Genomic DNA, 72,089 nt, shown 5'->3' with positions numbered 1-72,089 from the left:
ACTCAATTTCCCACTTAATGAGCCTTCAACTGGCCTTCGGGCTATGAAGAATATTCCTTAAAGTTTGGTCCGTCAGGACTTCGATCTTGTGAGCTTGGAAGTATGGTCTTAACTTCCTCGAGGCTATGATAAGGGAAAGTGAAAATTTCTCTATGGTGGAGTAATTCAACTTTGCTTCGTGAAGCACCTTGCTTATATAGTATACAGGCTTCTAGAGTTTATGTTCTTCCTTTATCAGGACTGCACTCATGGCTTGCTCTGATACCACGAGATACAAATAAAGGGTGTCCTCTGGACATAGTTTGGCCAACAAAGGGGCTTCAGTCATGTACTTCTTTAGCTGTTCAAAGGCCTCTTAGCTCTCAGCTGTCCATTCAAAATTCTTCACCTTCTTAAGGGTTTTGAAAATGGGCAAGAATTTGTCTCCAGACTTGGAGATGAACCTCCCTAAAGCCGCGATTCTTCCTGTCAGCTTCTGAATGTCCTTGATGGAGCGTGGTGGCTTCATGTCCAATATGGATTTGATCTTATTGGGGTTGACCTCAATTCCTCTCTTTGAGACCATGTGACCCAAAAATTTTCCAGACCCCACACCAAAAGCAGACTTGGTGGGGTTTAACATCATCTTGTGGTGCCTCAGCACTTCGAATGCCTCTTTGAGGTGACTAATATGATCAGCCTTGTTTATCTTTTGACTAACATGTCATCAATATAGACCTCCATGGTCTTCCTAATTAGATTGGGAAATATATTATTTACAAACCTTTGGTAAGTAGTTCCTGCATTCTTAAGGCCAAAAGCCATAACAAGATAAAAAAGACACCAAAGTCAGTTATGAAAGATACCTTGAGGGTGTCATCCTTGTGCATTTTAATTTGATTGCAACCGCTGAAGCCACTCATAAAACTTAACATCTCATATCCAGCGGTGGCATCGATTAGGGCATCAATCCTTGGTACAGGGTAGCAGTCTTTAGGACAAGTATCATTTAAGTCAGTGAAGTCGATGCACATCCTCCACTTCCCATTGGCCTTTTTTACCATTACAGGGTTGGCCAACCATTCAAAGAATTACACTTCCTCAATGAATCCAACTTCTAGGAGCTTCTCGACCTCCTGTTTAATGGCTTCCAGCCTGTCATGGGCATAAGTTTTCTTCTTCTACTTCACGGCCTTTCGAGTTAAATCGACATTCAGCTTATGAGTCATGAGGTTCGGGTCAATTCCAGGCATATTAGCTGCCGTCCAAGCAAACACATCAATGTTCTTCTGTAAGAAAGTTGTCAATTGGCCCTTTAAAGGCGTGCCTAAAGATGCTCTAATATACGGACCTTCTCCGGGTCTAAGGAGTCTAGGGGAATTGGGAACAAGTCCTTTGTTGGATTCCTCCAAAATTATTCATTTTCACGTACATCCATGTCTTCTATGGAGAGGACCCACCCCCGAGCCCCATCAGACCTAAGTGCTGCAATATAGCAACTGCGGGCCATTTTCTAATCTCCCTTCGACTCTCCAACACCGTTCTTAGTGGAAAACTTGAGTACCATATGGTAGGTTGAAGGCACGTCCTTATATGCACGGATCCATGTTCTACTCATAATGGCATTATAAGTAGAGGCTTCCTTAACAACCTGAAAGTTCAACATCTGTGTGACCTCTTTGGGCTCTTCCCTAATAGTTATGGAAAGTTGTATTGCTCATTCGACTTTCCATGCCACGTTGTTAAACCGGTAGATGTGTGCTTCAGTTGGAGTTAGTTGGGAATCATTGTAGCCCATCCTTATGAATGTGTCATGCAAAAGAATATCCATGGAAGCTCCATTGTCCACTAGTGTAACACCCCCAAATCCGGGGTCAGAGGATTTGGTCGTCACTATGAAACCTCAATCCAAAATTAACCTATTTAATCAATAAATAAATGCCAGCGTAAGATATTTATCATCTATGACACCAATTAATCCAAGATCTTTTAAGGTTACAGTTCTAGAAACAAGATATCCAAATTCCACAAATAAAATTTTCAGTTTCTTTTAAAATTCTTTTCAAAAATTCTCAATCTCAAAACTTAACCCGCTAGTATAACTTCAAAAAAAAGTATACTAGGCCCAACTATAAAATACACAACTATAATATAATATAATATAAACAACTTTACACAATAGAACTTATAATAGTTTGCAAACCCTGGACCAACCACCTTCCAAAAGCTTCTTCTTTGCTTCCTCGAATTACACGGCTAAACAGCACAAGTTAATCCTCACTAGAGGTTAAATTTGAAAACAGGAAAGTATGAGCAAAAGAAATGCTCAACAAGATCATTATAATATATATATGGTCGTTTTGATATAAAACCGACATCTGCGTTAGAGCAGAATATTTAAAATCATAATGGCTGAAACGGAAAATTTATTAAAGAATCGGATAATTGGTCATCGCTGTATTCAAAACCCTTTTGATATTTTCGAGTGAAATGTTTCAGCAATACTTTGAATCTTGACGAGAATAAAACTCATAAAATAGTATTTACGGAAATATCGTAAACAACATCAACATGGAACAATGATTATGGAATGAATCATAACTTTATTCAAAACCGAACTCATGATATTAATACTCATTTTGTTGTCATATCAAATTAGATATCAATATGAACTTTGATGCTCACAATATCCCATACTGAAGTCAATATCAATCATCTATACTAATACCACCTTTGATATTTAACAACAACCTAAAAATCCACATCAAGTAGAAACTGAATCAAAACCGCATTTCATCTTTTATTCAAAACCAAAACACTTGATAAATCATTTATTCTATGATTATCAAAAGAAATATAATAATTTAGATTGGGATCATTCACCGACTGATGTACTATCACATGCTGATCAGCCCGTGTGATAGCACAAGGTCATGATTCATAGAAACATATCCCCAAAACACGAGTACTCAAATAAAAAGGCAATATGTCTGCCTGTGGCACAAATTGTATCATAATATTTCATATGACACTTAGCAATAGCCCTCTGCTGGACCGTCCGCCCAAGTCACTTACGCATTGATCCAATCTTAAAACATTTTATTGAAAAGGGTCATAATAATTGACACCCAAAATAATTTTATTCCCCCATTTACTTGGGTAGGAATATTCACAACCAAATCATTTTCTCAAAGCCCAAAACATTTATAAATCCATTCACTTGATAAGTAAAATCACTTAGCTATTCTGAACATAGAATAGTAGAAGAGTACTTGCATAAACAGAATCATTTAATTCAGCGATATATAAAACATTTATCTATTCTGAACTGAGAATAGGGAAAGCAATATTTGCATGATGAGATTCAAAATAAATATCACTTGAACAATAAGTGATGATAGGGATACTTGCCTTTGAGTTTTTAGCAGTTAGTCACACTCGCAACATCGCAATTATCTCAATCTAGCATCTCAAGACATCGCCGTTTTTTACTTCGCTAAATCTCTGATCTGCTGCTCATGCAGTGCTGCAACCCAATATTCCATACTATTCAACTCTAGTCTTCATCCATTGCATCTGGTCCTGATCGTCTTGAAAGACTCGTATCTATGATTAGAAAATATCATTTTAATCGTCTAAACGATAATTACTCGATGAACTGCGCATCAAAATCCTATCATCTACCCATACGATAGCCCACACATAATTACAACAGTCACTACAAGAACCTTGACCCACGTACGCATGTAATTCACATGACACTTCAACACATAACTCACGTATCACATAATTCATATCACATAGGACTCAGTTCGTCAAAACATACGACTCGGTACGTTTAAAACTGAAATTGGGTCAAAAATATGATTTATTAATCAATAATTGACTTAGAATAACTTGTAAAATAAGAGACCTTTCGAAACAAAAGAATTTGGTTCTCGAAAGTATTTTTAATGAAAGCGGAGTATTTTTCTGAGTCTAGAGGCGTTCGTTTCGTATTAAACGGACGAACGATCTATTTATTACGAATAAAACAAGAATAAATCAATTGATAATAATATTAATTGATTTTTAAATACTCAATTATATTTTTTAAAAGCTCAAAATAATTTTTAAATCATTATTTAGGAAAAATCAGAATTAAAAATGAGTTTTCATAATTTTTGGAATTAAAATAAAATTAATACAAATTATGTAAATAAACTGATTAATTATCAAAATAATTAATCAATTTAAATAAATAATAAATACATAAAATTTTGGATTTTTGAAAATAATAAAAGAAATAATTTTTTTGGAATTTAAAATAATTCAGTTAATTATTTAAAATAATTAACTAAATTAATTTATGCAATTAAAGGGATTTTAGGAATTTAAAATAGAATTTTGAATTAATAAAACAAAAGAATTTCTAGAAACAGGTTTCAGAACAGGAATCTAGAATTTAGAGGATCAAACCCAGGTTTTTCAACCGGGTTGCGAAGAACACAACCGGGTCCGGGTTGAACACCGGCCGGTTTCTAGAATTCGTCCAGTTCCGGCGGCGTTTGGCCGAACTCCGGCGAATCAATTCCCTGCCCAAAAAAACTCATTTTGGTTCAGGTTTCTCTCACTATTCATTACAAATCGACCCACAACTCTGATTACACACTTAACATCAACAACAACCCATCAGAACCAAAAATCCCGTCAAAATGACCAAAATTTCCGGCGAGCTCGAACCAACACCGGTGAACTCGCTATTTTAGTCGTTTCTTGATGAAATTTAATAAATAAGATATCAAAATGAAGCTTAAGCTATATACAATCCGTTCAGGCCACTAAGAACAATAAAAAACACCGAATCAAACTGAAAATCGATTCAAAAAACTAAAAAATATTCAGAAGCTCGTTTTTACTAAATACTCAACCAAATATGACAAACTATATATGAAAATGATCCTTGTAATACCAGGAACGATAATCAATCAACCAAATCACCAAACAATCCATCTAGAATCAAAAACGAATTTAGACAATAAACTTGAAAAATCGAATTTACAAAACACTGCACCTCGATTTGTGAAATTGGTACCAATAGAACGGGCTTGAAACAAGGATCAATTTGGTATGTGGAACGTCCAATTTGGATTCCTAGAACTCCAAGAATCATTGATTGTTTGTTCAAGAACAAATTTTACCCCCAAATTATGTTCTTGAATGTGTTTTTGATAAAAAAATAATGAAATAAAAACAATTAATAGGCTATTTATATTTTCTGAAATATTAATACCCCAAAATCAATTAAGGGTGCTTTTATTCCCATAATTAAAATAATTAGGCCCAAAAATAATAATTACGGGGAATAATTTTAAAAGCGATAAAATACAAAATTTATATCAAAATTCCCCAAAAATTGCGAATGATTCAAAAATACAACAATACGGGATATTTGAAATACGAATAATTCTCTAAAAATAAAAACCTGAATTTTGTGGGCTTCGACATCCCGGTGGGGTCCCGGTCCGTTGATTTTCGAAAAACAGAAACGATTCCTAAATTAACAGAAAACCCCGAAAACACATAAAATGCATTCAAACGCACATAAAACTAGATAAAATGAGTATCTCGATAAAAATGCAAATAAACACGCGTCCATATTGCGTATAATCCCATATACATACATTTTAAACACGTAAGGAGTATCTCGTTGGATCGTATCGGATCCGAAAATAGATTACTTAGCCGCTAAGTAATTAGAAAAACGATACACTTGATACTGGTTTGGATAAGCGTCAAAACCGGACTTCTTATAAAACACCCTACGAGAAAATAATATAAAATATCCCGTCTCTCGAGAATACGGGTTTTATTGATTTACCGAAATTATTATCGTATCGAAAATTTTACGCCGGGACGCGTACAAGTCAAACCGTAATCCAGATTGAAAAAGTTAAAATACGAAAAATGTCCGGAATTACCAGATTAGGTTAGGAAGGAGTTTTCGGAAGAGTTTTGGGTTGTAAAAATGCAAAAACGGTTGAAGTTGGACGATTCCCTGCTTTACAAAATAGTTTTATAATTCCTCAGAAAATAATTTATAAATCCATAAATCATTTTAAATTTATATAATAGCCCAAAAATTACCAGAAAAATATCACAATTATCTACATTTTATTCTGGACATATAAAAATTAGTATACTCAAAGAATCTCATATATAAACATCCAAAACATCCACTCCAATTATCATATAATTCACTAAAATTCACATAAAAAATCACATAAACAACTTCAAATAATAATAATAATATCTGAAAATATGGTATATTACAACTAGGACCCTCATAACTAGACAATTTCCAATTACGGGGTGATAACCAGAGGATCGTCATAAGGAAATTTCAAACCTTCAAGGTCTGGGTCACCAAATTCAAGCGTCATATCTGACTTAGAATGCTTAGACGGCTCTCCAACTATGCTCATCACCTCTCTTGCATAAGCTTTTCGATAGTTCCTTGTAGTCCCAACTGCTCTAGGGCCTCTTGAGATCATATTGATTACAGGCCCTCGAGGCTGTGGATTGCGATCCATGTCATTACCCCTTCAATCATCGTCTTTTCATTCATTTTCCCTTTTTTGGCCTCCAGCCTCTTTACCTTAGGTGAAACGTCCGAACTTTCCTCTTCAGATTAAATATTCAATCTTATCCTTGAGTTTCCTATAATCATCAGTGTCATGACCAACAACTTTGCGGTACCTGCAGTTGGATAGAAAACAGATCCTAAAGACACATTAAATGTCATATTGATTACATCTGGGCTTCTTGTCCTTCTCAATTGCCATAAGGATTTTGCTCCTTGGAGCATTTAACCTTGCATATTCAGTAAACCTTGGTTGCTGATTCTTCTTAGAAGAGGAGTCAGAGCCTTTGCCAATTTAAGGATATTTATCCTTGGCATCGTACTCCTGATCCGTCTTCCGCTTCTTGTTTCCAACGGGCTCATTTGTAATATCCGGGATATATCGTGTAATTATTTTGCTATTAAATAATTATTATATGTGTCCAGTATCTATTCTGTGAATTAATTGTTAAGTGTTATATGTATTTGGATATTCAAAAATAATGTTAATTGAGTATTTTTAATTTTTATATGTCCAAAATAAAATACTGATAATTGTCATATCTTCCTATTTATTTTTATGTTGATTTATGAATTTATAAGAATCATATGAAATTTAAAAAATCTTTTTCCGGGTATTTAAAATCTATTTTATAAAAACGGGAACCAACCGACGTCACTCGTTGTTACGTTTTTGGAACCCGAAACTCTTCCGAGAACTCCTTCCTAACCTAATTGTAATATTCCGAGCATTTTCCATGTTTCGACTTTTTCGATCAGGCGTACGGTTTGTCCTGCGCGGGTCCCGACGCAACATTTTCGATACAATATTCGTTTCAGTAAATCAATAAAACTCGTATTTTCGATAAACGGGAGCTTTTATTAAACTATCACAATTATCACTTCGTAGTACGTGTAATCAGGCGCTGGGACCAAGACCGCAGTACAAATTGTACTGATTTGGATAATTATCCCAAAAACCGATACCGTTTGGATCAGTTTTTATAAATAAACGTAATGTTTTATATCCGGAATGATCCAACGGGATACTAATTTTCCGTAAATATAAATAGCCTTTTACCATATTTTATTTCGTATCAAAATCATTTGTAGACAGATAATTATATAGTTTTACAGAGAAAAATCATATATTCATAAACTGTTCCAAGAATCAAACCAACTTTTGAAGGTGTTATTGATCTTTGTTTGAAAAGCTCGAGTACCAGATTTGAAGGTCTTGAAGAGCTCTATCAGATTCCATAACCTATTTTACTGCAGAATCAAAGGTTGATTTTATATATTTTTATTTATTTTCGAATTATTTTGATTAAAAATATGAATTTTTGTTCGGATGGTTGTTTGTATGATTTGATGATTGCATGTTGTAGAGCTTGTTTTCCTGATGATTTTGATATATCATACGTCTGATTTGGAGTTCAATAACATGTTCAAATTTAATTTTGATTTTCGAATTTAAAAATTAGGGTTTATAACCCGTATGAATGTTTTCAATTGAAATTTGGGGGTTTTTGATTCAGGGGTTATTAGCTGTTGATTTATAGTGGGTTGTGTTCCTTATGAAATTTGCAATCGATTGGTATATAGCTCGTTAACAGAGGATTAGTGAATTGAAGGGAGTTGTGTTTTTAAGTTTTACGATGTTCGCTGGAAATCGGCGATGTTCTTGGCCATTTTCCGGCCAGGACAGGGATGATTATTGAATTTTGATTGCATGTATAAGTTGCTGTTAACATGTAGATTAATTCTGGACAGTTTGGTGGCCTGAGGTGGCCGAAATCGTGTTCTCCGGCCACACTCCGGCGAGTCGACGGTGGGAGTTTGCAAAATTGCAAACAGGCCCCTGTACTTTTGGAGATGATGAAGTTAGGTCCCTGAAGTTTCCAGACTTTGCAAAAATTGGATTTCTGTTTTAAAAATGTTTAAAAATCATACTTCCTATTTATTTTTATCATAAAAATTCGTTTTTAATTTCTGAAAATTCTAAAAATTTGTATTTTAATTCCGAAAATTATTTTTAATTCAAAAATAAATCTGAATTAATTAGTTAATTAATTTCAGTTAATTTTTAATTGATTAATTGGTCAATTAATTTGAAAATTAATTGATTAATTGATTTAATTAATTATTAATTGATTTTAATTAATTATTTAATTAGATTTAATTATTTAAAAATGATGTAAAAATTCCAAAATATAGTTTCGAGCTTTAAAATATTATTCTAAATTATTTTCAAGGCTCGATAATTATTATAAAATTGTTTCGAAGCCAGAATTGGCTAATCGAACCCTGTTTATTTACCCGAAATTGATCCAACGACCCGTTTTAATTCCGAAAAATGTTTTAAAAATCATTTTAAATAACCAAAAGCTTATTTATGACTCGAGACTTCTTTATAAATGATATATCATTGATTACGTGATGTATTATGTGTTATACGTGACTTGCTGATTGACTATCGGTCTATATATTCGGTGTTTACTTGATTATTGTGTAACCTTCAATCCGTTAATCGGATTTGGGTGAAACGAAGGGTAGATAGAAGTATGTGTTGAATAGAATCGTATGAGTTGATTATTGATAGATGCTTATGATATGTGAGCAGAAGAATCAAGACGTAGGAAAGGGAAACAGGTAGTTGAGAAGTAAGGCGGTTGAGATTGGAAGCGAGTGCAGGATAGTAAGCTAATACCAGGCAAGTGTTCTGAACTTTCTCGAGATATTGTAGTACTTGATAGTTTTGTTGATATTGCAAGTGCTTTGAAACACAGAAACCTAAACCCTGATTCCAGTTTTGATCTTGAGCTATGAACCTTATTCTTTCTAAGCCATTGATTATTGCATACCCAAATATGAACCTCAAGTATACGATACTACTCCACAAATACATACAAACTAAATACCGAACACTGAATCGAATTACCCACACACTCAAACCATTGCATCCTATGCTTTGAAAGGCAAAATCCTTGAAACCTTGAAACACTGATTCCTTTGTTATTCAATTCTTTCATTACCCAATAGCTAAGCCTTGAAGCTGCCATATTGATTCTCATGAATCCTGAAACCATTTCATTGTGGAGCATCCAATGTTGTTAATGATTCTGTTTATTGCTATTATTGCTTATTCTGTTATTATGTTAGAATTGGATTGTTTTTATAAAATTGTGGACCAGATTCGTGGTCAGACCATATAATGGTCAAGTTAGGCCAATGTGTGCCTTGGATCCAGTAGTTAGAGCAATGTTGTGTGCTTTGCTCGGGGTTAGTGCGTGAATGATCAGCAGCCTAACCTTGGTTTTTAAAATAAAAGTATAATATCCAATTCTAAACCATAATCCATTGTTCACTTGATATCATAACCATATTCACCTGATGATCATTATTCTCAGTTTTGTCATTGTGACTTGCTGAGCTAGTTAGCTCATTTGTGCGATGTTGTTTATATTCTTTCCAGTTAAAAAGGAACCAGTTGGTAGCGAGGATCCCCAGTCCAGCGCGGGAGCTAGGGGTTCTGGTTGATCGAGTTAAGCTAGCAGGCTTCTTTTGAATAATTTGAGTTTGTAAAAGTTTGTAATAATGTTTAATACTCAGTTTCGAGTTTGAATAGATGGGATTTGATCGGTATGTAATATATTAGTGTGTCTGGCTTGTGTGCATACTTTAACCTGTTGCGATCCATGGTAGTTGGTAAGTAGGGTCACTGCATATTATTATTATCTTTATTATTATTATAAGCAGGTTATAAATAAGGTATGTGTGTGGACCCAAACTTCTGACCCGGGTTTGGAAGGCGCCACATCATTACTAACTGCGGTCTTCTTCATGCATTCCTCCACCTTGATATGCTTTCCAGCCCTATCCTGGAGCTGCATTATACTTTCAGGAGAGCGTTTGTCCAGGGATATTTTAAAGAACTCGTCTCTAGTCCCTTGTTCAAGGGGTATCATAACTACCTTGTCGTCAAGATCAGGGACCTTCAAAGCCTCCTTCATGAATCGGTTCAGGTAGTCTCTCAGGGACTTCTTTGCTCCTTGGACTATGCACATGAGAGAAGCTGAACTCTTCTCGTGTACTCTAATTGTTTGATCAAATCTTGGTTCAAGTCTTTGAAAGATCCAATAGAGTTTAGGGGCAGATGACTATACCATCTTTGAGCCATACCCGATAGGTTGTGAGGAAAGGCCTGACACTTGATAATGTCATTCACGGGTTGTAGCAACATGGCGTTAGAGAATGTCCTGTCATGATTAGCAGGTTCGCTGATGCCATCGTATGCTTTGATGATGGGCATCTTGAACTTCCTAGAGATATGGGCTTTCATTATCTCTTCAGTGAATAGTGGGTTTGGATCATCAGGATCTCCTAGAGGCATCAAATCACTTGGATCAACCCTTGGGGCAACAACCCTTCTTGGTGTTGGACCATCCAGGTATATGATTGGAGGAAAATCTCTTTGGCTCACAGCCAGTGGAGGTCTTTGGGTCAGGTGCGCGTCCAGGTCGCACTTCAGCCTTTGGATCTTAGCTTCATGAGCCATGATCCTCTCCTATACATCTTGGGGAATCATCCCTTGAGTGCTCCTAGGCCACTGGTTAGTACTAGGCATCAGTTCTTTACCAGCACGTATCCTCCTTGGAGCGACCTCATCTCCCGATGATTCTGAGTCTCTATCAGAATAGGGTTCATAGAATTCTCGGTCCTCTTGGATGGGAGCCAAGCCATCTATGTATTAGGGTGTCCGCCCTTGTGCTTCGTTTCGATTAGAGTGGCCACTTCCTCCAACCTCGGGGTATAGAGGCATCCCGTAAGGGGGTTAGTGGTCACGATCGTTGAGTACTCATACCCAACGGGTTAAGGGTTCATAGGTGTATGTAACTGCTGATATTGGGGATTCGAACCTTGAGGATCCAGGGCATTGGTCCCTTGTGGCTGAGCCTCGGTTTCCCCTATCGGGGTTCCTCCTTAGGTTGGAGACATAGGTTGAGTGCGATGATCTCTACCACAGATGTGATTGTTCGCGATGGGACATTAGTGTCTGTTCAACTATTGTTTCTGCTCCGTGTGTTCACCATGGTTGTTGTAGTCTTCCCACAGACGGCGCCAAATGTTGTGGAATAGAAACTAGGGTGAGTTAGTAATTAATGCTAGGATTTGTTAGCTTCGAGCTTTAATGGTTGTTCTCGCGTTTGGAACTATCGATCCTCGCAACATGCCTACGTATCTCTATGTGGTAGAGAATCAAGCCAAAAATGTAGTTCTAGGTTGAGGGGTAGAACCCTTTATATAGAGATAGGGTTAGACTTTTCTTGGGAGACTTGGTTGACAAGTCTCCCACTTAGATGGTAATTAGGAGTCCTATAAGGGACGAAATACTAGAACCTTCTTTGTAGGAGATTGAGTCCATTTTGGACACATGTCTCTGCTCTTCCAGTCGTATTGGGCCTAGTCCATGAACATCTCATGTTCATGGACCTTGACGACCTCTGCTGGCGGGCTACGACCACTAAGGCTGTCTTGAGTCTGCTACGAGATTGGACCACTGGCGGGCTATCTGTTGGGCTTAGGACAAGAAGCATAAATGTAAATAATGCGACATTTAATGTGTCTTTAAGATGTGTTTTCTATCCATATCAAGTTTCATAAAAATTATCGGACCGGGCCCTGACTGGGGCTTCATAGCCCACAAAATTTGTATTTTCATTTTTAGAAAATCGTGGGACTTTCAAATATTATATATTTTCACATTTTTGGAATATTCATAATTTTTTGGGAATCTTGACATAAAATTTGTATTTATTTGATAATAATAATTTCCCCGATTGTTATTAATTTTGAGCTAATTATTTTAATTAAATGATATTCTTTGGCCCTAAATAATTCTAGGTTTTATTATGTATTTATAAATAGATTTTAATTATTTATAATTTTCATAAAAATCAGAAAAATAGAATAAAACTTCAGCTTATCCCCCCAAATTAGGGTTAGGGTTCATACTGTGTTCTTGAGATCAAATCATGATTTCGGTTTGATTTGAAAAACAAAGGGGTAATATTTGTAACACCCCCAGATCTGGGGTCAGAGGATTTGGTCGTCACGATGATACCTCAATATAAAACCACTTGTTTAATCAATAAACAAATGCCAGCAACTGCTTAGCAAATATATGTATCATCTCGACCCCAACTATACCAAGATCTTTTTAGGTTACAATTCTAGAAACAATAATTCCAAAATCCATAAATAAAATTTTCCTTTCTTTTAAAACATCTTTTCAATAATCTCTGAAACTTAAAACTTAACCCACTAGTATGACTTCGAAAAGAAGTATACTAGGCCCAATTATACAATACACCACTAATATATATACAAACAACTTTACATAATAGAACTTACTCTAGTTTCGCAAACCCAGGACCAGTCATCTTCCAAAAGCTTCTTCCTTTGCTTTTCTCAAATTACATGGCTAAACAGTGCAAGTTACTTCTCACTGGAAGGTAAAAATTTAAAACAAAAAATTATGAGCGAAAGAAATGCTCAGCAAATTCAATTTAACATATTTATAGTCTTTTTATATAAACTGACATCTGCAATAGAGCAGAACATTTATAATAATAGTTGTTGAATTAGAAAATTTGTTAAGGAATCCAATAATTATTTCCTCAACCGCATTCAAAATTATTTTGATATATTTGAGCAAAAATGCTTCAACAATAATTTTAATCTCATTAAAGATCAGAATTTGTAAAACAGTGTTTACAGGAATATCGTAAACAATAATATGAAATAGTGAATATGGACTGAATCGTAAACTTTATTCAAAACCGCACTTTTGATATTAATACTCATTTTGATGTCAATGTCAACTTAGATATCATATTAATCTTCGATGCTCACAACATCCCATATCGTAGTCAATATTAATCATAAATATTGATACCACTTTTTGATATTAACAACAAATTAAATATCAATATCAATCATCAAATGAATCATAACTCTATCTCACATTTTATCCAAAATAGAAACACTTGATAAATAATTTATTATATAATTAACAAAAACAATTTATCAATTTAGATTGGAATCCTCGAAAGGCGGTGTGTTGCGGCCAGTGATCAGCCGTGGAGCAAAACCGGCATGCTTAAGCATATCAACCTAAACAAAGAGGCACCCAAGGTACAGATTGGCCTAGCAAGGTATTATAATCAAGTATAATACAAGGCTCACACTGGACCGCCATGAGACCTCTTACGCAACCTTCCAATCTTAAAACATTTTAAGAAAGGAGCTGAAATAATCAGTTACTGCATTTTCTATTGCAATAATTATAACGGCTCATGATACCACCATTTTTTATTGCAATAATTCTCTGAATCTGCTGCTAATGGGGCTACTGCAAACCTAATATTCAATACTATTTAACCTTTAAACTTTATCCATTCTTTCTTGTCCTGATCGTCTCGAATGACCGACATCCATAATTAGAGGACAACAGTTAAATCGACTACACGATAACTACTCGACGAACTATTCATCTAATATTCTATCGTCTACCCATACGATAGCCAACACTATTGCCAGTAAAGTAATTGTTTAAGGGTGGTTGGATGTCACAGCCTGAAAATATAACTAAAAGATAACAACTGAGAGATATAAATATTACAAATAACTGTTTACTACTTAATCCAAGATTGCAAAGGTTCAGTGTTTAAACAGTCCAACACTAAAAACTATTATAACTTTTACGCAGCTACTGGGCGTCACACGAATGCTGGCTATACTACCTGAGCTCTAACATAAGCCTCAACATCTCCATTGAACTTAAGAGCAGTCTGCTTGAATCTAACCATACTTGCTAGCTGAAATAACATGAATAAATAGCAAGAAGTGAGCCAAATGCTCGACAAGATATATAATGAGACAAAAATTAACAATATAGCAATTCATATTTCAAAGTTGAGGTAGATGGCATCATTATTCAAGTAAAAGCATTTTTAAAATCAATCATTGCTGAAAAATAATTTTATAATGCTACGGATTACAGCCGGTGATCAGCTGCGAAATAATCCCGAACCTCACTGGGTTCTAACTAATTTTAATTGGGATCCATAGGCAACTTTTAAGCCTAATGTCATAAAAGTGAAAGGGACTTGCGTCCTAATCCAATCCACTAATCTCACAAAAACATTTCCTTTGTTTGAAAATCTCTTTTAAGCAATTTTATAAAACGAATGTCAGAGGGAAATTTTAAAGATTCTCAATAAGGGTACCAATTATTCCAATTCCAAGGGATTCTAGGAAAAATAATTACAATCATAAATCAATGATTGGATTTAGGTCTGTCAATGGATCAGGTTTGGATCGGATCGGTCTAAATCCATATCCATATCCATTTATTTTTTCGAATTCGGATCGGATCGGCTCCGGATTTTTTATAGGCCGATCCATATCCGGATCCGTTCGGATTGCGGATTTTGGATCGGATATCCGCTCCATTTATATATATTTATTTTTGAACTTAACTTATTACAAAATTTATTTACAATTTACAATTCCGAAAAATATTTAAATACAAGTAGAATACAACGAAATTCAAAGATAAATTACAAACTAAAATTCACTTTTTGAAATAAACATACCGAGTTGTACTGTATTTTAGTTCTAACTATGAAAAAATTGATGTTGCAAAATGGAAGTGTATATGAATTGAGTTTGAGTTATGCGGTTCTAAAATGTTAAAGAACTAGGGTTATAAAAATGAGGTTATAGAAATGGATTGTACATTTGAGACGGAACCGAACGAAATATAGATAATGGAACTTGACTCGAGGATATTACGTTTAAAATTAGAATTATTGAAAACTATTTTTATTATATATATATAACCGGATTGGGTTATTAACGGATCAGATCGGTCTAAATCCATATCCGCTCCATTTATAATCGGATATTTCTTATCGGATCAGATCTCGGATCGGATTTTTAATAGATCGATCCATATCCGCTAAAATGACCTCGGATCGGGTCGGATCGGATTTTCGCTCCATTGACAGGCTTAATTGGAGTTACAAGATTCTTATAAAAAGGGGAAACTATCTTGTCACTAGTAGGGTTATCAAGGATGGATATCAATGGTTCAATGACTAATGAAGAAAGTATTGAAAAGGAATCATTTCGACAGTCAATAGGATAAGACACAACAATTGCATAATAAAAGGGAGTAGCACTTACAATAACCATAAGTTGGAAAACAGAATATTTGCATAAAATAAGTTTGTAAAGAAATGGGACACTTGCATACAGAATTTAAAAGTATTGAAACGTATTAACGTTTCCTTATAAAAAAAATTAAAATCACGAACGATAAGGTTGAGAGACTTGCCTCTCCTAACGATCTTAGTTAATACAAAAGCAACCTTGAGCTCCCCTACTCGACTTGATGAAAAGAGTCTATCCTCTATCTTCTCTTGAACCTACACATATAATATAACCTCATTACTAAAGTTTCTATACACAACTCGAAGGACTCTATTATCTACTCGACTCTAATGTAACACATAATTATTACTTACACGAGTCCACTTATTATCATGCATTTCTATCACACAATCACTTAGTGCACAAAATCATGTATCATTACAAGTATTCACATGGCATCATGGCATATAGTTCATGTAATTATACAATTCAAGTCACGCCTAGGCTTCACCTAATTGAACTCACAAACACCTCACACAAACCCAACCTTCCTGAGTGCACCATTCGGCACCACCTTGTGTGCCTTGGAAAAAACGAACCTTTCCACTTAGTGCATTCACTTAATTCTAACTTTTCCTAACTCTTAACTCATAAAACTAACTCCCAAACTTGGTTTGAAACTAAGGCCTCACTTGAGCTTACCTATGGCTTCCTATGAAGTTGATACAATTCTGCAGTTGTAACTTTGCAAACTGCCCTATTTTACCCAACTTAAAACCCCTTAATCTTGCCCTAAGGTTGGTTATAATGGCTTAATAACCTTCCACATACTACATTACATCTTTACCTTTCAAGGCCCATGGTTTAATTACCGAAAAAACCTTTATTGGACCCTAAACACACTAACTCAAAAACTGTCCCTGTTTTGGGTTGCTCTCGGTTTTACACCAATGCACCCATCAAAACCAAAGCATTTCCTCAACCTATGGATACTAAACTCAAGATTATACTATGTCCCAAAATTCTGTAGATTGGGCCTCCTAGGGCCTCAATAATGCTCACTCAAAACACTCCAACTTTCGACTAAAATCTCAACTCAAAACTCGAACTATGCTACCCTTAACTCCTTAATTCCATTCAATCTAAAAAAACTTCACCACAAGGATCAACAAAACTAAATCACACTCCCTCTTATTCATCCTATTATTTACTGATGAGATCATTCCATACTTTAAAAATCATAATAATCAATGGTATATAAATACAACTAAGCATGCATGACATTTAACCACATTTTCGAATTTATCATGCATATATTCGAATATTAACCTCAAGAAAAATTATGATATCCACGAATTAAGCTCACTTAACAACTTAACATACTTTAATCTAGAAAAAAATGTCATTATCTATAGCATTCAAATCAATTCCAAAATAAAACTTCACAAACTTGAACATATAGTCATGAAATCATTTAAACTCGAAAGTACTCTACTAATACCTTTAGTTCACATCCTAAAACTAACATGCAAGCATTTATATCATCATATATTAAGCAAAACATGGAATGCAAGAGTTTATACTAACATGCAAGACTTAAAACTATAGAGATTATTGACATGCAAGAGCTTAAATCAAGATATATGATTTGAAAACACAATTTTTGCACTAAAACTTTGAAATGTAAACAAGGTAAATAAAATTGGTTCCATTCCGCTCCTTAAAAACCATTGTCGAATGGTGAGGAGGGAAATTGTGGGAGTATAATCACTTTATCAACCATAACCTTCTTAAAAAATAACATGGTTTGAACCTTAAATTCATAAAAATCAAGGCCTTCCACTTGAGTTGCTAAGTATAGGAATGCAACACTTAATGTGACAACCAGTAAATATTTGAACTATTTTAAAAGTGCGATGTATATATTCATAAATATTTAGTGATATAATGGTAATTATGTGGACTCATTATATATTGTGTATAATTTTGTTGGATGGCATTGCGAATGTTACTGGAATATTTTTAAGCGTATAGCTTTCGTGCGAGAGTAAGATTTTCGTTACGCGATTAAATAAGTATTGCAATTTGATATTATTCGAATAGTTGCGACTACGCGATTAAGTAATAATTGGGATTCTCGCGATTTATTAATATTTGAATAAGTTGCGATTAGGCGATAAATTATATTCTAATATTGTGGATATAGAGTAAATTTATTTGCAGTTGCTTTGTGATTTTTAACGTGTTAAATTATATTTTACATGAATTATTTATTAGTGGGATAATGTTAGAAAAATTCTTTTAATATAAAATTTTGGTTCGAAATTTTTGAAAACAATTTTATTAAACTTCTAAAATCTCATAGTATATATGGTATTAATTTTGTGATTTATGGATTTATATTCTAATTACTAAAATACATTCTTTTTAATTATAACTTTAATAATTATTGAATTTCAAGTGTGCCCTTGCATGCAACTTCCACCTAAATAGAGATCAAGGGTAAGATCATCCTTTTACCCTCCACTAACTCCATTTGACCAAACAAATGACCAATAAAACCTTGCATGCAAAAGCTTGTTATTAGTGGATGAAGGATAAAATAGTAAACTTCAACTCCACTACCATTTGGTGAGATAAAAACTAAGTAAAACACTCATTTTCACATCATTTTCTTTTCCACCAACACATCACTCCACTCTCTCTCTTCTCCCTACCCTCTCTTGGCCGAACCTAAACCCTCCCCACCCCTCTCATTTTTTCTTCCTCATTTCTTCATTTTCTTAACACCTTTCAAATCATCTAAGCAAGGGACATTTACACCTAGTGTTACATCTTCATTTAAGGTTAGTTTCTTAGTTGTATGTGGCTAAAGCCAAGGGTTTAACTTTGATTCTTATGAATCTAGAGTTGAACCTAATGTGGCTCATAAAACTTGAGCAAGAGATGGTCTTGATGAAGTGTTTTGCTTCCATTTTCAAGCCATAATCTTGGACTCAAGCATTCGGCAATGACTCTCAAGGAGCCAAATGGATTTTTGTTGTTTTCGTGAAAGTTTTGTTTGTTTTCAAGAAGAAAGAGACTTTGCATGTAACTTTTAAAAGAACTTAAGATCTCATAAGATGTATTTTACCAAGTTTCCATCCTTGCATGCCATGATTTTTACGTCAAAAAGTTGAAGTTTATACTTGCATGTTGTAGAATAAGTAGTATTTCGGATAAATGTGCTATGTGACTTAAATTTGAGTTTTTGTGCAATGCATGCCACGGTTCTTGCTCTAAAATGCTAGTATACTATGTGCCTTGATAAGTCATGATAAAATTTTGTAGCCATCAAGTTGATACCATGTGTTTTTCCATAGAATGATAGTTAATAGGGTTGTTTACAATGTAGGATATATTTGTGGGCTTGCATGTTGGTTTTGGTGTTGATATGAGAGTTAAGGTGGAAGGAGGTACACTAGACACTTTGTAGCAGAATTCTTCACCATAAGTATAGGATCTATTAGATGAGTATTGGTAAGGCCTTGCTAGGCCTGAGTTTACTGGAGTTAGGACTTGAGTTGTACTTGAGTCCAGTGGCTTTGATTCATTGAAAAACTTGCAATTAGATAGGTGCACACACACATTTTCGAGAGTAACTCAGAACAGGGCAGAATTGCGTAAGCTTGAACTTTGGTCAACTTTAAAAATTCCATAGGCTAGGCCTTCACGGGGCCTTGGCTTAAATAAGTGTAATACATCTTTAGGAAGCTTAACAAACCATTAGAATTAAAAATTGAGTGAGAAAAATGAGTTTTATGTGAGTTTCATGTGAGTAAAAACAGAGCAGAGTGTTTTCGAGGGAGGCTGGATAGTGTCGACTTTGGGCAAAGGCCTAGAGAGGCCCAGGTGAGACCTTGGCCTGAAACCAAGTTTGAGAGATAGGTTTGGGTCTTAGGAATCCATGGGAATTGGTTTTGTTAAAAGGCCCCATGTAGAAGTCAAGATTCCTGCCAAGGAGCGCGTGTAGTGCAAACTGGTGCTAGCAGGAAACCTTAATGTGAGTATTGATTTTTGTAAGCCTATAGGAGTGAGGCCCCTGAGTCTCACCAACTTTAGGAGTTAGTTTAGAGTCTTAAAAACCTGTAGGAAGTGAATTGGATTGAAGGCCCAAGGTGGAGACACCCCATTTTCACCAAGAAACCCGAGAGCACCTTTCGAGTGACATTAGGTAGCTTTAGTGGTATTCGTTGTATTTGGGACTTAGAGGTGAAGAGTCCGAGTGTTGCACATCATCTTTAGGGTTAAGTTGAGGTCAATAATAGTTCTTATGTGTTACTTGCTTATGTGTTTAGGTATTTAGGTGATATTATAGTATAAATAACTAGTAGTATATGCCATGCCGTTATGTGATTATGTGACTATGTGGATTACTTGAATTGCATGCGATTAAGCTATGTGTATTCTTATAATTATAAGTTCTTGTGTAATAATAGTTATGATAAAGGTAATAGTGAGTCTAGGAGCTTATAGCTATATGAGGTGTAAAGGGTGAATAGTAATAAAGTTAATATAATGTGTAGGTTCTGAAGCGAAGGGGAAGACTCGTGCCGTCAAGATCGAATAATCTTAGAACTGCTGGAAGGCAAGTTACTACTTTCCTATTCTTATAATTGTTGGCAAGTTACTACCTTCTTATACTTATATTTGTTGCAAGTCTATATACTTCCTTCGTGAATGCTTAGTGGTAATAATCACCATATCATTACTTAATTCAAATACCTCCGTTAATAAGTCTTAATCTTGTTAGTACCTTACCTTCAAAACATTCCATATCCATTAGATCGTGAAAACTAAACTCTCTACCAAATTCCCTAAAGCGAACCTCATTAGTGAACTTGAATTCTGTTGTTACAATTCCATTAAAATAATACCTAATCTTTCCCGGCATCCATGTTATAAATCACTAAAAATAAAATGTTTTCTTATCTTAGTGGATTGGACCCAGACGCAGTCCTTTTCCCATTATTGATAGGCTCACATATAGTCTAGGGATCCCATTATATTTGAGAACCCAGCACGGTTCGGGATTACTTCACGGCTGATCACCGGCTATAATCCGTAGCGTCCTAAAATGATTTTGATGATTTGATATTTATAACATGATTGCCTAATGCCATGATACCATATGCCATGTTTCGGTCGTTATAATTCTACCATGCCTTTATATTATAACATATTGCCTGATACCATGATATCATATGCCATGTTTCGATTATTATGATTCTACCATGCTCTTATATTATAACTTCATGTTTCTTATTGTCATTTTCTTAAGTATCTATAACCTCTTGAATCATGAACCCGTGATTTTGAGATAATGCATTATACAATAGAACTATTAGTACTTGCTGAGCGTATTAGCTCATTTTCTTGTATTTAACCCTGTTCTACAGCTAGCAATCATGGTTCGTACCAAGCAGACCGCCCGTAAGTCAACCGGTAGGCAGGGTGAAGACCATTTGAGGGCGTAGGTAAAATATATATAGGCAATATCCGCTAGCATGTAATTATGGTATTAGTTAGAAGGGTTGTTCCAAACTCTGAACTTGTAAAGATCCCGAGATTATTATTATTTTGGTCGGGTTTGTAATTGTATTATTATCATCTTTTAGACTTATAAGTTTGTAATATAATTATGGTTCGTATTTATTGTGTGTGTGTGTTTTTTTTTTGTTTTAGGGTGTGACAGGTTTGGTATCAGAGCCTAGGTTTAGAGTCCCTGGACAACCCAATTAGAACTATAGGAAGTATGAGTATATAATATAATATCGGGAGTACTAATGCACGATATTCGAGTAAACCGTATCTAACCTTTGTATATATATATATCACTTGACAACAATGTGCGCACTCATCATCTTCGATTCTGCCGAGTGACACAATTGTTTTCTCTGTCTTTGCTGACTTAAGGAAGCATCATGACTTTCTCCAAGGGAAGTATGTCAGGCTGATGGAACGTCTTGAAGAGCTCTATGCAAGTAAGCAAGAGATGGGTAGCGTACCAAAGGTAAAAACCATTTCGAGGCTCGAATCATTGATCCAAGTGGCCACATCAAGATTGGAGGAGATGCCCATGCATCGCGACCGGACCAGTCAGATTACTGTGCAGACGATAGTGGATGAGCTTGGGAGCGTGGTCAAGATGCTACGTGAGGATACTACCCTTGATGTCGTAAGGACCCGCGAGGAGGAGGCTTAGGATAAGTTCTAGGGGACTTGACCTTTAGTTTCTTGGATTAGGTTGTTCCTTTTATTTACCATGTTATTTGTTTTCGTTCCTAGACTCTCGCACTATTTTATTTCAGATTTGTATTCCTATTGGTACCTTGTGATTCGTACCTTTCGACTTGAACGATGTTAAATTCAGTTATGCACTTTCCTTGATTCATATATTTGCTCTTTTAAATTCTTTCTCATAACCATGCATCACCTTTATTGTTGTATTGAAAACTGTATACCATGCTAAAATGCAAATAATACCCTAGTTTCTGCGTCACTTAAACTGTATAAGTCTTATTTCAGAAAAATGGCTCCTAGAATAGCCCGAGGAAGACCTACAAATAACCAAGAAAATGAAGGATAAAACCAAAACCCCGATATAGCACAACTTATGGAATTGGTGCGCCAACAAAGTTCTACTATAGCCCAACAGCAGCAACTTCTTCGACAAATGCAACCACCTCAACCACCCCCAACAAACTTCACTACTTTCAAAACATTGCAATCTGTAAAACCCCCAGAATTTAGAGGAACTCAAGACCCAATAGAGGCTCATGCTTGGATCAAGGAGATGGAAAAGGCTTTTGCCTTAACAAATATTGGAGATAATCAGAAGATGGAGTATGCCACTTATTTTCTTAAAGGCGAGTCAAACTATTGGTGGGAGACAGCAAAAGCTTTAGAAGCTGCTGAAGTTATTACTTGGGATAGGTTCAAGAGAATGTTCTGGGATAAGTATTTTCCTCGCTATATGCAAACACAAATGGAGATGACATTTTTTGAGTTCAAGCAAGACAATATGACAGCTGGAGAATATGAGAAGAAGTTTACGGAACTCTCTAGGTTTATGGGAGAGTATGTTGATTCTGAAGAAAAAAGGGCAAAAAGGTTCCAACAGGGATTAAAGCCTTGGATAAGGAGTCATGTGGCAGCTTTTGAGTTGACTACTTATCCTGAAGTGGTTCAGAAGGCGATGGTAATCGAAGGCGAGAGTGAGCAAAATCAAAAGGAGAAAGGCAACAAGAAAAGGAGATTTGAAACGGGAGAAGAAGGCTCAAGTTACAAGTGTGACGGCCTCAACCCCGGGATCAGGAGTTGACGTCACCAACAACAATAATAATTAGCATAATATAATCCAAACCATTAATTATACATAACCACGACCCCTTTACCAAGACCTTTTCCAGGTTTAAGTATGATTTAGGTTACAACTATTACAAAACCGACTTACAACAAACCATCCTAACGCAACTAACTTAATACAGCAACTCAATAGACCACCTTTGGTCCAACACAACTACCTCAGAGGAGCCTGACACGAAAGAAACTGGAACCCTGCCTTGACTATCGTGAAGAATCTCCTAGGCATCTGCAATACATATATAAAACATTCTGCAAGGGTGAGCAATCAATTGCTCAGTAGTACCACTATATGAATAACAAGCAAAACGATTCATGATAAAACAGTTATAGGAACAGAATTCATAACTTGTTAGAAAGTAAGTAAAACAGGTATAAACTGGATATCAAGACTAGCATGCTCTGTGAAACAAAATCAACAATTGTGTGTTGTGCATATATACCAGAGTTCAATTTTAGCATGTTATTTCCTTTCCAAAACCATTATCCATTGCTGGACCCATAAATCATATGTCCCGTTACGGGGACCATAAACTATTTATTCCGTTACGGGAACCATTACACCAAAGTCGGATATAAAAGTGGATGAATTCTAGGGACAGTTAATCAGTCTATCCCACCACAATTTGTTCCGGAACTCAGAGACTAGCTAGGTCTCTGTCATGCTGGACTAAGCGGCCTACCAGTGCGCGCATCCAACTTAGCCTCTTACGCAACCATGTTGGGCCGTTACCTAATAACGGGCCTCTTACGCCACTAACCATCCAATATCTGATTCATTTTTATCCAGTTTCCAAAATCATTTACACCTATCTCTTTTTAAACGATTACAACACACATTCTAAAAATCCCTTTTTAATTTTAATCACAATCTAGAGATAGGCATTTTCAGAAGTTACTTTTTCCCCAAAACATCGTTTAGTAAAACATATTTAAATACGGGGAATACGTACCTTAAAACGTTCTGTTCCAGTACATAATTTAAATCAACAACTATTCATATATACTGAACTATAAAAGAGTAGTTCAGGGGTACTTGCCTTGCAGAGCTTTACAACTAATACCGATTCACCTTGGACTGACTTGGATGCTCGGCTTTATCACTTAGTTAGCAGACTATCCTGGATCCGACCTCAACACTCAGGTCCTTCGCTTGGAACCTCGCTGCACTTGTCGACTGATCACTAGGTTATCTTTAGTTCGATATCAATTCTTGAGTCCTTCGAGTAGAACCTACAGAGCCGAAATACACTATGTTAGACATCCAGGTATGCTTGACATATCCTCGCTATCAGTTCTACCCAAACGATATTAAAACCCGACTCGTAATTATATGTACTATTATCATACACATAACAATTAGGGTTCACATAATTGGAACTCAGTCTGATGATCATATTCGGAAAAATAAGAACACTGGTATTTCAGAAAATAGGGTTATCGAATATTTAAAAATTTATTTATTTATATATACGTATATACGTTTGACTAGTAATCCCAGTAATCACAGGATGTATCCCCGTATTTTTGAATTTAATTTTCTCAATAATCGGGCAACACCTCCTATGTTTACCGGCCTACCCGTTGAAACATAATCGACGTCTCAACAATCCAGCAATCACATTCTAAACCAATCATGCAATCCAAATAATTCCGAGAATAAATATTTAACTACTACTCTATCTCGAAAATTAAAAAAATAGAATTTATAAATTTGATATATATTTATTTTTTCAAAAAGATACTCAAAATCAGAATTTTTAAATCGTAACGTGAGGGAAGTTAAATATTCCCGAAGCAAAACACACCCAACACAACAGGCAACAACACGCATAAACACGTGCCGCCACCCTTGTAACACCCCCAAATCCGGCGTCGGGGATCCGGGTTGTCACGAGTTCCATTTCCCTTAAAAACACCCAATCTTAATAATTAATCAACTACTCTGTACTGTGACCCCACAATAAACACACACACCACACGTTATAGTCTCAGAGATGAACATCCAAAAATAATCACAAGTCATTTTATTCCCCAATTATCTGGCAATACACCTTAAAAGGTTTTCTGAATAAATTTACATTTTCTTTGCCATTATTACAATTCATAAATATACATAAATCTGGTACATCAAAAGTTGAAGCCTAGCCTATTGGTAGCTCCTACCTCAGCTACAGCGACATCAACGCCTATAGGAAACTGCGGAACGTTTCCTATCCGCTCGCGAATTGGGAGCTTGGTCCTGTTCATCTTGTCTATCTGATGTTGTGTGATGAAAGAAGAAAGCAAGGGTGAGCAGCAAGCCCACCAAAATAATATGTATAATGATTAACAATATATGAGCCTTCTCATAGTACTCATGAAGTCTTGGTCAAAAGAAATGAACCAAGTTGATATCTTAATGCGATGAAGTCGCAAAATATTCAGTATATATGTATATATACTTTTCAAAATCTTGGAAGTCCTCTTCCATGCATAATATACACAGAGTTCCAGTTTATAACTGTATAAAAATATTGTTGCAAGGTGATCTCATATATCTAACCTTGTCTCAACGTTTTTCTAAAAATCTTTGTCATGCATAAGATAATCATTTACTAGATATAAGTTTAAAAGATGAAGTTACAAGATACTCCAATATACTTATATCCGAATACTACTTGAACTACCACCATTCAAGTTATAATCAGTTTCAAAGTTCATCACCCAGATGAGACTACAAGATAAGACTTGAATAGATTCAATCTTTGAAATATCATTATAAATAATGAAGTTACGAGATACTCCATTAAGTCTCGATATATATATACACCTATATATATATATACATTTCATACACTCCTTGAAAACCTCTGTTATGTAAATTATAAACAGAGTTGCAATATCCAATGAATTTTGGAAAGAAAAGAATTTTGGCATAAACCTGATATCTTGCTGATCAGGCAAAGATACCAATAAGTAACCTTTTCTACTAGTAGATGGATGAATCCCCCACCGGTCATCACCCTGGCCACATAAGGACCTTGTGCTGGACCGCCACCCGGCCTCTTACGCATTGATGGACTGCCACCCAGCCACTTACACTTTGATAGACCGTACCCCGGCCTGTCGCTTATGCCGACTCAATTAGATGGACTTACTTCCCGGACGTTGGGCAAGTAATTAAATTGTTTCCTCAAAACAGCAACCACGTTGCGAATGTAAAATACACCACAGAGCCGGATCCCCCAGGTTTTGAGCGAGTATTTAAATCCCCTTTGAAAGGAAGATCTTAAATATAAAAATGAGTTTTGGGGTCCACTCTAACTTTAAAAATCATTTTGAAGACTCGAAAATATTTTTAAGAATGTTTGGAGTACTGCTGATTTATTAAAATAAATCAGTCCCAATATATTTAGAAAATATCTGAATATTATTATTTAAATAATATTCCCATAAAGAATGATCTTTATAAAAATAATTGAAGTAGAAGTTTTAAAACTCATACTTGAAATGGATATTAAATAACCAAAGATATACTTATACGAAAGTATAATCTTTATTTGAATAATCAAAAATAAGTTTGATTATCGAAACATTATTCTTTAATAAAATAAAGAATATTATTAAATAATAAGCGGAGTCATAATACCTCGAATGAATATTATAAATAATATTCATTAAATAAAATAAACGGAGTCATACATCCTCAAATGAATATTCAAATAATAATCATTAAATAGAATAAACAGAGTCATAAGTCCTCGAATGAATATTCAAATAAAATTCATTAAATAAAATAAAGTTATCGAATAAACCTTATTCGATCAATAGTTTTGAAAACTATATCCATATATATATAAATATATATATATATATAATATACTCGGGAACATCGACTCCCGGTTTAGAAATATGTTCACCTTTTGATCCCCTATACTAAGGGTAAACTCAAATACTGCTTATCTATAGCATAGGTATTATGCAACTAATAAGCATTGAACCAACAGATATATAAATCAAGAATATGAAACAGGCATGCATATATATCATATCACATGCTACAATATATCGCAAAAATTTGCTAATAACAAATATGCATTTATCGCAAGATCATGCATATACACATATACATCACAACAACAGTTTATACGGGTAGAAAACTTTCCTGAGTGCTCCCAGATAGACTTAAGCTTAGAGTGGGTCCGATAACCTATGAACAACAACATAAGTTAGAATTAAACCTCGGTCGCTTAAGAAACTAGACTTTAACCATTTAGAGTCCTAACGTTCGCTTTCGCGCTTAACGATTCACTTAAGTCGCTCGAGTACCCTCGGCTCCACCATTTTTAATAAATTAACCATTAAGGTTTTTAAGGCGATTCTTTCGCGAGTACCTTACCAACTGCCTTATACACTTTAAATAAATGTTTCATACCCCAATTAGTCATTTAAGGTCATTAACCAAGGTTTCAAAGTAAGGCGAGGGGTAATGGTTCGGTCGCGAAATGCCGTTACTTAAAACGGTCGTTTCTCCTAAACCGTATATCGGATTCAAACGAACCACATATCAAAACGAAGCTCGTAACATGAAATATCTAATCATGGCAATGGTCAAAACCTAACAGGGAGTTCTCGGGTCCTGATGTTAAGAGCAAAAACTGTCTAAAGTAAATCAGACATTACGACGGCTATGTTTACACGATTTCCCAAATTTTTACCATTCCAAATCATATCAATCCAACTACAAATCAACAACAACTCAAGATACACATCAATGCTACTGATTTCAGTCATAATAAGCTCAAGGATCTCAATCCAATCATATATTATAACATCTCCAAATTCAACTAAACTACTTAACAATTAAGCTCGAATCATGCTTATCATTCAAATTACTACTCATCCATCCAAACCATCTCCAAACTTCAACATTCAAACTTATTACTAAAGGGTGTGAAGATTTTTACCTTTCTTGGAGGGTGGAAAGTTACTAGGAAGCCTTATGGAGCCTCCTACAAGCTTGATCTTTCCAAAGAAATCAAGAACACAAAGTTAGACTTTAAAGTTTCTAAAAGTCCGATTAAAAGAACTGTAAAAATGAGGGTCTTACCATGCTTATTTGGACGAGACTTGTGAACAAGAGTTGTAGGTCATCTCAATACCTTTTCAACGAGCTACAGAACACAACATTTGAGTGAGTATTGAAGGAGATATGACAGTTTGAAGTTGCTGTGTTTATTTTGGCCGAGAGCTTGATGAAGAAAAGGGAAGAGCTTTTGTGTTTTTTTTGAGATTTGTTTTGATTTGCCTTGGTTGGTTGACTTTATTTTGTTTTAATCATTTTTAACCATGAAAAATTGTGTGGTTATAAATCAACCACACTTCTTTCCCTTATGTCATGCTTTGGTCATCATGTGATGTCACCCTCCACACTTGTCCTCTTCTTGTTGGTTGGATGACCTCATCATCCCTAACCTCCTTGATTAATTCCTAATTGTTTGCCTAATGACCGCTGATCTATTATACGGTTCGCTTAACTTTCGTTCTCGTTTATTGTTTGAGGGATCATATCCGGGATCTTATCACTTGGGTTCCCCTAAACCTTCCTCAATATTTTATATTCCTTTTTATGATCCCCTCCTAAAATCCTTGAATTTAAATCCTATTTATCCTGTTACCTTATACTCACTTCTTTCTGTATCTAGTGGATTTCCGGAAAAAATCAAAGTGTTCGGAATTGGATTCTGACGATCTTTACATACACTTATATACCATATAGAGTACTAATAAAATCTCAGAATATCAATAACAGAACCCCTACATAGTGTGGCATGAAAAGTTTTCTTATTCAGCATAATCAGCAAAACACTATTCATAAGGGTTTCAAAAATTCCAAAAATTGGGGTCATTACAACCCTCATCGGAAAATGGTGAGGGGCGGCGACACGCACAACACCAGCAACACAGACTGAAATATACACATACATATACACATAAATGTACACACGACTGAACAACAAGAATCGAGCAAAAACAGCCGTACCAGAAACACAGCGATGACTCACATGAAAAACAACGACGAAGATGGTAGAGGAACAGATGAACAGAGGATGAAGGAGAGAAAGGAAGAATCGAATAGAGAAAATAGAGAGATGGTGAGAGATACCCGAACTTCGAATTGATTTTACTATAGATCTTCCATCCACTTCAATCTACAGTGATATGGTTGATAAAACTTGATTCTACTTGTCACGAGCTTCGATTCGACTACTTGCACACCAAAATTGGAGTTCAATAACACCTTTGAATCACAGTTTAATTATGAAGAACACTTACTACTTTCTCTGGATAGTTATGAAATTTTATTGGTAAAATGTTTATGCGCGAAATAAACCTAACAAAATGGCTATTTATAGAGGAAATTTTGAGAATATTCCTTGGATATGCTTTGGAATATTCCTTGAATATACTTTTGGATAGAATATTCCCTGAATATGTTTTGGAATATTCCTTGAATATACTTTTGGATAGAATATTCCCTGAATATGCTTCGGAATATTCCTTGAATATACTTTTGGATAGAATATTCCCTGAATATGTTTTGTACGAAGATAATGTTATCGAAAAGGGTTATTGTATCGAAAATTTTTTTTCGGGCCGCGCACGGGTCAAACCATTATCCGGATCGAAAAAGTCAAAACACGGAAAATGTCCGGAATTACCAGATTAGGTTAGGAAGGAGGTTTCGGAAGAGTTTCGGGTTGTAAAAACGCAAAACCGGTTGAGGTTGGACGATTCCTGGCTTTAGAAAATGATTTTGTAATTATTCTGAAAATAATTAATAAATTCATAAATCAATATAAAATCATATAACACTCCAAAAATTACTAGAAAAAAACCTTAATTATCTATATTTTATTCTGTACATAATAAAATTAACATACTTATACTTTACCACCTATAACAACACCAATCATCAGATAATTCACCAAAAATCAAAATATAATCACATAATAATTATTTATATAAAATAATAATAATAATAATAATTACACAAATAATCCTCGAACACCAATAATCACCTATGATTAATAACAAAATAATATCCAGCTGACTGAACCCATACACATATTTTATTTATTTAATAATTCCACAATTACACATTTAAATAATACAAAAATACACGAGTCGTTATGTGTAGGCCGGTAAACAAAGGTGGTGCTGCCCGATTTTTGAGAAAATTAAATTCGAAAATACGGGGATACATCCTGTGATTACTGGGATTACTAGTCGAACGTATATACGTATATATAAATAAATTAATTTATAAATATTCGAAAACCCTATTTTCTGAAATACTAGTGTTCTTATTTTTCCGAATATGATCATCAGATTGAGTTCCAATTGTGTGAACCCTAATTGTTATGTGTATGATAATAGTACATATAATTACGAGTCGGGTTTTGATATCGTTTGGGTAGAACTGATAGCGAGGATATGTCAAGCATACATGGACGTCTAACATAGAGTATTTTGGCTCTGTAGGTTCTAGTCGAAGGACTCAAGAATTGATATCGAACTAAAGATAACCTAGTGATCAGTCGACAAGCGCAGCGAGGTTCCAAGCGAAAGACCTGAGCGTTGAGGTCGGATCCAGGATAGTCTACTAACTAAGTGATAAAGCCGAGCGTCCAAGTCAGTCCAAGGTCAATCGGTATTAGTTGTAAAGCTCTGCAAGGCAAGTACCCATGAACTACTCTTTTATAGTTCAGTATATATGAATAGTTGTTGATAAAAATTATGTACTCGAACAGAACGTTTTAAGTTACGTATTCCCCGTATTTAAATATGTTCTACTAAACGATATTTTGGGGAAAAAGTAACTTCTGAAAATGCCTATCTCTAGATTATGATTAAAACTAAAAAGGGATTTTTAGAATGTGTGCTGTAATCGTTTAAAAAGAGATAGGTGTAAATGATTTTGGAAACTGGATAAAAATTAATCAGATATTGGATGGTCAGTGGCGTAAGAGGCCCGTTATTAGGTAACGGCCCGGCATGGTTGCGTAAGAGGCTAAGTCGGATGCGCGCACTGGTATGCCGCTTAGTCTAGCATGACAAAAACCTAGCCAGTCTCTGAGTTCCGGAATAAATTGTGGTGGGATAGACTGATCAACTATCCCTAGAATTCATCCACTTTTATATCTAACTTTGGTGTAATGGTTCCCGTAATGGAACAAATAGTTTATTGTCCCCGTAACGGGACAGATGATTTATGGGTCCAGCAATGGACAGTGGTTTTGGAAAGGAAATAGCATGCTAAAATTGAACTCTGGTATTTATGCACAACACATAATTATTGATTTTGTTTCACAGAGCATGCTAGTCTTGATATCCAGTTTATACCTGTTTTACTTGCTTTCTAACAAGTTATGAATTCTGTTCCTATAACTGTTTTATCATGAATCGTTTTGCTTGTTATTCATATAGTGGTACTGCTGAGTAATTGATTGCTCACCCTTGCAGAATGTTTTATATATGTATTGCAGATGCCTAGGAGATTCTTCCGCGATAGTCAGGGCAGGGTTCCAGTTTCTTCCGTGTCAGGCTCCTCTGAGGTAGTTGTGTTGGACCAAAGATGGTCTATTGAGTTGCTGTATTAAGTTAGTTGCGTCAGGATGGTTTATTGTAACTCGGTTTTGTAATAGTTGTAACCTAAATCATACTTAAACCTGGAAAAGGTCTTGGTAAAGGGGTCGTGGTTATGTATAATTAATGGTTTGGATTATATTATGTTAATTATTATTGTTGTTGGTGACGTCAACTCCTGACCCCGGGGTTGAGACCGTCACAGTTGGTATCAGAGCTACAAGTTTGAGTCCCTGATTTAGGTTAGGAGTAGAGTCAAAAGAGTATAGGAAGGTTTATATATAGATGTGAGTCAGTAACTCAATCAGAGGAGCAAGTCTATGAGTTTTATTAAGGGTTTCGGAAGCGTAACCCTGATGTTTACTGAGGATTGACTGGAACTGCCCTAACCTAGAGTATGTTTCCTTCGCATATGTATTATTAATAATGTTCGATAGAGATTTCTAGTTTTTCCCTCGAGAAAACGAGTCTGATTGCGAGGATTCAGCATTGAGCGGGCCCTTGTTGTGTCAGCTGAGAAGACGCCAACGTTATTTCTAAATATCGCATTGTCTGTGTGAAGGAGTGTGGTTGGACCGAGTGTGTGACCTTGGTGAGCTCGGACAATATGATAATAGTCGGTGGCTGCTATGACAGCTAAGTTCCGTGAAGTACGGGGATCAGTACTGTTGTTATATCCTAAATCTTATATGCATTTCGTGAGACATATTTTGTTTTCCAGAATAAATGCCTGTTTCCCAATAGGTTGCTTATTTATCTCCAAGGGAGTCAAATTCAAAGTAAGCAACTTAAGATTCTGTTGGTTCAATTATAAATCAGATTTTCTCCCTTCTTATTGGTAAATCTCTATTTAAACATTGTATCTTTTCTCGGAGATTCTATCGGTTGATTGGGACAAACAATGCATATGAATTGATCATTTGTCTGTGTGACAAAAGGATCTGGTGGGACGCCACCGAAGTATGTGTTATGAACTATGTTGTACTAAGACTGGTCATCTTATGTACTCGTATGGTTGCCCTCAGTCATACCTACATCTTCTTCACTAGTTCCTTCTTATTCTATTTTCTTGAGTTTGAAATTTTATTGGATATTCTATGATAATGAATTTATGTGATTAGATGATCCTCGTTATTGAAAGCAAGTAAGAGCGACTATCGAGAAGAACGAGAGTCCTATATCAGGATACCATTTAAGAATAATGGTAACCGAGAGAGTTCGGGACCTAATGATGGAATTATAGCCTCGGGAAAAGTAAATCAATGGTTGATGAGTTACATGCGGGTGATAAGAAATCATCCTTAGAAGAAGGGTTGGTTGAAACATGAACGATGGTGCTAAGTAGAGTCAGTGTTCCTTAGGTTTGACTCGATTTACCGGCTTGTTCTACATAGTGTGTGGCTAATATATTCAGCCGACTTGTGGTATGTTGGATAAGTTTAGATGTTGTATCTAAGTAGTGATGGGAAGTTGGTCAGTTGCTGTTATATTGAGGAGTCGTGCTACGGTGTTTAGTTTCTTTGTATTTTAGATTTCCTGAACTGTTGTTGATTCTGTTACTCATTATTGCAATGATTGCTAGTGCTGTTAATCTAGATTTCTTTGTAAATGGACCCTGATATTTAGGATATGGGTACTGTGATTGGGCAGCATTTTCCTGATACAGGTGCACCGTTTAAACGGTGATACCTTCTGTCAAACATTTTGTTATGTTTTGAATAAACTCATTTATATATTTCAGGAAGATGCCACCCAACGAAGCTACCCAGTCTAAAGAAAATAGTAGTAGTTTTGCGGAGGGTCCAGCTATAAATGAAATTCTAGACTTGTTGCGCCAGCAGCAGCAACAACAGTTGCAGCTAATCCAACAGGTTTAGCAGCAGCAACTACTGTTGCAGCAGCAACAGCGGGGAGTGAACCAAAGTGTTAGTTTCAAATCTTTCCAGAGTGTTAAACCTCCTGAGTTTAAAGGTGAACATAATCCAGTAGCGGCTGGAGCATGGTTAAAAGAGATGGAGAAAGCTTTCAATCTTGTTCAAGTAAATGATAATCTTAAGACTGATTATGCAAGCTACTTCTTAAAGAATGAAGCGAATTACTGATGGGAGTCAACCAGAGCGTTATAAGGAGAAGTCCCTGTTCTATGGGCTAGGTTTACTGAGTTATTCTTCGAAAAGTATTTTCTTGACTGCGTGGGAAATCAAATGGAGATTGAGTTTCTAGAACTAAAGCAAGGTGATAGAAGTGTAGCTGAGTATGAGGCTAAGTTCACAGAGTTGGCTAGGTTTGTACCAGATTATATATGTTCTGAAGTTCAGAAGGCAAGGAGGTTCCAACAAGGATTGAAGCCTAAAATTCGTAGTGGAGTGGTAGCCTTACAACTCAAGACGTATCCTTCCGTAGTTCAGGCCGCCTTGGTAATTGAATTTGATCAGAAGTTAGCCGCTAGAGAAAGAGAAGATAAGAAGTGAAAGATAGATGATATGGAAGAAGTAACAGGTCAAGAAGGATCCAGCAAGAACTCTTAGAAAAAGGGTGGAAAGAGTAAGAATAAAGAATTTTGAAGGAAAAGTATTTCTTTAAACAGGATTAGTAACATCTCAGCCAGCTCTAAGCAAGCCAAGTCGGTTAAGTCACCTATATCGGAGTGTAAGCTATGCAGTAAGAGGCATGGTGGAAGGTGTAAGGCAAATACTGAATGTTTTAGGTATAGTCAGAAGGGACATTATGCGTCAGAATGTAAGGTGGAAAATCGAGGAGTCGTTTGTTACAACTGTGGCAAGGTGAGGCATGTTGCCAAGAATTGTAGAAGTACTTCCTGAGATAGCATGGGAGGTAGTGCATCAAAAGGTTTGACGTCTAGTACAGCCAAGGCTAAGACTTATAATATGAGTAAGGGATTAGCTGCTGAAAACCCTCATAAAGAACCAGAGCAATGATTGATTACCAGAAGAAGCGAATAGTAATATCTACGAAAGCTAACAATATGATGAGTATCCAAGGGCATAAGCAGGTATATAAGGCGTGACTAGCACATGTAAGCGATAATAAGAAGGAAGCGCCTAAGTTGGAAAGAATCCAGATAGCAAGTGAGGTCCCAAAGGTTTTATCGAATGACTTACCAGAATAATCTTGGAGTATAAGATAATCGAACTGGTGTCAAAAGCCGTATCGGATGACCCAATAGGAATCAAGTAATCGATTAAGGGGAAACTTCAGAATTGTGAGATAAAAGACTAATGAGACAAGGTGTAATCCGTGTTACCAACTGATGTGGTTTATAGAAAAGAAGAATGGATGTGCGATGTTAAGTACTGATTATCAGAAGTTGGAGAAGTTGATAAAAAGAAATAAGTGATCCCTGTATAAGATTGATTATTTATATGATTCAATTAAATGGATGTAGTGGGTTGTGAAGGTTGACCTAAGATCAGGCCACCGTTAGCTAAAGGTAAGCTTGATGTCATACAAAAGATTGTGTTTAGAGCAAGGTATGGACATTACAAGTTCAGATGGTAATATTTGGATTAACAAATGCATAAGTCGTATTTGAAGATTCATTGAACAAAGTGTATAAGGAGTACTTGTATAAGTGTAATTGTATTTATTGATAACATCCTCAGCTATTTATACTCTAGAAAATCCATATAGAACGCCCAAGGATTCCTCTACGAAGATAGGAAAAGGAGCAGCTGTATGTTACGATTTCAAGGTATGAATTATGATTGAGATTACCAAAAGATTACGGTATCCTATTAGCGATCACTCAAGTAAGACTAGTATATGTGATTAAGATCCCTGAGGAGTTAACAAAGGAATCGTAAAGAGTGAGGGTTGAAGTTTGAACAATCGAAGGTGAAAAAGGAAGCCTCTATATGAAGTTCATCCTCAGTCTAAATTGATTGAAGAGTTAAAGGAATCTTCGGATCCTGAACCAGTTCACTAGATTATGAATACGGAATATTGATTGGGAAAGGTTAAAAGTAACTCATGGTATACCAAGGGAGAATGCGGATTCGTGTTGGAAGGATATAGAGATAAAAGTTGGAACATTGATATCGCTGAAAGTTTTATCTTAAAAAGGAATATTAAGATTTGAGCATAAAAGTAAGCTAAGCCCTAGAAATTCAGGATTGTGTGAGATATTAAGAAAAGTAAATAAGTTGTCTATGAGTTAGCGTTGTTGACATAGCGGCAACACACTCCTAGTGTGTTTTGGGTCTTTGTAGCAAGCTAAGGTATTCTTTATTTAATTAGAGCAAGATGTATGACCCAATCTAGATACTAGATCATAGAAAACGAGACCTCAGAAATAAGTTTATTCCTATAGTGATCAGTATGTTTGGAAGAATTCCCGAGCACGAGGATCTACTTAAGAGTTAGAGTCAGATATGCTTGACAAATATACTCACTTATTTAGTTAGATTCGATTCTGAGGAAAGAATCTTTTTAAGGGAGGAAGGATATAACGACTCGTGTATTTTTGTATTATTTAAATGTGTAATTGTGGAATTATTAAATAAATAAAATATTTGTATGGGTTCAGTCAGCTGGATATTATTTTGTTATTAATCATAGGTGATTATTGGTGTTCGAGGATTATTTGTGTAATTATTATTATTATTATTATTATTATTATTTTATATAAATAATTATTATGTGATTATATTTTGATTTTTGGTGAATTATCTGATGATAGGTGTTGTTATAGGTGGTAAAGTATAAGTATGTTAATTTTATTATGTACAGAATAAAATATAGATAATTAAGGTATTTTTCTGGTAATTTTTGGAGTGTTATATGATTTTATATTGATTTATGAATTTATTAATTATTTTCTAAATAATTTCAAAATCATTTTCTAAAGCCGAGAATCGTCCAACCTCAACCGTTTTTGCGTTTTTACAACCCGAAACTCTTCCGAAACCTCCTTCCTAACCTAATCTGGTAATTCCGGACATTTTCCATGTTTTGACTTTTTCGATCCGGATTACGGTTTGACCCGTGCGCGGCCCGACACAAAATTTTCGATACGATAACCCTTTTCGATAACATTATCTTCGTACAAAACATATTCAGGGAATATTCTATCCAAAAGTATATTCAAGGAATATTCCAAAGCATATTTAGGGAATATTATATCCAAAACTATATTGAAGGAAAATTCCAAAGCATATCCAAGGAATATTCTCAAAATTTCCTCTATAAATAGCCATTTCGTTAGGTTTATTTCGCGCATAATCATTTCACCAATAAAATTTCATAACTATCCAGAGAAAGTAGTAAGTGTTCTTGCTAATTAAACTGTGATTCGAAGGTGTTATCGAACTCCGATTTTGGCGTGTAAGTAGTCGAATCGAAGCTCGCGACAAGTAGAATCAAGTTTTATCAACCATATCACTGTAGATTGAAGTGGATGGAAGATCTATAGTAAAATCAATTCGAAGTTCGGGTATCTCTCACCATCTCTCTGTTTTCTCTATTCGATTCCTCCTTTCTCTCCTTCATCCTCTATTCTTCTGTTCCTCTACCATCTTCGTCGCTGTTTTTCATGTGAGTCCTCGCTGTGTTTCTGGTACGGCTATTTTTGCTCGATTCTCGCTGTTCAGTCGTGTGTACATTTATGTGTATATGTATGTGTATATTTCAGTCTGTGTTGCTGGTGTTGTGCATGTCGCCGCCCCTCACCGTTTTCCGGTGAGGGTGGCGGCACGTGTTTATGCGTGTTGTTGCCTGTTGTGTTGGGTGTGTTTTGCTTCAGGAAAATTTAACTTCCCTCACATTACGATTTAGAAATTATGATTTTCAGTATCTTCTTAAAAAATAAATATATATCAAATTTATAAATTCTATTTTTTTAATTTTCGAGATAGAGTAGTAGATAAATATTTATTCTCGGGATTATTTGGATTGCATGATTGGTTTGGAATGTGATTGCTGGATTGTTGAGACGTCGTTTATGTTTCGACGGGTAGGCCGGTAAACATAGGAGGTGCTACCCGATTTTTGAGAAAATTAAATTCAAAAATACGGGGATACATCCTGTGATTACTGGGATTACTAGTCGAACATATATACGTATATATAAAAAAATTAATTATTAAAATTCGACAACCCTATTTTCTAAAATACCAGTGTTCTTATTTTTCCGAATATGATCATCAGACTGAGTTCCAATTGTGTGAACCCTAATTGTTATGTGTATGATAATAGTACATATAATTACGAGTCGGGTTTTGATATCGTTTGGGTATAACTGATAGCGAGGATATGTCAAGCATACCTGGACGTCTAACATAGAGTATTTCGGCTCTGTAGGTTCTAGTCGAAGGACTCAAGAATTGATATCGAACTAAAGATAACCTAGTGATCAGTCGACAAGCGCAGCGAGGTTCCAAGCGAAGGACCTGAGCGTTGAGGTCGGATCCAGGATAGTCTGCTAACTAATTGATAAAGCCGAACGTCCAAGTCAGTCCAGGATCAATCGATATTAGTTGTAAAGCTCTACAAGGCAAGTACCCCTGAACTACTCTTTTACAATTCAGTATATATGAATATTTGTTAATATAAATTATGTACTGGAACAGAACGTTTTAAGTTACGTATTCCCCATATTTAAATATGTTTTACTAAACGATGTTTTGGAGAAAACGTAACTTCTGAAAATGCCTATCTCTAGATTGTGATTAAAATTAAAAAGGGATTGTGTGATGTAATCATTCAAAAAGAGATAGGTGTAAATGATTTTGGAAACTGGATAAAAATAAATCAGATATTGGATGGTCAGTGGCGTAAGAGGCCCGTTATTAGGTAACGGCCCAGCATGGTTGCGTAAGAGGCCAAGTCAGATGCGCGCACTGGTAGGCCGCTTAGTCCAGCATGACAGAGACCTAGCTAGTCTCTGAGTTCCGAAACAAATTGTGGTGGGATAGACTAATCAGCTGTCATCCACTTTTATATCTGACTTTTACTTGCTTTCTAACAAGTTATGAATTCTGTTCCTATAACTGTTTTATCATGAATCGTTTTGCTTGTTATTCATATAGTGGTACTGCTGAGCAATTGATTGCTCACCCCTGCAGAATGTTTTATATATGTATTGCGGATGCCTAGGAGATTCTTCGCGATAGTCAGGGCAGGGTTCCAGTTTCTTTCGTGTCAGGCTCCTCTGAGGTAGTTGTGTTGGACCAACGATGGTCTATTGAGTTGCTGTATTAAGTTAGTTGCGTCAAGATGGTTTTTTGTAAGTTGGTTTTATAATAGTTGTAACCTAAATCATATTTAAACCTGGAAAAGGTCTTGGTAAAGGGGTCGTGGTTATGTATAATTAATGGTTTGGATTATATTATGTTAATTATTATTGTTGTTGGTGACGTCAACTCCTGACCCCGGGGTTGAGGCCGTCACAACAAGGGTCAAAATCAGAGAACTAATCAAAGGTTTAAACCGTAGAGTGGACTCGGGAACTTCAAAAAGAGAGAATTTGGGAATAAATCATAAGAAACAAGATCTTAATTAACTAGTGGACAGAAAACCCCATAAGGATCAGTTCCAGAATGTAAGATTTGTAATAGGCGACATACGGGAATCTGCAATAAGGCGAATGTAGTTTGTTTCAAGTGTCATACAAAAGGCCATTATGCTCATGAATGTAAGAATCAGAAGGCCAACATCACGTGTTATAAGTGTGGGAAAGTAGGACATGTGTAATGAGAGTGCAAAGGAGTGGGTAACAATCAATTGCTGCAAATGACCACTGTACCCTACCCTGTGAATCAGGCAGCTCCTATGCCAGCCTCATCATTCCCCATGTCTTTCAATCAACCTCAGATAGCATCATCTTCAAATCATCCAGCTTTGACTTATCCAGCTCAAGCGAGAACTTTCAATATGAACATGAATGATGCAATTCAAAGTTCCGATGTGGTGTTAGGTACGCTTTCTGTGAATGCCACTAGTGCTAAAGTACTGATTGATTCGGGAGTCACCAGATCATTTATTTCGAAGTCTTTTGTTGATAAGTTGAATTGTGAAACTCAATTGATGCATGAACCTTTATCCGTTATCTTAGCTAATCAAGATAGAGTATCTGTAAATTATATATGCCCTCATTGTGCAATAGAGATAGCTGGACACATTTTTCCTACGAACCTTATTCCTTTCCAATTAGGCGAATTTGACATGATCTTAGGGATGGATTGGCTAGCAAGTTTCAGCGCTCAAATAGACTATAAGGATAAAAGAATAGTATTAAGTTCACCGCAAGGTAAGAAAGTGACATTCAAGGGCCAAAGGCAAACTCAGACATTTCTCACCTCGATGCAAGCAAAGAAGTTAATTCGGAAAGGATGCGAAGCGTATTTGACGCATGTAGTTGATAAGAGTAGAGAAGTTTCTAATCCAAAAGACATTCCAGTAGTGAGATATTTCCTAGACGTTTTTCCTGAAGAGCTTCCTGGCTTACCCCCGGACAGAAAAATTGAGTTTACAATAGATCTTGCACCCGGCACCGAGCCTGTATCGAAAGCTCCATATAGGATGGCACCAACTTAGATGAAGGAATTAGCAAAGAAAATACAAGAATTACTAGACAAGGGATTTATAACACCAAGTGTTTCACCGTGGGGCACGCCACTTTTGTTTGTGAAGAAAAAGGACGGAAGCATGAGACTTTGTATAGATTATCGAGAATTGAACAAGTTGACGATTAAGAATAGATACCCTTTGCCTAGGATTGACGATCTGTTTGACCAACTCAAAGGAGCCTCTTATTTTTCAAAGATTGATCTGCGATCGGGATACCACCAATTGAAGATTAACTTTGAAGAGATACGAAAATAGCTTTTCGAACAAGATATGAACATTACGAATTTCTCGTTATGACTTTTGGGTTGACGAATGCACCAACCGCGTTCATGGATTTAATGAATCATGTATTCAAGGAGTACTTGGACAAGTTTGTCATAGTTTTCATCGATGACATTTTAGTATACTCAAAGACAGAAGCTGATCATGCGGAACATCTAAGATTAGCTTTGGAAGTATTGTGAAAGGAGATATTGTATGCCAAGTTCTCGAAATGTGAGTTTTGGTTAACTAAAGTAAGATTTCTAGGACACATTGTTGGAAGTGAAGGAATTAGGGTAGATCTTGAAAAGATTGAGGCGTTGATGAATTGGGAGAGACCGAAGACGCCAACAGAAGTGAGAAGTTTTATGGGACTAGCGGGATACTACAGAAGATTTGTAAAAGATTTTTTGAAGATTGATGTACTGCTGACTAAATTGACAAGGAAGAATGAGAAGTTTGAATGGACGGAGAAGTGTGAAAATAGTTTTCAAGAATTAAAGAAAAGATTGGTAAATGATCCGGTTTTAGCATTACCAGATGATAAGGGAGATTTTGTGATATACAGTGATGCCTCTTATAAAGGACTTGGATGCGTATTGATGCAACACGGGAAGGTAATAGTATATGCTTCAAGACAACTTAAACCGCATTAACAGAAGTACTCGACTCATGAGTTAGAATTAGCTGCAATAGTATTTGCTTTGAAACTATGGAGACACTACTTATATGGGGAGAAGTGTGAGATATACACGGATCACAAAAGTCTGAAGTACCTCTTTACTCAGAAGGAGCTAAATATAAGACAGCGCCGATGGTTGGAATTGATCAAAGACTATGATTGTTTGATACAATATCATCCGGCAAAGGCTAACGTGGTAGCAGACGCTTTGAGTAGAAAGGAAAAGCTAAGTATGATAACAATGCCGAAGGAAATATCTGATGAAGTTGAACATTTTCAATTAGAGCTTTGTGAACATGGAGGAGCGGAAGAAATGTGTTATGCCATTACTTTTCAACATACATTACTAGAGAAGATAAAGAAATGCCAAGATGAAGTAATGACTCAAGAGAATAATCAATTGACAGGATAAGAGATATATACACAAAAAGACGAACAAGGTGTGTTGAGATTTTCGACAAGAATTTGGATCCCAAATGTGACTGAATTGAAGAAGGATATTTTGCAAGAAGCACACAACTCAAGATTTTTTATTCAGCCGGGAAGTACCAAAATGTACCATGATTTGAAGAAGAGCTTTTGGTGGCTGAACATGAAAAGAGAAATTACAGAATGGGTTTCAAAATACGACACATGCCAAAGAGTGAAAGCAGAACATTAGAAACCAAGTGGTTTGATTCAACCATTGAAGGTTCCAGAATGGAAGTGGGAAAATATTTCCATGGATTTTGTAGTGGGTTTACCGTGAACACGTTCTGGACACGACGTAATTTGGGTGATAATAGACCGCCTTACGAAGTCGGTTCATTTTCTTCCAATTAATGAGAAGTCTTCGTTAGACAGACAAGTTCATATGTATGTACGTGAAATCGTGTTACGCCATGGTGTACCTATATCGATAGTTTTGGATCGAGACCCGCAATTCAATTCGAGGTTCTGGAGGCAATTTTAAGAAAATCTCGGAACGAAATTAAACATGAGTACGGCATACCATCCACAAACCGATGGCCAAAGCGAACGAACAATCCAAACCATGGAAGATATGTTGCGAAGCTGTGCAATTGATTTTTCAGGAAGTTGGGATGATCATCTACCACTCGTAGAATTCTCATATAACAATAGTTATCATTCAAGTATTGGCATGCCACCATACAAAGCTTTATATGGGTAAAAGTGTAGAACACCGACGAGTTGGGATAAAGTTGGGGAAGGAAAGATTTTTGGACCTGAATTGATTCACAAATGAAGGACACCATCACTGTGATCAAGAAGAGACTCATTGCTGTTTAGGATAGACAAAAGAAATACGTGGACCCCGCCCGGAAGGATGTGAAATTCGAAATTGGGGAATTTGTACTGCTAAAAGTATCACCGTGGAAGGGTTTGACCCGATTTGGTAAGAGAGGGAAATTAACTCCAAGATACATTGGACCTTTTAAAATCTTGAACCAAGTAGGGAAAGTTGCTTATGAGCTAGCCTTGCCGCCACAATATCAGCACGTGCATAATGTATTTCATGTCTCATTGCTAAAGAAGTATGATTCGGACGCCAATCATGTGATAGAGATTTAACCAGTAGAAATTCAAGCCGATTTATCATATGAAGAGCAACCCGTGCAGATACTGGATCGACAAGAGTGAATTCTTAGAAATATATCAATAAGTTTGGTGAAAGTATTGTGGAGGAATCCTAAATTCGAAGAAGCAACTTGGGAGCTAGAATCTGAAATGCGGAATTGGTATCCTCAACTATTCTCCTAGATTCTGAGGACAGAATCCTATAAGGGGGAGAGGATGTGACAACCAGTAAATATTTGAACTATTTTATAAGTGCGATGTATATATTCATAAATATTCTATGATATAATGGTAATTATGCGGACTCATTATATATTGTGTATAATTTTGTTGGATGGCATTGCGAATGTTGCTGGAATATTTTTAAGCCTATAGCTTTCGTACGAGAGTAAGATTTTCGTTACGCGATTAAATAAGTAGTGCAATTTGATATTATTTGTATAGTTGCGACTACGCGATTAAGTAATAATTGTGATTCTCGCGATTTAGTGATATTTGAATAAGTTGCGATTAGGCGCTAAATTATATTATAATATTGTGGATGTAGAGTAAATTTATTTGCAATTGATTGTGTGATTTTTAATGTGTTAAATTATATTTTACATGAATTATTTATTAACGGGATAATGTTAGAAATATTCTTTTAATATAAAATTTTGGTTCGAAATTTTTGAAAATAATTTTATTAAACTTCTAAAATCTCATAAAATTTATGTATTAATTTTGTGGTTTATGGATTTATATTCTAATTACTAAAACACATTCTTTTTAATTATACCTTTAATAATTATTGAATTACAAGTGTGCCCTTGCATGCAACTTCCACCTAAATAGAGATCAAGGGTAAGACCGTCCTTTCACCCTCCAACAACTCCATTTGACCAAATAAATGACCAATAAAACCTTGCATGTAAAAGCTTGTTATTAGTGGATGAAGGATAAAATTCTAAACTTAAACTCTACTACCATTTGGTGTGATAAAAACTAAGTAAAACACTCATTTTCACATCATTTTCTTTTCCACCAACACATCACTCTACTCTCTCTCTCCTCCCTACCCTCTCTCGGCCGAACCTAAACCCTGCCCACCCCTCTCATTTTTTCTTCCTCATTTCTTCATTTTCTTAACACCTTTCAACTCATCTAAGCAAGGGACATTTACACCTAGAGTTACATCTTCATTTAAGGTTAGTTTCTTAGTTGCAAGTGGCTGAAGCCAAGGGTTTAACTTTGATTCTTGTGAATCTAGAGTTGAACCCAATGTGGCTCATAAAACTTGAGCAAGATATGGTCTTGATGAAGTGTTTCGCTTCCATTTTCAAGCCATAATCTTGGTCTCAAGCATTCAGCAATGACACCCAAAGAGCCGAATGGATTTTTGTTGTTTGTGTGAAAGTTTTGTTTGTTTTCAAGAAGAAAGAGAATTTGCATGTGACTTTTAAAAGAACTTATGATCTCATTAGATGTATTTTACCAAGTTTCCATCCTTGCATATCATGATTTTTACGTCAAAAAGTTGAAGTTTATACTTCCATGTTGTAGAATAAGTAGTATTTCGGATAAATGTACTATGTGACTTAAATTTGAGTTTTTGTGCAATGCATGCCACAGTTCTTGCTCTAAAATTTTAGTATTCTATGTGCCTTGATAAGTCATGATAAAATTTTATAGCCATCAAGTTGATACCATGTGTTTTTTGTTCGAATATTTGCTTAAAATTGCATAAGTAAAATCTGTTCTGCTATGCTCTCTGTTTTGCTTCGGTAAATGACTCATATGGCTAGGTTTATGCTCGTATTTTTTCATAGAATGATAGTTAATAGGTTTGTGTACAATGTAGGATATATTTGTGGGCTTGCATGTTGGTTTTGGTGTTGATATGGGAGTTAAGGTGGAAGGAGGTACACTAGGCACATTGTAGCAGAACTTTTTACCATAAGTATAGGCTGTTTTAGATGAGTTTTGGTAGGGCCTTGATAGGCCTGAGTTTACTGGAGTTTGGAATTGAGTTTTACTTGAGTCCAGTGGCTTTGATTCATTGAAAAACTTGCAATTAGGTAAGTGCACACACACATTTCCGAGCGTAACTCAGAACAGGGCAGAATTGCGTAAGCTTGAACTTTGGTCGACTTTAACCATGCCATAGGCTAGGACTTCACGGGACCTTGGCTTAAATAAGTGTAATACATCTTTAGGAATCTTAAAAAACCATTAGAATTAAAAATTGAGTGAGAAAAGTGAGTGTTATGTGAGTTTTACGTGAGTAAAAACAGAGGAGAGTGTTTTCGACGGAGGCTGGATAGTGTCCACTTTAGGCAAAGGCCTAGAGAGGCCGAGATAAGGCCTTGGCCTGAAACAAAGGTTTAGAGATAGCTTTGGGTCTTAGGAATCCATGGGAATTGGTTTTGTTAGAAGGCCCCATGTAGAAGTCAAGATTCCTGCCAAGGAGCGCGGGTAGTGCAAACTGGTGCTAGCAGGAAACCTAAATGTGAGTATTGATTTTTGTAAGCCTATAGGAGTGAGGCCCCTGAGTCTCACCAAATTTAGGAGTTAGTTTAGAGTCTTAACAACCTGTAGGAAGTGAATTGGATTGAAGGCCCAAGGTGGAGATACCCCTTTTTCACCAAGAAACCTGAGAGCACCTTTCAAGTGGCATTAGGAAGCTTTAGTGGTATTCGTTGTATTTGGGACTTAGAGGTGAAGAGTCCGAGTGTTGCACATCATCTTTAGGGTTAAGTTGAGGTCAATAATAGTTCTGATGTGTTACTTGCTTATGTGTTTAGGTATTTAGGTGATATTATAGTATAAATAATTAATAGTATATGTCATGCCGTTATGTGAATATGTGACTATGTGGATTACTTGAATTGCATGCTATTAAGCTATGTGTATTCTTATATTTATAAGTTCTTGTGTAATAATAGTTATGATAAAGGTAATAGTGAGTCTAGGAGTTTATAGGTGTATGAGGTGTAAATGGTGAATAGTAATGAAGTTAATATAATGTGTAGGTTCCGAAGCGAAGGGGAAGACTCATGTCGTCAAGATCGAATAATCTTAGAACTATTGGAAGGCAAGTTTCTACTTTCTTATGCTTATAATTGTTGGAAAGTTACTACCTCCTTATACTTATAATTGTTGCAAGTCTATATACTTCCTTCGTGAATGCTTAGTTGTAATAATCACCATGTCATTACTTAATTCAAATACCTCTGTTAATAACTCTTAATCTTGTTAGTACCTTAACATCAAAACATTCCCTATCCATTAGACTGTGAAAACTAAACTCTCTACCAAATTCCTTAAAGCGAACCTCATTAGTGAACTTGAATTATCTTGTTACAATTCCATTAAAATAATACCAAATATTTCCTGATACCATGATATCATATGCCATGTTTCGATTGTTATGATTCTACCATGCTCTTATATTATAACTTCATGTTTCTTATTGTCATTTTCTTAAGCATCTATAACCTCTTGAATCATGAACCCGTGATTTTGAGATAATGCATTTTACAATAGAACTATTAGTACTTGTTGAGCGTATTAGCTCATTTTCTCGTATTTAACCCTGTTCTACAGCTAGCAATCATGGTTCGTACCAAGCAGATCGCCCGTAAGTCAACCGGTAGGCAGGGTGAAGACCATTTGAGGGCGCAGGTAGAATATATATAGGCAATATCCGCCAGCATGTAATTCTGGTATTAGTTAGAAGGGTTGTTCCAAACTCTGAACTTGTAAAGATCCCGGGATTGTTATTATTTTGGTCGGGTTTGTAATCGTATTATTATCATCTTTTAGACTTATAAGTTTGTAATATAATTATGGTTCACATTTATTTAGTGGTGTGTGTGTGTGTTTTTGGTTTGGGGTATGACACTTAATCACTCTATTCTCCATACAAAACATATAGGATTTGATTGAACATGAGTTGGAGGATGGAATTACACTAGGATCTTGAGAAATGGAATGAAAAATGAGTGTGTGAGTGTGTGTGTGTGTGTTGGCTTCGGCCGAGAGGAAGAAGAAGAGAGAGGAGGGAGAGAAAAGAAAGTGAGTTGGTTGAGTGAATTGTCTCCAAAATGATTTTCTTTGACAATTTGATGTATTTTTATGTGTTGATTTAGGCAGTGGGGTGAGAAAGTACTAAGTTACCCTTCCTCCATAATAACCAAATTATGCATGCAAGGCTAGTCTAGTAAATTGCCTAGTAAAAAAGATGTTAGTGGGGTTGGAAATGACATTAGTATCCCTCTCTCCTTTTGGATGATCAAATGCATGCAAGGGCAATTTAGTAATCAACAAATTTTTATTCACATTTCCAAATATCATTTAAAAGAATTACTTTTATAAATAAAAATATAATTCCATAAATTACAAGAATTATGCCATAAAATAGCTTGGAATTTTAGAAATTTTATGAGATCACTTTTATAATTTTAAAGAAAGTATATCTTTTAAAAGTAATTCTCATCAACTAATAATATCTTGAAGATCACACACAAAAATCCCAAATAAAACACTTCGCTTATCGATTTATAATATTCTGTTTTACTGGTCACATAAACACTTCATTGACACCTATGCATACAAGTTTATAATAATTACACACAAATATCTTAATACATCTCAATTACAAGTAATCAAATACTGGTCGTAACATCCTCTCCCCTTAAAGGATTATGTCCTTAGAATCTAGGAGAACAAATGAGGATATAGCATCCGCATATCAGATTCTATGTGATGCCCTCCAAACCCGGGTCAGAAGTTTGGGGTTCACAACACATACACACAATATATAAACCTGTTTATGAAAATAAAATATATGTAGTGACCCTACTTACCATAACCACGGATCGCAACAGGTTAAAGTATGCACACAAGCCACAACCGACACATTTCCTCTATTCCTCCGCCAATACATAGTTCTAGTCGAAATTCCTCAATCTCCTTAAACAATTCCTTTGATATTGTCATTATATTCAACTTCTCCTTTCTACTCAAAGCATCGGTTACCATATTTGCTTTTCTCGGGTGATAGTGTATCGAGCAATCGTAATCCTTTATCAGTTCTAACCATCTCCATTGCCTCATGTTGAGTTTCTTTTACGTAAATATATACTTTAGGCTCTTATGGTCCGTGTAAATTTTGCATCTTTCACCATATAAGTAGTGTCTCCATATCTTGAGCGCAAATACAATGGCTGCTAACCCCAAATTACGTCGGATACTTCATTTCATGAGGTTTAAGCTGTCCTGATGTATATGCAATCACCTTATTATGTTGTATTAGCACACAGCCCAATCCTGTATGTGAAGCATCACTAAATATCAAAAATTCTCCTTCGTCATCTGGCAGTACTAACACCGGAGCGATAACTAACTTCTGCTTTAGCTCTTGAAAGCTTCCTTCATATTCTGCATTCCATTCAAACTTCTGGTTCTTCCTTGTTAACTTAGTCAATGGCGTGGCAATCTTTGAGAAATATTTTACGAATCTTCTATAGTCTCCTGCCAATTCTAGAGAACTTCTCACTTCCTTAGGCGTCCTTGGTCTTTCCCAACTCATGATCGCCTCAATCTTTGTGGGATATACCCGAATTCCTTCACTCCCAATTACATGCCCTAGAAATTGGACTTCTCTTAACCAAAAATCAAATTTTGAAAGTTTCGTGTATAACTTCTCTTGTCTGAGAGTTTCCAATGCTATCCATAAATGTTGCTCGTGCTCTTCTTCTAACTTGAAGTATATCAAAATGTCATCAATGAATACCACAATAAATTTGTCCAGGTATTTCTTGAATACTCGATTCATTAGATCCATAAAAGCTACATGGGAGTTTGTTAACCCAAAAGGCATGACTAAAAACTCATAATATCCGTATCTTGTTCTAAATATCGTCTTCGGAATATCTTCTGGTTTGATCTTTAACTGATGATATCCTGACCTCAAATCAATCTTGGAGAAAGACTTAGTGCCTTTTAATTGGTCAAGGAGATCATCTATCATTGGCAATGGATATTGGTTCATAATTGTCAACTTATTCAACTCCCGATAATCTATACACAGTCTCATGCTTCCATCCTTCTTCTTTACGAAAAGAACTGGCGCCCTCATGACGACATACTTGGCCTTATTACTCCTTTATCCAAAAGTTCTTATAGCTAACTCTCTAAATCTTTCATCTCTGCTGGTGCCATTCTATATGGTGCCTTTGAAACTGGTTTGTCTCCTGGAGCAAGGTTAATCTCAAACTCAATTTGTCGATCTGGTGGTAGTCCTGGCAACTCTTCTGGAAACACGTCTGAAAACTCCTTAACCACATGAATCTCTTCTAAGCTAGAAACTTCCTTCTTTGTATCCACTATATAGGCTAAAAATGCTTCACAACCTTTTCTAAGTAACTTTTTAGCTTGAACACCTGTAACAAACAATTGTCATTACCTTTGGCCTCCAAATATTACCCTTTCTCCACTTTTCGCTCTTAAATGAACCTTTTTAGATCTACAGTAAATCTGAGCATTATTCTTTCCTAACCAATCCATTCCTAATATTATATCAAATTCAATTAACGTGAAGAGTATCAAGTCAACTGTGACTTATGGTCGGAGATATCAACCTCACACTTTGGGCTTCACTCATAGCCCTTCTATCACATCTTAGTCTATCAACAAAAGTTTCAGATATAAAAGATCGTGTAGCTCCTGAATCAATCAATACCTTAGCTTCCATATTATTCACAGAAATCTTACCTGCTATCACTTCTGAATTCTGAACTGCATCCTTCATTTTCAAGTCAAAAGTTCTTGCTATCGTGAGTGAAACTGTTTCATATGGTGGAGGTAAATCCAATACCTCAGCTGGTACAGTCAAACTAGTAGTTGCTACGCTCATCATACTCCTGATTGGTCCTGCCGATTTGAAATCTTTTCTTATTCGACATTGTCAATACAGAACAATTAGACGACCTGGTCGGTCTCCGGAGAAGATGATGTTGGAAGAAAGGATCTCACTCATACTCACACAAGACAATTTAGGAGAAGAAATGTATTACTTTAAAAAATTACTTGATTACAAATGACTTGGTACACGGCTTTATATAGGACTCCACAGAAAGATCTAGATAACTCTTAGACTCCAATAGACATCACTTGACCAAGATACATGTATCTAGAGATTACATGTACCTACACCAATACATGGAACATAGAAAAATACCTATACATGTACCAAGATTATTCTAGAAATTCCCACACAATTCTATTATTTTAATAGTCAAAAATATATTATTTATTTTTAACACCCCCCCTTAATTTTGACTATCCCAAGTAGACTTCGGAATTTGTTGAAGGCGACACTTTTGAGAGGCTTTGTAAATATGTCACTAATTTGATCTTGGGACTTCACATAATTCAACTCCACTTCACGCCTTTCGATGCATTCCCGAATAAAGTGATATTTTGTATCAATGTGCTTGCTCCGTTCATAAAACACTGGATTTTTGGCCAAAGCTATTGCCGACTTGTTATCAACCAATACTTCTGTGGACTCATTTTGTGGCATATGGAGCTCTTCCAAAACTCTCCTTATCCATATAGCTTGACAAACACAAGAACACGCCGCCAAATACTCTGCCTCACAAGTGGACAGTGTAACAATGGGTTGTTTCTTTGAACTCCATGAAAAAGATGTGTCACCAATTGATAGGGATAAATAAGTCCTGATTTTATAATTAATGGGCTGCTAGGCCCAATAAGAAGATGTATGATATTCAGACCAGAAAGGTTAAGCCTGATGGACCAGATCAGGCCTGGTGGAATAAAAAAGGCCCAAAAGCCCTGATTATTAATTAATTTCGTAATTAATTAATAAGGGAAAAATAAGCTATTGAGAAGAGTCCCGATAAGGATATAAATCCTTATAGATTAGCCTCAAGGGGGCCTAAAAGGATAAGGAATCAGCTTCCTACTTCCTAGGACTCCTAAGTCTATTCTAATTATGAGACTTGCCCACCCTGTCTCCTATACCAAGTCCAATTCAAGTACTCCCAACATCTATATAAGGGGCCTCACCCCACAAATCAGAACTACGTTTTTTGGCTTGATTCTCTAATTCACAGAGATACGTAGGCATCTCGTAAAGGCAGAATTAAGCTACGATACACGAGAGCAGCCATTAAAGGTCTTGAGCTCCCGAATCTTAGTAATAAATACAGCAACTAATAACCTTAGTTTTTTATCCATAACATTTGGCGCCGTCTGTGGGAAGCACAACAACAACCATGGCGAGAACACGGAGAACAATTGGAGCTCTAGAGGAAGGAACACCAACCCAGGTGATTTCATCAACCGTGGAGGTTCCTCCCCATTCAACTTATGCATCTACTCAGGAGGAAGCCCAGACAGGGGCAACTCAACCCCAGCTACAAGGGACAACTCCCCCGATTCAAGGTACGAATCCTCAAGTTCAACAAATACATATACCTGTGAATTCTCGACCCGTCGGGTATGAATATTCAACTATTGTTACTACTAACCCCCCTTATGGGATGCCCCTTCACCCTGAGTTTGGAGGAAGCGGATATGCTGGGCGAAGCGAAGCACGAGGGAGGTCGCCCCCCTATATACGAGGTTTGGGTCCTATCCCTGAGGATCGGGAATTTTCTGGTCCATACACTGAGAGAGACTCCGAATCTTCGGATGATGAAGTGGCCCCGAGAAGGAGGCGTCCTGGAAAAGAGCCAATGGCCGATGGAAGGCAACGCCCCCAAAGCACCCCAGGGGTGAATCCCCAAGAAGTGCAGGAAAGGATCAGGGCTCATGAGGCTGAAATCCAAAGGTTGAGTCGTGATTTGGAGGCTCACCAGGCCACCAGACCCCACATACCTCCTAGGGGGAGAAATCCTCCTCCTATCATAGACCTGGATGGTCCGGTAAGAAGAAGGGCTGCTGTCCCAAGAACTGATCCAAGCAATCTCCTTCCCCTTGGAGATCCTGATGATCCAACTCCACCTTTCACAGAAGAAATAATGAATGCCCATATTTCAAGAAAATTCAAGATGCCCACTATCAAAGCCTATGATGGCACGGGTGACCCCGCTAATCATGTTAGGACATTCTCTAATGCACTGCTGCTGCAACCCGTGAATGATGCTATAAAGTGTCGGGCCTTCCCTCAAACCCTGTCGGGTATGGCTCAAAGATGGTACAGTCGCTTGCCCCCAAACTCTATTGGATCATTCAGAGAATTAAGTCAGGCTTTTATTAAGCAATTCATCAGTGGAAGAGTCCATGAGAAAAGTTCAGCATCTCCTATGAGTCTTGTGGAGGGAGCTAAGGAATCCTTGAGGGATTACCTGAATCGTTTTACAAAGGAGGCTTTAAAAGTCCCAGACCTTGATGATAAGGTAGCCATGATAGCACTGCAACAAGGAACTAGGGATGAGTTTTTCAAGATGTCCTTGGCCAAACGACCCCCTGAAAACATGTTGCAACTCCAAGAGAGGGCAGGGAAGTATATCAAGGTTGAAGAAAGCATGAGGAAGACCGTAGTAAGTAATGAGCCCACTAGAGGCAAGAAGCGAAAAACTGATCTGAAGTATATCGCTAAGGACAAATATCCTAGAACAGAACAAAACCCTGATTCAACCCCCAAGAAGGGAGGACCTGGGCAAAAGTGCACTGAATACGCTAAGCTGAGTGCTCCTAGAAGTCAGATTTTGATGGAGATTGAGAAAGATAGAGATATTCGCTGGCCTAAGCCCTTGAAGGCTGATCCCGCCAAGCTCGATAAGAGCAAGTATTACAGGTTTCACAAGGATGTTGGCCATGACACCGATGAGTGTAGGCAATTGAAAGATGAAATTGAGTTTTTGATTCGAAAAGGAAGGTTGAACAAGTATACTGGAGATGGAGGGGACAGAAACAATAATGGAAGGAAGAACTTTGAAGATCGTAGGAGGGACCAAGACGATCAGGGGCGGAATCCCCAACCTAGAGGGCCGGTTATAAATGCAATTTTTGGAGGACCACGACGCCCTCGAGGACCTGTGATAAACACGATCTTTGGAGGTCCAACTGCTGCTGGATTGTCCAAAAATTCCAGAAAGGCATACACCAGGGAGGTTATGCATATTGTTGGCGAAGCCCCGAAGAGGGCCAGGACAGAAGTAACATTGGCTTTTGATGATTCCGACCTAGAGGGCATGAAGTTTCCCCATGACGACCCGCTCGTCATAACACCGATAATAGGAAATAGCCTGGTTAAGAGGGTCCTTGTGGATAATGGTGCTTCTGTGGATATCTTGCTCTACGACACCTTTCTAAGGATGGGGTATAACGACTCCCAGTTGACACCAACCGACATGCCGATATATGGATTTGCTGGAATAGAATGTCCTGTGGAAGGGATAATCAAATTGCCAACCACCATAGGTACGGAGCCAAGGCAAGCAACGCAGATGCTGGATTTCGTGGTGGTAAAGGCTAGTTCAACTTATAATGCTATCATGGGGAGAACAGGGATACATGCCTTCAAGGCAGTCCCCTCTTCCTACCATTCAGTTATGAAGTTTCCCACCCGAAACGGGATTGGAGAAGAGAGAGGAGATCAAAAAATGGCTAGAAGCTGTTATGTGGCCTCTTTGAGGGCAGATGGAGTCGGGGGGCAGGTTCTTCCTATTGAAGATATGGATGTTCGAGAAAATGATGAGGATAGATGAAGGCCAGCAGAAGAATTGGTTTCGGTTCCTTTAGACCCCAAGAATCCTGAGAGGATGACTTTCATTGGAGCCACATTAGAGGAGCCCCTTAGAGGGAAGTTAGTGAAATTTTTGCAAGAAAATAGTGATGTGTTTGCATGGTCAGCAGCTGATATGCCAGGCATAGACCCGGAGTTAATTACTCACAAGCTAAACGTGGATCCAAGCCGGAAGACAGTGAAACAAAAGAAAAGAAATTTTGCCCCGGAAAGACAAGAGGCTATAAAACAGGAAGTAGAAAAGCTCTTAGAGGCTGGTTTCATTGAGGAGATTCAATTTCCGGAGTGGTTAGAAAACCCTGTAATGGTGAAGAAGGCTAATGGAAAGTGGAGGATGTGTATAGACTTCACTGATTTGAATGATGCATGCCCCAAAGACTGTTTTTCGCTGCCTAGAATTGATACTTTGATTGATGCCACTGCTGGACATGAGATGCTGAGTTTCATGGATGGATTTAGCGGATACAACCAGATCAAAATGCATAAGGATGACATTCCAAAGGTATCATTTATCACTGACTTTGGTGTTTATTGTTATCTTGTTATGGCGTTTGGTCTCAAGAATGCAGGAGCCACCTATCAAAGGTTGGTGAATAAAATTTTTAAGGATCTTATTGGTAAGACTATGGAAGTTTATGTTGATGACATGTTAGTCAAGAGTCTAGTAAAGACTGATCATATAGCCCATTTAAGGGAAGCTTTTGAGGTCCTGAGGTACCACAAGATGATGTTGAATCCTACGAAGTGTGCTTTCGGAGTAGGATCTGGAAAATTCTTGGGATTGATGGTCTTAAAAAGAGGAATTGAGGTTAACCCCGATAAAATAAAGGCGATCCTGGACATGGAACAACCAAAAACCATCAAGGATGTTCAGAAGCTCACAGGAAGGGTTGCTGCGCTAGGACGATTCATCTCCAAGTCAGGAGACAAGTGCTTGTCATTTTTCAAGTCACTAAAGAGCATCAAGGCTTTGTATGGAGTGAGGAAAATCAGAAGGCATTTGAAGAGTTAAAGAAGTATATGGGCCAGGCCCCGTTGTTGGCCAAGCCAGTTCTGAATGAAGTTTTATTCTTGTACTTGGCTGTTTCAGAGAGCGCCTTGAGCGCGGTGTTGGTTAAGGAGGAACTGAAGGTCCAGAAACCCGTATACTATATCAGCAAAATTTTGCATGGCGCTGAGTTGAATTATTCAACTATTGAGAAATTTGCTCTAGCCTTGGTAATGGCTTCAAGAATACTGCATCCTTACTTTCAGGCTCATCGGATTGAGGTGCTAACGAATCAGCCACTGAGAAATATCATTCACAGTCCCAAGGCAAGTGGGAGATTGATTAAGTGGGCAATAGAGTTGGGAGAGTTCGATCTCAAGTATAAGCCACGTACGGCCATAAAAGCCCAGGCACTAGCTGACATCGTGGTGGAATGTACCATACCCAACCAAGAAGTCGGGGGGCAGGAAGATGCCATACCTCAAGATAAGGGAGTCGATAATGAAAGCAAAGAGAAGGATGATAAAGAGTATTGGGTTCTCTATTTTGATGGAGCATCAAAAACAAACTCCAGTGGAGCAGGGTTGGTTTTGCAAAGCCCTGATGGGTTCTTAATTGAGTATGCTATGAAGCTAGACTTCCCAACCACAAATAATGAGGCAGAATATGAAGTCCTGATAGCTGGCCTTGGTCTAGCTGGGACACTTAGAGTCAAAAACTTAAAGGTCCGCGGAGACTCAAAGCTTATCATATCCCAGGTAAAGGGAGAATTTGAGGCAAGGGATGATACGATGGCTAAGTATGTACGCCTAGTAAGGGCTGTGATGACTCAATTTAATGAATGCCATGTTGAACACATTCCAAGGGAAGAAAATGCTAAGGCAGATGCGGTATCAAAGTTTGCTTCATCTGAGATAGAAGAAAGTTCAGGAAGTGTATACTTCCGTGTATTGAAGACACGAAGCATAGATGTTAAGCTTGTGGCTCCCATAGGCCTGGGGACGTCATGGATTGATCCCATCAAGGCTCACATTCAGACCGGTTGGTTGGCAAGTGATGCAACTGAAGCACGGAAGTTAACTATTCGAGCACTAAGGTACTCTTTGATAGATGGGATTCTGTATAAAAGATCTTTTATGGTTCCTTACTTAAGGTGTCTCATGCCCGATGAGGCACGCTTGGCTCTTGAGGAAGTGCATGAAGGTATTTGTGGGCAACACCTGGGGGGCAGGGTCTTGGCTCATAAGATAACCCGTTTAGGCTTCTATTGGCCAGAAATGATGGCTGATGCCAAAGAATATGTGAAGAAGTGTGATCGCTGTCAGAAGCATGCACCAGTTGTTAGAAAACCCCCCGAGATGCTGACCTCTATCAACTCCCCAATCCCCTTTGCTATGTGGGGGATGGATATTCTAGGGCCTTTCCCTATGGCCACAGCACAAAGGAAGTTTCTGATTGTAGCCATTGATTATTTCACTAAGTGGATTGAAGCCAAGCCCTTGGCCAAAATCACAACTAAGCAGGTTGCACAATTCCTGTGGGAAAACATTATGTGCCGATATGGGATTCCCCGTATCTTCATCACTGACAATGGAATACAATTCAACAATGAGGAATTCAAGAAGTATTGTGAAGAAAATGAAATTGAGTTACGGTTCACCTCTGTGGCTCACCCGCAAGCCAATGGGCAAGCGGAGGTAGCAAATCGGATAATCCTGGATGGACTACGGAAGAGGATCGAGAAGTCAAGAAATAATTGGGTGGATGAGATACTTCCAATACTATGGACCTATAGGACTACCTGTAGAGTCACGACTGGAGCAACTCCCTTCATGTTGGCATATGGGGCAGAAGCAGTGGTTCCCGTGGAGATATCACATTCTTCTCCAAGAATTCAAGCTTTCAATGCTGGGGAAAATGAGGAAGGGCAAAGGTTGACGCTGGACTTAATTGATGAAGTGCGAGATAAGGCACATGCAAAGATAGTAGAGTATCAGAAAAAGGCTTCGTTCTACTACAACCTAAGGGTTAAAGAGAGGTTTTTCAAACAAGGTGATCTAGTCTTGAGAAAAATAGAGGCTTCTGGTGTCGGACAGAAAGGAAAGCTAGCCCCAAATTGGGAAGGGCCGTACAGAGTCAAGAGCGTTCAGGGTAGAGGAACCTACAAGCTGGAAACTATGGATGGTTTTGAAGTCCCGAGGACCTGGCACGCACAAAACCTGAAGGTTTACTACGTGTAAGATAGGCGAAGTACGATTCTCACTTGTCATTGTGACAAGTAGGTTTAAAAGCACCTGGAAGCTTTGCTTGCGTAGGATTTTATATTCCAGTAGAATTTACATTGTCTAGTTATTATTGATTAGGGTCGAACCCATGCTATGTAAGGTTTTGAAAAACCAGACTTCATATTAAAGAGTTTGAAATTATTTCAATCCAAGGATGTTTAAGATTCAAATGCATATTAAGATTGTAAAGTCAAAACAGAAAGAGGAATGAAAAGCAACATATAAAATATAAGCCCCGAAGGGTAATAAGTTCTGAATACGATTAAGTCAATACATAGAAAGCCACAATGGGCCAAACAAGAAAAACAAAATACTCAAAGATCCTTGAAGAAGTCATCATCGATGTTTCCTTCATCGGCAGCAGAAGAAGGAACTGGAACAGGATCAGCACCTCGAGGAGAAACAGCTGCGGCCTCAGCAGAAGAAGCAAGAATAGGAGAAAGAGGGATATCATCAAGAAGAGGCTCTTTCCCAGGAATATCAGGGAGTGGATAGGCAGTGAGAGTCACCTCCGGAATCTTCTTCCCAATCTCCTCTACTATCTGCTCCCAACAGCTAGAAAAGGTCTCCGGGAAGTTAGCATCGTACTCAGCATTTAGAACATCCTGAAAGTCTTGAGATGCCTTATACTCAGCTAACACCTCAGCTCGGGCCCTTTGAGCATCCAGCTCCAGCTTACGAACTTTCTCCTTCTCATCCGCCAGCTCCTTCTCTACCTCACGGAAACGAGTGAAGTTGGCCTCGGAAGCCTTGAGGTACCTATCCCTGTCCCTCTCAGCAATAGTTAGGCTGGTCCTCACATCCTTCAAATTGTGAAGGGCAGCCTGGAGATAGGTATTCATCTGCACGAACATATCAAAGTACAGTAAGTAATTAAAAAAAAACAGTTAAAAAAGGAAGAGACTTACAGAAGCCACGGCCTGAGCACCCAGACGCTCAATCTGTAGGTCATCAGAAGACTCTACGATCTCAGCCCTGTCACGAGGCGTGATCACACTCTGAGACCAAACGGCGGCAGCCTCGGAACTCCCTACCACCGTGTCCCTCCTCTGAAGGCCCCAAGTGACAGTGAAGTGAGAGGTATCTTCATCAAGGCTAGGAGGCCTCTGGGATAAAAAGGTAGGGACGACCTCCTAAACTGTGACTGAAGGGCCGTCACCAATCCTAACCCGCTTGTCGCGGTGGATCTCAACAGCAGAGCCCTTGGCGGCACGGGCCTCCCGCTTCTTGAAGATCGTGTCCAAAGCGGCCCTAGCTGCAGGCAAATACGAGCACGTAAGAAAAAGGACAAATAGAGAATGGAGAAAATGGAACAAAAAGGGGAAAGAAATACCCTCGGGACCAAGGTCACTTAGACCTAAACCTTGCAAATTACCCTCTGAAAGGATGAGAGCGCAATGGTGCAAGTTATCAGCAGTAATGGCCTTGATGGCCGCATCCTCATCTATCCCCAATTTTAGGTCTCTTAAAGACCCGTCTATACTTTTTGAGAAGTTGGGCCTGAAAAAATGGTCCCAACCCTCCTCGGAATCCAGAAATACATAAAACCACTCATTCTTCCATGTTGGATACGAGTCGGGATTGGTGCCAGAAATAAAGTAGGAACGAGCCAAGGATCTATGAACTATTTTGACCCATCCTTGGTCCTCAGAAGCATTTACAAATTTAAATAAATAATGAAAGACACAAACATTTGGCTCAAAACCGTGTTTACGAGATTGGGCCATATAACAGTAAATAAAACGCCAAGAGTTGGGTGTGAGTTGGGTCGGACAGACTCGGGCCTCAGCCAAAAGGCGAAAAACAAAAGGATGAGGAGGTAGGCGAAAACCAGCATAGAAGGTTTCCTTATAGACCCGAATGGCCCCAGGTTTTGGGTAGCAGGCCCTATCATTTGGGCCTGGAGCCTCGGCCCTATAAGGGTGAGAAATGCCAAAAAGGCGGGCTATGGTACCTACTTGATCTGGACCAAATCTAGAAGGATAATTATATGCATCTAAGTGTAACATGTTAGGAAAGGCTTGCCCGAATTCGGTTAAAAGATCCCTAAGAGAAATAACTGAGGAATGTACAAGAGATTTTTTACCTCGGCTGGCCCTAGAGGGACGGGCAACAGCTTGGGGGACATGGGAGTGAGATGAATCAGAATCCGCCATGGATGAAGACAAAAACCCAGGAAGCTCTTGAAAGTAAGTGAAGAAGATGAAGATTCAAACGGAATCTTCAAAATAAGCCCAGAAAGCAGCGGAGTAGAAAGCCGAAAATCGCTTGGAGGTGGCGATTCTTGAGAGACTAATTGCAGAGTTGAAGTTTAGAAATTTTTGTGAAAGTGAAGTGTGAGAAATGAACTCACACTCCACCTCTTATATAGAGGAGCTCAAAGATGCACAAACGGGCCTGGGCCTAAGAAAAAGGCGGGAAGCCCATAAGATTTGAATTTTGAAAAGATTTAAAATCAAAGTTCATTGAATGAATCAAGGCTCGAACAGCCTCAACAACGCCCAGGGTACATTATCCCAAGCCGTTGTTAGAAGTGTGGCTCCTAGGCGTGGTACAACAACGCCCAGGAAGCATTTGTCCTCAATAACGCCCAGAATGTATCGTCCCTAGCCGTTGTTAGAAGTGTGGCTCCTAGGCGTGGTACAACAACGCCCAGGAAGCATCTGTCCTCAACAATGCCCAGGATGCATTGTCCCTAGCCGTTGTGAGGAGTGTGGCTCCTAGGCATGGATCAACAACGCCCAGGAAGCATCTGTCTCCAATAACGCCCAGGACGCAAGTTTCCTAGACGTGGTTAGAAAACTGTCTCCTAGGCGTGGGTGCACAACGTCTAGGATCTATGAATGCATCAGCCTCCAACAACGCCCAGGACGCAAGTTTCCTAGACGTTGTTAGGAAACCGTCTCCTAGGCATGGATCAACAACGCCCAGGAAGCATCAGCCTCCAACAACGCCCAGGACGCAAGTTTCCTAGACGTTGTTAGGAAAATGTCTCCTAGGCGTGGATCAACAACGCCTAGGATGTGTTGAGCAGCAAAAGTTCTATTTTTCTGATCATTTAATTAGAAATTAGGGAAAAAATCCAAGGAAATTCCTTAAATATTTTCTGAAAAATGTTAATATTTTCAGAAATAAGGAATAAATCCAGAAAATTAAAGGATAAATCCCAGAAATTAGGGAAAAAATCCAGAAAAATAAGGAAATTCCTTAAATATTTTCTGAAAAATGTTAATATTTTCAGAAATAAGGAATAAATCCAGAAAATTAAAGGATAAATCCCAGAAATTAGGGAAAAATCCAGAAATTAAGGATAAATCCCAGTAAATTAGGGAAAAATCCAGAAAATTAAGAAAAATTCCAGAAAATTAGGGAAAAATTCCTGGAAATTAAGATGATTCCTGAATAAAAGGAAGATTCATTGTAAATGTATAGGTCGCTCCACACTTTACGCAAAAAATGAAACCCTGTAAGGGAACGAATAGATTTAACTTCTGCGAAACCTAATCAATGTTTCCCAAAAGTTGGGGGGCAAATGATAGGGATAAATAAGTCCTGATTTTATAATTAATGGGCTGCTAGGCCCAATAAGAAGATGTATGATATTCAGACCAGAAAGGTTAAGCCTGATGGATCAGATCAGGCCTGGTGGAATAAAAAAGGCCCAAAAGCCCTGATTATTAATTAATTTCGTAATTAATTAATAAGGGAAAAATCAGCTATTGAGAAGAGTCCCGATAAGGATATAAATCCTTATAGATTAGCCTCAAGGGGGCCTAAAAGGATAAGGAATCAGCTTCTTACTTCCTAGGACTCCTAAGTCTATTCTAATTATGAGACTTGCCCACCAGGTCTCCTATACCAAGTCCAATTCAAGGACTCCCAACATCTATATAAGGGGCCTCACCCCACAAATCAGAACTACATTTTTTGGCTTGATTCTCTAATTCACAGAGATACGTAGGCATCTCGTAAAGGCAGAATTAAGCTACGATACACGAGAGAAGCCATTAAAGGCCTTGAGCTCCCGAATCTTAGTAATAAATACAGCAAATAATAACCTTAGTTTTTTATCCATAACACCAATAAAGAATACATATCCGGTGGTACTTTTTCGATCATCAATGTCACTGGCCCAGTCACTATCACAATAACCAACAAGTTTGAACTCATTTGAGTAATGATACAACAATCCATAATCTATTGTGCCTTTGAGATAACGAAGAATTCTCTTGGCCGCCTTCATGTGTGTTGTTGTTGGAGCCTCCATATAGCGACTAATAAGTCCAACACTATAGAGTATGTCGGGCCTCGTGCATGTCAAATATCTCAAACTTCCCACAAGACTTTTGAAATATGTAGGATCCACCTTCTCACATTCTTCAAATTTCGACAACTTCGTTCCATATTCAATGGAGGTGCTTACGGTTTGATAATTTTCCATCTTGAATTTCTTCAAAATCTCCCTTGTATAGCTTCCTTGTGATATTAGTATTCCATCATCCATTTGCTTTACTTCAATGCCAAGATAATATGACATAAGCCCAATATCGGTCATCTCAAATTCTCTTATCATGTCTTGTTTAAATTTCTCAAACATACTTGGACTATTTCCCGTGAATATTAAATCATCCACATACAAGCATGGAAGAAGAAATTCTCCATTTTTAGCAACCTTGGCATATAGAGCATGTTCATGAGGACACTTGTAAAATCCATGAGCTTGAAAGTATTTGTCAAGTCTACTATTCCAAGCCCTCGGCGCTTGTTTCAATCCGTACAAGGCCTTCTTTAACTTTAACATTTTTCCTTCTTGTCCTTTTACAATGTATCCTAATGGTTGCTCCACATACACGGTTTCTTCAAGAACACCATTCAAGAAAGCGGACTTCACATCCATTTGATGAATTTTCCATCCATTTTAAGCCGCTAATGAGATGATTAGCCTTATAGTCTCCATTCTTGCAACCGGGGCAAAAACTTCATCATAATCAACTCCATGTCTTTGATTGTAGCCTTTGGCCACCAATCTTGCCTTATATTTTTCTACCTTACCTTAGGCATTCTTCTTCACCTTATAAATCCACTTTACACCAATAGATTTTTGTCCTTTTGGAAGTGTTGCTAACTCCCATATGTCATTCTTCTTTATAGACTCAATCTCGTTGTCCATTGCTTTCTTCCACCTTTTATCTTGCACGGCTTCTTTGAAGCTTGTTGGTTCGGTTTCCTCTAGAAGACAAAGAAGTGTTAAGTCGGATATAGCGGGAACCTCTTCCGTTTCATCGTATATTTCTCCAAGACTTCAATAACATCTTGGTGGTGTCTTGTCATCATCACTTGAAGAAGATAAAGGAGTTTGTCTATCACTTGTTGCTCGTGGTGATGTGGGAGGAGTTATATTTTCTTCACTTTCTTCATCAACAAATGGAAAGAAATTATAATCTTCTTGTGTGTTGCTCCAATTCCATGAGCTCTCTTCGTCAAATACAACATCTCGACTAATAACAATCTTTCCATTGATGGGGTTGTAAAGTTTGTACCCATTTGCTCTTGCATCATAGCCAACAAACATATACTTTTCACTCTTGTAATCCAACTTTGTTCTTAGCTCATCATCGACATGTGCATAAGCTATTCTTCCAAAAACCCTTAAGTGAGCAATAGATGGACTCTTTCCCTTCCATGCTTGTTGCGGAGTTATATCTTTAACACTTCTCGTGGGACATCTATTTGACAAGTAGACGGCACAATCTACCGCTTCGGCCCAAAATTCCTTAGGCATATTCTTGCTCTTTAGCATGCTTCGAGCCATGTTAAGAATGCTCTTATTTTTCCTTTTGGCGACTCCATTTTGTTACGGTGATCTTGGAACCATTGTGGGTCGTCTAATACCATGAGCTTCACAAAATTGTAAGAACTCCTTTGAATTGAATTCACCTCCTTGATCCGAACGAATGGCTTTTATTTGATACTTGGTCTCTTTTTCAACTTGGGCTTTGAACTTTTTGAAGCATTCAAAAACTTGAGACTTCTCTTTGAGAAAGTACACCCATGTCTTGCGGCTAAAATCATCAATGAATAACAAGAAATAGCGATTCTTACTAAAAGATGGAGGATTAAAAGGCTCACATACATCGGAGTGAATGAGTTCAAGGGGCTCCTTTGCTCTTGACATAGATTCCTTTAGAAAGCTCTTTCTTGATTATTTTCCGAAAAGACATCCTTCACAAATTTGGTTTGGATGGTTGATGTGATGCAATCCATTCACCATATGCTTCTTTGATAGTGAATTTAGTCCATCAAAGTTCAAGTGCCCAAACCTAAGATGCCAAAGCCAAGAAGAATCTCCAATACAAGCCTTAAGACATTTTGGAACATCATTTTGAATTTTGAGAATAAATATACGATTCTTGGTCATAGGCACCTTTGCAATTAAATTATCATTAGAATCTCTAAAATTGAGAAATCCATCTTTCATGGTGATGGTATAGCATTTCTCCATTAGTTTCCCCAAACTCAAGATATTATTTTTCATGCTAGGCACATAATAAACACTTCAAATAAAATTATGATCTCCATTTTTCAAGCGAATTAAGATGTTACCTTTGCCTTTGATGGGCACTCCCGAAGAGTCTCCAAATGTGACTTTTCCATTCACTTTCTCATCAAGATCCACGAACAAATTTTTATTCCCACACAATTCTATTATTTTAATAGTCAAAAATATATTATTTATTTTTAACACCCCCCCTTAATTTTGACTATCCCAAGTAGACTTCGGAATTTGTTGAAGACGACACTTTTGAGAGGCTTTGTAAATATGTCACTAATTTGATCTTGGGACTTCACATAATTCAACTCCACTTCACGCCTTTCGATGCATTCCCGAATAAAGTGATATTTTGTATCAATGTGTTTGCTCCGTTCATGAAACACTGGATTTTTGGACAAAGCTATTGCCGACTTGTTATCAACCAATACTTCCGTGGACTCATTTTGTGGCATGTGGAGCTCTTCTAAAACTCTCCTTATCCATATAGCTTGACAAACACAAGAACACGCCGCCACATACTCCGCCTCACAAGTGGACAGGGTAACAATGGGTTGTTTCTTTGAACTCCATGAAAAAGATGTGTCACCAATAAAGAATACATATCCGGTGGTACTTTTTCGATCATCAATGTCACTGGCCCAGTCACTATCACAATAACCAACAAGTTTGAACTCATTTGAGTAATGATACAACAATCCATAATCCATTGTGCCTTTGAGATAACGAAGAATTCTCTTGGCCGCCTTCATGTGTGTTGTTGTTGGAGCCTCCATATAGCGACTAATAAGTCCAACACTATAGAGTATGTCAGGCCTCGTGCATGTCAAATATCTCAAACTTCCCACAAGACTTTTGAAATATGTAGGATCCACCTTCTCACATTCTTCAAATTTCGACAACTTCGTTCCACATTCAATGGAGGTGCTTACGGTTTGACAATTTTCCATCTTGAATTTCTTCAAAATCTCCCTTGTATAGCTTCCTTGTGATATTAGTATTCCATCATCCATTTGCTTTACTTCAATGCCAAGATAATATGACATAAGCCCAATATCGGTCATCTCAAATTCTCTTATCATGTCTTGTTTAAATTTCTCAAACATACTTGGACTATTTCCCGTGAATATTAAATCATCCACATACAAGCATGGAAGAAGAAATTCTCCATTTTTAGCAACCTTGGCATATAGAGCATGTTCATGAGGACACTTGTAAAATCCATGAGCTTGAAAGTATTTGTCAAGTCTACTATTCCAAGCCCTCGGCGCTTGTTTCAATCCGTACAAGGCCTTCTTTAACTTTAACATTTTTCCTTCTTGTCCTTTTACAATGTATCCGAATGGTTGCTCCATATACACGGTTTCTTCAAGAACACCATTCAAGAAAGCGGACTTCACATCCATTTGATGAATTTTCCATCCATTTTGAGCCGCTAATGAGATGATTAGCCTTATAGTCTCCATTCTTGCAACCGGGGCAAAAACTTCGTCATAATCAACTCCATGTCTTTGATTGTAGCCTTTGACCACCAATCTTGCCTTATATTTTTCCACCTTACCTTAGGCATTCTACTTCACCTTATAAATCCACTTTACACCAATAGATTTTTGTCCTTTTGGAAGTGTTGCTAACTCCCATATGTCATTCTTCTTTATAGACTCAATCTCGTTGTCCATTGCTTTCTTCCACCTTTTATCTTGCACGGCTTCTTTGAAGCTTGTTGGTTCGGTTTCCGCTAGAAGACATAGAAGTGTTAAGTCGGATATAGCGGGAACCTCTTCCGTTTCATCGTATATTTCTCCCAGACTTCTATAACATCTTGGTGGTGTCTCGTCATCATCACTTGAAGAAGATAAAGGAGTTTGTCTATCACTTGTTGCTCGTGGTGATGTGGGAGGAGTCATATTTTCTTCACTTTCTTCATCAACAAATGGAAAGAAATTATAATCTTCTTGTATGTTGCTCCAATCCCATGAGCTCTCTTCGTCAAATACAACATCTCGACTAATAACAATCTTTCCATTGATGGGGTTGTAAAGTTTGTACCCATTTGCTCTTGCATCATAGCCAACAAACATATACTTTTCACTCTTGTAATCCAACTTTGTTCTTAGCTCATCATCGACATGTGCATAAGCTATGAATCCAAAAACCCTTAAGTGAGCAATAGATGGACTCTTTCCTTTCCATGCTTGTTGCGGAGTTATATCTTTAACACTTCTCGTGGGACATCTATTTGACAAGTAGACGGCACAATCTACCGCTTCGGCCCAAAATTCCTTAGGCATATTCTTGCTCTTTAGCATGCTTCGAGCCATGTTAAGAATGCTCTTATTTTTCCTTTCGGCGACTCCATTTTGTTGCGGTGATCTTGGAACCGTTGCGGGTCGTCTAATACCATGAGCTTCACAAAATTGTAAGAACTCCTTTGAATTGAATTCACCTCCTCGATCCGAACGAATGGCTTTTATTTGATACTTGGTCTCTTTTTCAACTTGGGCTTTGAACTTTTTGAAGCATTCAAAAACTTGAGACTTCTCTTTGAGAAAGTACACCCATGTCTTGCGGCTAAAATCATCAATGAATAACAAGAAATAGCGATTCTTACTAAAAGATGGAGGATTAAAAGGCTCACATACATCGGAGTGAATGAGTTCAAGGGGCTCCTTTGCTCTTGACATAGATTCCTTTAGAAAGCTCTTTCTTGATTATTTTCCGAAAAGACATCCTTCACAAATTTGGTTTGGATGGTTGATGTGATGCAATCCATTCACCATATGCTTCTTTGATAGTGAATTTAGTCCATCAAAGTTGAAGTGCCCAAACCTAAGATGCCAAAGCCAAGAAGAATCTCCAATACAAGCCTTAAGACATTTTGGAACATCATTTTGAATTTTGAGAATAAATATACGATTCTTGGTCATAGGCACCTTTGCAATTAAATTATCATTAGAATCTCTCAAATTGAGAAATCCATCTTTCATGGTGATGGTATAGCCTTTCTCCATTAGTTTCCCCAAACTCAAGATATTATTTTTCATGCTAGGCACATAATAAACACTTGAAATAAAATTATGATCTCCATTTTTCAAGCGAATTAAGATGTTACCTTTGCCTTTGATGGGCACTCCCGAAGAGTCTCCAAATGTGACTTTTCCATTCACTTTCTCATCAAGATCCACGAATAAATTTTTATTGCCACACATATGATAATTTGCGCCGCTATCAAGATACCATAAATTATCTTCACAATTTACTTCTCCTTTATGCGCTAGAAGCAAAGTGGGCTCATCAACATTGCCTTTATCTTCAACAAAATTAGCTTTCTCCTCCACTTGATTTTTTGAAGCGTGACACTCGGAAGCATAGTGACCAAATTTTTGACAATTATAGTATTTAACATTTGACTTGCCATACCTTGGTGTAACTCTTCCTCTTCCACGGCCTCTTGAATTTCTTGTCTCGTACAATCTTTCATACTTTTGACTTTCCTCCCTTCGTTGGCCAAGACCTCTTCCTTGTCCATATAGAAATCCTCTTCCACATCCTTGTCCAAGACCTCTTTGGTTCCTCATATACCTTCCATTATTATCTTTAAAAGATAACTTTGATTGTAAGACTTGTTCAATTGGCTCTTTCTTTAACATTTTTTCTTCATGGGCTTGTAATGATCCCATAAGCTCATCAATAGTCATTTCATCTATATATTTAGCCTCCTCAATTGCCACAACTTTGTAATCAAATTTAGAGTCAAGTGAACGAAGAACTTTTTCAATAACACGAACATCACTTACCTCTTCTCCATTGCTTTTCATTTGATTGACAACGATCAAGACCATTGAAAAATAATCCGAGATTAATTCGGATTCCTTCATTCGCAAAGCCTCAAACTCGTCACGAAGTGTTTGTAGCCGAACTCTCTTTACTTTAGCATCGCTACTAAAAGAAGATTTGAGAGTATCCCAAACTTTCTTTGACGTTGTTGAGGAAGCCACTTTTTGTAACATAGAATCATCCAAATATTGATGAATGATCATGATCGCCTTTTGATCTTTCTTTCTTTGGGCTTGAAGTTGATCTTTTTGAACTTGATTCAAATTTGCTTCATTTTCGGGCACCTCCAATCCTTTCTCCACAATTTCCCACACATCATTTGCTCCAAGGATCGCCTTCATACGAATGCTCCAATTCTCATAATTATCTTTGGTGAACTTTGGCATTTGCCATGGAGACATTCCATTTGACATGATCTCCTTCTTCTTTACACCACACAAGCCTTCTTTGAAGACAAGTAGAAGTAGAACCTTTGGCTCTTGATACCACTTTGTTGGAAGAAAGGATCTCACTCAAACTCACACAAGACAATTTAGGAGAAGAAATGTATTACTTTAAAAATTACTTGATTACAAATGACTTGGTACAAGGCTTTATATAGGACTCCATAGAAAGATCTAGATAACTCTTAGACTCCAATAGACATCACTTGACCAAGATACATGTATCTAGAGGTTACATGTACCTACACCAATACATTGAACATAAAAAAATAATAATACATGTATCAAGATTATTCTAGAAACTCCCACACAATTCTATTATTTTAATAGTCAAAAATATATTATTTATTTTGAACAGATGAATAGACACTTGATTTTAGCACCTTTTTCTGGAATTATCTTAATTTATTTGACGCTAGTATCAGATAAATAATGATATTTCTTTGATATTAGCAAGTATGGATTGCCGTGATACAGTTTTTTGAGACGTCAAGTATCTTATTGAATATGATTGGGTAAGTACAGTGTTGTTATTTTTTGCGGTTTTGTAATGTATAAGACTTACACGTGATCATAATTTTATGAATAATAAAACTCTAGTAGAGGTAGTTCTTCAATACTTATTAATCCAAGTTATCGATCATAATGTAAGAGGTTTTGGTCTTCTCTTTTATTTAAATATACTAGTACAAGTCCTACTACCTTATACTTGAAGATTTTGAGATATGAAAGCACATTTAATGCCAATATAAATTATCTAACAGTGTCTATATTCTTCTGTAGTTTTTTCACAGCTCTACAAGATACAAGGTTGGGATATTTTAAAGTTGTACATCAGAAGCTTGTCCTAGCCCTTAAACAGCATGTGTTCGGATGTCTAGCAGGATATTCTTACTTTTGGTGATATGTCTGTAGCTGGATACGGCTAGCTTATTCCTTATATATCCACTGGTTTCGTTTTGTAAAATTATTATAGGTTGGGAAAAATGCTTTCAAATTGTTCTTCAAAGTGACCAAGTATCAGAAAAACTGAGATTGTTAAATGTAAAAGCTTTTAAACACAAAAAGGTTTGTTTTTTTACAATACATGAGATTATTTTTTACTGGATATGATTCTGTGTCTTCTTTAGGATATTTTCTGCATAGGTATAATGTTGAAATCATTGGAAAGTATAGGATACATGTGTATGTTTAAAAGTTAAAAAAAATAAGAGAAGTTCAGGAAAGAAAGAAATCAGATCTGGATTTTGTTATTTCTCTACTTAAGAAAAGGAGTGCGCGGGATGGGTAAAAACCTGTGAATCTTACAATACTTCAGCCATCAGCTTGTTCCAATGGAAAATATTGTATATTGATGATGCCAATGTTAATTCTTATGTATCTGCTCAATGGATCAGGTTTACATGGTTTTGAACAGATTGACAGCCTCTACAATGATGGTCTTTTCCTCAAGCTAGGTTCGCAAGATAAAATTTTGGAGAAGTTCCCTATGCTGAAGGGATCAAGTCATGCTTACCTTCTCAAATATGACATCCCAAAAATAATTTCACGTAAGCATTAGTCACCTTTTGTGATCTTTTTATAATTGATCAACCAAGACCTAAAGTCAATTTACAACTGAGCTACAATTACTACAAAGCACCTATCACTTACTACCAATATTACAGTAAAGGTTTTCCTTGTAATGAATAGAATGTTAACACTGTCAGTAACTTCTCATTTGCATTACAGAGGACAAGTTTGCATGGTTTAGAGATAACGAATTTGCTTGCCAATCAATAGCAGAGGTTAACCCCGTCACCATCGAAAGACTTAAGAGTTTTTCCTCCTGTAAGCAAGCTTGACACTGAGATCCATGGTCCTCAAGAGTCTGCTCTTAAAGAGGAACACATTGCTGGCCAACTTATCGGCATGACAGTGCAGGAGGTAATTTTAAATCACCTAAATTCCTTTTTCTTGGGAATAATAATATTCAAATCTTTACTTTTTTTTCTTTATCTTATCTTATGGAGAACTCATCCAAAAGACCGTAGACTATGTACAATAGTCCCAAATTTATCTGACTTTATCTTAATTTGCATTTTTCCTGGTTGTTGTACACAGGCTTTAAATGGAAATAAACTTTTTATCGTGGACTACCGTGACATCTACCTACCATTTATCGACCAAATAAATGCCCTTAATGGTCGTACAACTTATGCAACACGCACCATCTTTTTCTCAACTCCTTCAAGCACTCTCAAGCCTATTGCTATTGAGCTTAGCTTGCCTGGTCCTTGTTCCAGGTCAAAGAGAGTAGTAACACCTCCAGTAGATGCCACTACCAACTGGTTATGGTAGCTTGCAAAAGCCCACGTGTGTTCCAATGATGCTGAAGATCATCAACTCGTATATCATTGGTAAGCAGTGGCATTCTCTTCTACATCCATTCTTTCCTTTGTTGCATGTATATGGAAAAAATCTAGTGATTCGTTGTCTGTTGCTGGTCACACATTTACGTTTGACTCGGTTGCTAATTTTACATCAACACAGGTAAGATAAATTTATTGGTTCTGTTATGGTTAAGCAAGGTTGGGTTAATCTTATAATATATGACTATTCGTTAAATGTTAACTTTTCAGCTAGATATATTTCTTTATGAATATTTCTTGCGGAAGAGAGGTTCTTTCTGATCGTCATAGCTGGAAGAATATGATAGAGGTTGCTGTCATACTGAAAATTCTGCAGTTGCTCTACAAAGGTATATGCATGTTTGGCCATTTTTATCATTTTTATTTAGGTCAATAAATCCATAAATCTTCATGGTTTTCTTGTTAACAATAATTAGCTATACCAAGTAAAACTTAACATATGTTCCGTGTATAGCATGTGTTGCAGCGAAAGTGAAGGTTACAATTGGAGTAATCTCCCCGTACTCAGCTCAATTTTCAGAAATTGGAGGAGAACTTGGACAGAAGTATGACAATCATGACGACTTCCAGGTGCATATCAGATCCATTATGGAGTAATTTAGAGTATAATTTATGGAGTGCATGTAATCGGAAAACTGCTAAACGTTGACACCACGTGTATTTGAGAGACTTTTTGCCCGCATAGAATAGGTTATAGTTTACTTGCTTTTTTGTCACTTCTTAAAATTTTCAGAGTTCTGATACTTAAATGAACAGATAACTGATTTATTAGACCTGAGCCAAAGGAGCCTACAGGTAAATGGAAAAATTTTGTTCACTTGAGCAAAAAATTTAACACAATGATTAACACTACAGGTAAATGGAAAGATAACTGATTAATAAAGTAAATTTATATGGATGACAAAAAATTTATATGGATGGTATTAGACCCGAGCCAAAGGACCCTACAGGTAAATGGAAAGATAACTGATTCGGCTATACGGCTATATGGATGGTATAGATGCATTGATTTATTCTTGGGCAAAAAATTTATGTGTTTATTTTCTTGGATGAAAATAATTACAGGGAGGGAGATAGGGACAAGTAGAATAAGGACACAATATAAGCATTTGATTTAGGAAAGGTTAAAGAGTTAAAATTCTTGTTTTTTTTTATTTTTCTATGATGTCTTTGTAGGCTAGATATTCGTAGTAGCGGTCTGCTGTGAGTGATTGGTAAATGTAAATGCTTTTAAACATAAGAAGGTTTGTTTACACATAAATCTCTTTTGTATTTTTTATTGATTTTTAACTTTTTTTATGTCAGAGATTTAATGTCAACCAAGTTTATATCAAGTTGTGAAACTTATTGAGATGTTCTTGTGTTTTAACAGGAGGGTTAGAGTTCACGGGCTGCTCCTTCCATCATGAAGGAATAGATAAAAAGAAAACCTGAAAATATATCAGGTCTTAGAGAAGCAGCTGTGGAACATCGAAAGTTTATTCGGGGTAATAATCCTAGACATGACCAACTATTCACAGTGCCTTAATCATATTGGTTTTTTGTTAGATATTTGGATGTAATTAAAACTGTTGGTATATTGGATGTTAAATAACTTGTAATATTAAGATTGGACATTTGATAATGAATATAGTCGGCCTTCTGGTTGAATTGTGATATTGTTTTCTGGTATATTATTTTGGCTCATAGGCATGTTAACATAGGTTGATATACCAATCAAAATTACAACAGATGCAAAAGATACGAAATAGACCGGTGTTGATAATAATAAAAGGCAACGATAATTTATGAAAATTCTCATATTTTACTGCCCAAAACACATCATTTTCAAAACAAATCACTGATATCCCAATGAGGTTTTACATTAGGGCC

General features: G+C 37.0%; 1 protein-coding gene and 1 pseudogene across 1 annotated transcript; both read left to right on the top strand.

Annotated features, from left to right (window-relative positions):
• Window positions 1–22,454: 22,454 nt before the first annotated feature.
• On the top strand, window positions 22,455–45,996 carry LOC141659544 (uncharacterized). Its single transcript, XM_074466500.1, has 6 exons — window positions 22,455–23,079; window positions 37,485–37,579; window positions 39,614–40,351; window positions 41,341–41,739; window positions 44,782–44,842; window positions 45,953–45,996. Exons 1-6 carry the CDS (start codon window positions 22,455–22,457, stop codon window positions 45,994–45,996), a joined length of 1,962 nt encoding a protein of 653 aa, XP_074322601.1.
• A 23,093-nt stretch (window positions 45,997–69,089) lies between these two features.
• On the top strand, window positions 69,090–70,209 carry LOC141659171 (linoleate 13S-lipoxygenase 3-1, chloroplastic-like; annotated as a pseudogene).
• The last annotated feature ends 1,880 nt before the right edge of the window (window positions 70,210–72,089 follow it).

Source organism: Apium graveolens, chromosome 1 (assembly GCF_009905375.1).
Source record: "Apium graveolens cultivar Ventura chromosome 1, ASM990537v1, whole genome shotgun sequence".
NCBI lineage: Eukaryota > Viridiplantae > Streptophyta > Magnoliopsida > Apiales > Apiaceae > Apium > Apium graveolens.
The sequence above is the reverse complement of the archived record's forward strand: the minus strand, read 5'-3'. Positions and strand labels throughout refer to the sequence as shown.

Bases quoted from the DNA above. Each gene is read 5' to 3' on its own strand.
- LOC141659544 (XM_074466500.1), top strand. From the start codon at position 22,455: ATGGAATTGGTGCGCCAACAAAGTTCTACTATAGCCCAACAGCAGCAA. The intron at 40,352-41,340 runs GTATCGAAAGCT...CCGCATTAACAG, and splicing joins TTGCACCCGGCACCGAGCCT to AAGTACTCGACTCATGAGTT. The intron at 41,740-44,781 runs GTAATGACTCAA...TGTACAATGTAG, and splicing joins TAAAGAAATGCCAAGATGAA to GATATATTTGTGGGCTTGCA.